Below are 71,739 nucleotides of genomic sequence, written 5' to 3'. Positions count from 1 at the left end.
ATAAAAGACACAATTGATGATAACAAATAAAAGACACAATTGATAGCAGACTAAAACACAATGAACAACAGACTAAAAACACAATGAACAACATATTAAAACACAATGAACGTCAGACTAAAAACACAATAAACAACAGATTAAAATACAATGAACATCATATTAAAACACAATGACCGAAACGTATAACACAATGTAACTAACACAATATATAGAAAACTCATATATAATACCATCTTCATTATGTCATACATTGTGTTACAGGTTTTGATAAAAATGAAATTGATAGAACCCAAATTACATTTTGTTATAAGTTTTGATAATAACACAATATATAGAAACCCTGGTAAAAACGCAATGACAAAAACCCAGCTGAAAGATACAATAAGCAGAACATTTAACACAATGCAATAAAACCCAGTAAAAATGAAATTTTTTATTTTATTTTTATATAGCAATATCATACTCATATTAAAGATAAAAAACGCTCGTTATCATGGTGAATATTTTTTTTAAAAAGTTGTCTAATGAAAAAGTTATGGACGTTTTAAATTGGTGGGATAATTGACATGTAACTTGCATATGGAGAGAGAAACTCTATAAATGTAGGATTCCCTTTATACCTTCTATTAATTTTTTTTTTCTCCCTAAAACTAATCCCAAATCTCAACCTCCAAATTTAAAATCAACTAGTGCTATAAATCCGTGCTTTACGCCGGAAATCCTATCGTTGCACCGTGGATGGGTATTAGTTCGTTTAACTTCGGTACTGACACTTGTTATAGCAACCAATAAAAAAATCATGATATGACCAAAAATATACCAACACGGTGGGAATTTAATCGGTAATGGTTTGTTTTGTTACGCCACATACATTCGTTACAACAACCCATAGAGAAAAAATATTGATATGACCAAAAAAATACCGACACATGATTTACATGGATCAAAGAACAAACGCAAGTTATATAAGATGTATTAAAAAACCACATAATACAGATAAAAAATCACTAAACCACACATATAAAAAAACCTTTAAAACAAATAATTACTACTCATTTAGTTTGTGTATTAATAGCATACAATTGACTTCAATCATTCTTACCCTTTGGATTTATTTTACCTTTGTATTTGATATTATATAGTTATCTAAACAATTAATAAAGGCCCACGGCTTTATAGCCTAATGACATTTTGAGGGTATCTTTAAGACCAATAGGTCTTGAGTTTGATTTTCATAAGGGGTTTTTCCCATATTTATTGGGTTTCCTTCTAAATGGGTGTATAGGCATTATGCCTAGTTAAGATGGATAATCGGTTGATTCCGTTGGTGACATGATTATACTCTAGTGCCGTTTAAAAAAAACAAGAGTAAACTTTCGTTTTGCTCCCTGTGGTTTGGTCACTTTAACGGTTTTGCTCCAAACCTTTAAAAATAGTCATTTTACTCCCTGATGTTTTGGTTTTTTTGTCAGTTTGCTCCCCGCCTCTAACTTCATCCAAATTGTTTGTTTTCCATTTTGCTCCCCGCAGGGAGCAAACTGGCAACAAAACCAAAACATAAGGGAGTAAAATGGCTATTTTTAAAGATTTAGGGTAAAACCGTTAAAGTGACCAAACCACAGGGAGCAAAACGGAAGTTTACTAAAAAAAACAATTAATAAAGACTTATCTAAAAAAAATAGTAATGCTAATGCCAGCTCTACAGAAGTCACCATTATTTGTCCAACCATTTAATCTTTGTCATGACTTCAATTCCATCTCTATCTCTCCATGGTTTTCAATTGTTGATGAGCAGCTGAAACCATCTTGCATCAGGGGGGATGATGAACACATCAAATGATTCATCGGTACAATTCCCCTCCCTCTAATTCTTTTACTATTATTGTTATTATTATTATTATTATTTTGTGTGTGTTTTGAATTGAATGAATGAATGTTTGTTTTGTAAAGAGATGGAACATTGGAGACAAGATTTGCGCTGCATTTACCCCAATTATTATCATAGCTGAAGTCATATTATTCACCTTCTCTTGTTGCTTCGATTTCAACCCTCCTTCTGTTTCCAAGAAACTTCGCTTTGATCATCATCAGCTTTCTCGCCTTGCTTCTGGATCTAATTGTAACTTTTCATCTTCCTGTCGATTCATCAATTTCTCTTGATTTAGAATTCAGTTTTAACTTTTAAGTAAAAATCAAGACTTGAATTTCATGTTTGCTTTGACTTATATAAGGTCAACTGAAGTAGTAGTAGTAGTATTAGCTTGAGTAAATTGCCATTTTAGTCCCTGAGTTTTTGTCCAAATTGCCATTTTAGTCCCTGGGTTTTTGTCCAAATTGCCATTTTAGTCCACGTAGTTTTTTTTTCTCCTCTCTGGGTCCTGACTTGTCCTTTTTCTTGCCATTTTGATCACATTGTCTAACTTAGTCTAAAAACCAGGTTATAATCGGGGGTATTTTTGGCATTAAATTATTGTGAGGTTTATAAATTATGTTGTAAACTACCCTGGTTATCACTACACAACAGTTATGCCAAAAATACCCCTGGTTATAACCAGATTTTTAGACTGAGTTAGACAATGTGATCAAAATGGCAAGAAAATGGAAAAGTCAGGGATCCAGAGGAGAAAAAAAAAACTATTTGGACTAAAATGACAATTTGGACCAAACCTCAGGGACTAAAATGGCAATTTACTCTATTAGCTTCAAATAAGATCTCTAGTAGTTGTTATAAGATTAAATGTGGTTGTCAAAACTTGCTTGAAATGAAGATCAAGCAGACTACTTTCCAAAAGTAGTATTATTTACTTATTTAAGGGGTTGGAAAGTTGAATTGTTCTGCACACAGTTAAAGTCATGTAACCTGAACCCAACCCGTCTAACCCATTTGTCTAAACGTGTCAAACGGGTAATAATCAAGTTCTAAACGTGTCAAACAGGTTGGTTGGTTGTAAGTTAAGGGTTAATGGGTCATAAACTTGTTAGTGGATAGACATGTTTAATTGAATAGCTTGGCGGATCGACCTGTTTAATTAAACGGTTAAACAAGTCAACCCGAACACGGCCCGTTTAATAGAACTACCTTTTACGCATTCTCTATGTTCTTTCTTTGCAGTTACTGTTAATGAAGTGGAGGCGCTTTTTGAACTATTTAAAAGCTTGAGTTCCTCCATTATTGATGATGGATTGATACACAAGGTATACTTTCTAGTTTTCATCCAACTGCAGGAGTAAATATGATCTAGAAAGTCAGGAACTAGCAGACTCGTATTTGGACCGTAAAGGGCCAACTTAAAGCGGACATAACATTTGTTTCGTATTATGAATATGCTTGCTTATTGCATCATTGTCTACAAGCAATGCTAATAATTCGATGTTTGCTTGTATGCAGGAAGAGCTCCGGTTAGCACTATTCAATACCCCTCAGGGCGAGAATCTATTTTTGGACCGGGTAGATGCTTTGTTAAAAAAAAGAGTTAAATGTCATTTTAGTCCCTGTGGTTTGGGCCATTTTGCCAGTTTAGTCCAAATGTTTCATTTTTTACCTATGGATCCAAAAAGGTTTCACCGTTGCCATTTTAGTCCACTGGGTTAACTTCATCCATTATTTCTGTTAACTAGAATGGCAATTCGGTCATTTTATATGACCAAATTGCCCTTCTAGTTAACAGAATTACATATAAAATGAACGAATCGCCCTTCTCGTTAACAGAAATAATGAATGAAGTTAACCCAGTGGACTAAAATGGCAACGTTGAAACCTCTTTGGACCCACAGGCAAAATACGAAACCTTTGGACTAAACTTGCAAAATAGCCCAAACCACAGGGACTAAAATGGCATTTAAATCTAAAAAAAATGTTTTAATCCGCCATATTTTGGTTAATCTATTTTTTGACGGGCTATATCCCTCATTTTACCATACATTATAATTACCAAAATGCCATTTTCATAGGTCTTTGATCTTTTTGATGAAAAGAGGAATGGTGTGATTGAGTTTGAGGAATTTGTCCATGCTCTAAGTATCTTCCATCCCAATGCACCTACAGAAGATAAAATAAAATGTAAGATGTTAAAGCTATACTTTCAATCTTTTATAAATAATAAAAAGTAGAGAAAAGCACGAAGTAGCCATTTTTTAGTGTGTTATACCTATATAGTCATGTCAGAAACATATCACTCGTTTAACCATAAGATACGCTACTCAGAGTCATGTATCTACTTTTACTCGCGTATAAATTTTTTCCCAAAATAATGAAATAAACTAATGTGATACGTGACACCATATCGCGCATAGATTCGAGTATGTATTGTTATTCCCGTGTGTATCAGTGTATGCATTATATGTTTATTATAGAATGATCATATTTAGAGTTTAGGTGAGTAAAGTAGATTCACGTATCTCATGACCATAGTTGTCGATAGTGAATAGCGGTCAATAGCGACAAGCTACCTATATGCTACGTAGGACTGCCGACAGCGATGAAATAGCTCCCGCTTTTCATGCTTAGCGATAAAGTAGAGAAACAAAAAATACATGTTATCGAGCAGTGGAGATGAGGAATATATAGAAAAATACATGTTATAAGACCAAACCTGAGGTATCGAGCGGTGGAGATGAGAGAAAAAAAATGAAAATGTCGCTATTTATCACTATATACTATATAGCGACATATGACATATACGCTACGTAGCGCACTATAGCGAGCGCTATAGCCGCAATTGACAACTATATATGCGTAAAATTGTTCTGACTTGACCATAGAGGTATACACACTCAGAAATATGGCTACTTTCATGATTTTCTCTAAATTATATATCATAAAAGATCATCATCATCATACTCAGTAAATCCCACCAATAGCAAAGCTAAGGTAGGGTCTGATGAGGGTAGGTGTAGACAAGCTTACCTCTACCCCGTAGGAATAGAGAGACTGTTTCCAGTGAGACCCCATATCATAAAAGATGTAACCCCTAAAGATTTATCTAATTTCTTGCAGTTGCTTTTAGGCTCTATGATCTAAGACAGACGGGGTATATTGAGCGAGAGGAAGTGAGTATGTTGTAATACTTAAGTATCTAAAGGATATCATGTACGGGGCTCAATTTGCGTTTTATTTTGTATAGGTGAAGCAGATGCTCATAGCAATATTAATAGAATCCGAGATGACCTTATCAGATGATCTTCTTGAGGCTATTATTGACAAAGTAAGATCTTCCTGAGTTTGTTAACATTCCTCTATATTTACTCAAGCAACCAATAAACGATAAAAGCCGATGATGATAATGGTGATGGTTATTGCAGACATTTGTTGATGCGGATGCTGATGGAGATGGTAAGATTTGTCAGGAGGAATGGAAAGAGTTTGTCCTTCGTTACCCCGGCCTTCTGAAGAACATGACTCTTCCTTACCTTGCGTATGTCACTGTTCTTCGTCCTAAGTTCGTTTTTTCCTATGTTAATAGTAGAGGTGGTAATTTGGACTCGTTTACTTATGAATTAGTTGATTTGGGTTATGCTTTAAGGGTTAATTCCATATATCTCCGTCAAAACTTGGTATAGTATCGTATTTACTCAACAAAAGATCATAATGTCAGGCATACCGATTTTCAAATTTGTGACATTTATACCTTTTTTAAAACTTGCATTAGGATATGAAAGTTTAGAGTGTAAGGATAAAGAAAAGGGTATATTGGTCATATCGTACGTTGTACATAATGAAATGGGTCAATATGACATTTTGAGTATTAAAATTAAATTAAAATGGGTATGTTTGATATTAAATATTAATCTCTTTGGTTGGGTAAATACGATATGATGCAAGTTTTCACGTTTCAAACAGCCAAATCGGATAATTTAGAAACTGGTCAAACGGGTGGAACTTGTTGAGAAAGCCGTTCAAGGTTTCTTTCTTTTTTTTTTTAATGCATAAAACCCCTTATTTTGTTATTTTCAATGATTTAGATCATAATAATATTGTTTTAGAAAGAGTAAATTACGATTTTGGCCCCTGTGGTTATATCACTTTTACCCTTTTAGCCCAAAAAAGAATTTTTTAACATGTGAACCGCCCAGCGGCGGATCTAGAAAATCCCTTTTTTGGGCTAAAAGGGTAAAAGTGATATAACCACAGGGGCCAAAATCGTAATTTACTCTTTTAGAAATCATAGTTAACGATTTAGTTAAAAAAACTTTCAAAAAAACTGGACTAAAAAGTGTTTCAGTCCATCTTACCACCTATACAAACACAACTATTGCCACAAATTACATTAATTTGAGTCATTTGATTTTGTGTTTTAAATTTCAATGATTATTCAGGGATATCACCACAGCATTTCCAAGTTTTGTTTTCCACACATCGGTCGAGGATGCAAATTGAAAACATTTTTTCATCATCATGAAAAAAGCCACTCTGCGAAAAACTCACATGATGCTGATCTCGACTAGATGGATACGCGCTTCAAAAAGAAAAAGCCACAACCCGATGCTCTCTTCGCCCCATGAAAATTTCCGCAGGCAAGTTGAAACCTTTGGGGGAAAAAATCTTAACTTGTATATTAAAATACCCAAAATGGCTTCAAAAATAGTAAATATTGAAAATTTAAAGCGGAGGACGACGACGTAAATGTTTCACAATGGTGAAGTACTTGACAAACAAACAGGTACTGTTCTCAGTTTTAACATGTAAATATAAGTTATTCCAAATGCAACTTGGTGGTATATATATAGTATATAGAACCAAACTAATTTGAATAGTATACCAGATTTCTTGTTTTCAAGTAATTTTGTTTGCTACAAATTGTCTGTAATGATTATCATGTTTATGGAAGTGCATATGAGGTGGCAAAGTTAAGTGGGGTTGGGTAACGGGTCAAAACAGATAAATATGTAGTACTAGTTAAACGTATAATTAAACATTATAAAGATATAAAACCACCAACAGTTTGTTTCATAAAAAATAATACAAGGCTAAGCATGTGGAAGTTAAAGGATTGTCCAGCTAGTAGTAGTCCATAGAGCATTCAAAATTATACAACACTGAAAGTGTATTTGTGAGTGTTAAGAAAGTTACAAATTAATATAGGGATAATGTATTAAATTTAACTTATAAGATACACAAGAAATTATTATGAATTTTATTTATAAATTACTATATCATCATCATCATACTCAGTATATCCCACCAATAGCAAAGCTAAGGTAGGGTCTGAGGAGAGTGAGATGTAGACAACCTTACCTCTACCCCGTAGGAATAGAGAGGCTGATTCCAATGAGACCCCCGGCTCAATTGTAGTTTTGCATCAAGCCTTGGACATGAGGCACATAAAACTCAGCAATTGAGACAAACACCGATTAGTGCATGTACCCCCTTGTCTTTCGGCTATCAACGTCACCACATGATGCATGATTAACCATCCCCCTCTTTTAACGTTATTTTCACAAAATTAGTAAAATAACGTTAAAATTAGTGCATTTTCACTTTTGCCCCCCGAGCGCCCACACATATATACATTATATGAGCAGGGCGTTATAAATTACTATATAAGACAGTAAAATATCATGCTTTCTTGATATTATAATTTCAAAAGGCGTAACTTTTTACTATATAAGACAGTAAAAGATCATACTTTCTTAATATTATAATTTCAAAAGCATAACTTTAGAATTCCCTTTATTTCTTCAAATGTATTAGAGCTGCCTATATCTGTTAATATGGAGCCAACCACTACAAAGTACAATAGTTCAATTGGTTTGGGCAAGGTCTGTCTAGATTCCACTCTCCCAGATCCTATAAGTAGGTTTGCTATTTGTGGGATTTACTTGGTATGGTTGTTGTTGTTGTTGGTTTGGGCACTAACATAAAACCCAATTTTAGCTATTTTTAGGAGAGGGAATGGTGCGAAGGTGAGAGAGGGGAAGAATTAATTTAATTTAATTTTTTTTTTGTGTGAAAAAACGCTAAAAACGGGTTATGTGATAGGGGAGAGATAGAATGCGTGTTTTTGGAGCCATTTTTGGTTGTGAGAGAGGCAAAGCCTGGAGAGTTTGGGCCGGTACTTATGTGGTCTATCTTTGTTAGATCACCGTTTGTGAGTGCTCTTAGTTTACATTTATAATATAAACTTTTAAGTTAAATTAGATCGTATGCATTTTTTAATCACGGTTGAGTTAATAAAAGTAAAGCATTTGAAGTATGGACGGATCTATGCGCTTGCTTTACCATCACCCACATTCACCACTAGCCGTCATTAAAAAAAAAACAACTTAGTGGGTGAAACTGCTTTGACTCAACGTGCCACTGTTCTGACATGAACCCATTTGACCAATTCTTATTTCATGCTTGTTTAACCCTATTTAACCTGAACCCATTTCACCATAAAATAGTTAAAATATTAGTCATGAAAGAAACCGAAAACTATTTTTTTAAAATAGAAAATAAATAAAACAAAAAAAAAACTATCCTTTTCAGAATCACAAGAACTTCATTACAACCTTTTTTTTCTGCCGACACTTCCATTTCCACGTGATCTTCTTCCAACTTCGATTCGTCCTTTTCTCTTCATATCAACCAATGCCCCACACATTGATTCATTCATTCATTTTCCTCACAAAATGGACCAAAACTCAATCCCAGAAGGCCTCACACCAGAAGAATACTCACAACTCCAACTCTTAATCAATGCACACCACATGTTCGACAAAATGCCCAACACATGCACGTCCCTCATAACCCAACACATCGACGCACCCGCACGCGTCGTTTGGCCACTCGTACGCAGCTTCGACAACCCACAACGCTACAAGCATTTCATCAAGAGTTGCAACATGTCTGGGGACGGTGGAGTTGGCAGCATACGCGAAGTGACAGTCATGTCGGGTCTCCCAGCCTCTACTAGCACTGAGCGGCTTGAGGTTCTGGACGACGAGAAGCATATATTGAGTTTTAGAGTTCTGGGTGGGGAGCATAGGTTGAGTAACTATCTTTCTGTTACGTCGGTTAATGAGTTTAAGAAAGGCGAAAAGGTGTACACCGTTGTTTTGGAATCGTATATTGTTGATGTGCCTGTTGGGAACACGGTTGAGGATACGAAGATGTTTACGGATACTGTTGTTAAAATGAATCTACAGAAGTTGGGTCTTGTCGCGTTGTCTTGTTTGCGCGGAAATGAATGATACTGGTTGTCGTGGTGGTGAACTCGTGGTGGCAGTGGATGGGTAACATTAACATCAAATGTATAAGAAAATAAACTAAGATTTTGATGTGGGTGAATGTTTAATTAGTAGGGTTTTTTTTGTTGAAGATGTGTGACTTAAAATAAATTGTTGCATATCTATGGGATTAATGTAATGAATCTGGTAGTTGTAACCAATGTATTTGGAAAATGATATGTTATAATGTTTGGATTTTCAGATGTCTGAAGACTTTTTTTCTATCAAGTTGGCTCTCGTTCAATATTTAGCCCCCTCCCTTAAGAAGGTGAGGGTTAATGGGTGCGATCGAGATTTTAGCATGAATATAACACTAATTTATTTTTTTCATGGAGGTCAGTTGCCCCACATGGTTATACCATCGTTTGGCCCCGGATTTTTGGTATCATAAAACATAGGAGAAGACATAGGATTTGCTCAAGGTTTGACGCCGTGAATAGGATTCGATCCAAAAGTTTATCGATCATGTTAATTTCTTTTGAAAGCACGAATCTGGGGATCCCGGTGAATGGTTGGATGCTAACATGTTGTTACACGCTAGTTTAAATATATATATGGTAGGACAATATTTAGGCATGATGTTATTTCATGCAATGGATGACTTAGTTTAGCTTTACATGGGTTTGATTAAGTGACAAGAGATCATCATAATCTAGGAAGAGTGGGAGGTTTAAGTGTATCACATTTAGGAAGAGTGGGAGGTTTAAGGACAAACCAAATGAATTCCGAAGAAATAATGACCCTTAGGTAATAGCACATACGATATATGTAAAATATATGTAAATCATTATCTCCATAATTAGGAGATTTAGTTGGATTCTCTTGTATTATATATATCCTTTGTCAATTAATGAAATAATCAAGTTGAATATTATTCTTACATGGTATCATACCTACCCGATCCTCTCCTCTAAAACCCTACTGCCGCCGCCGCTCTTCCTTCCGGCCGCTGGTTTTCTTGCCTTCCGATCCTCTCTTCTTTTTCCTCATCCCTCATGGAACCTAAACTTCACCCTGCCCTCACTGTCTCTAACATCAAAACACACGTTCCGGTCATCTTGGGAAAAGATTCGACCCACTACACCACTTGGAAGACCCTCTTCAAAGTTCATTGTCAAATTTAAGAGGTGCTCGATCACCTCGCAGCCAAGCCGGCCGCCGTTTCCACTTAAACCTCCTCCGACTCTGATAAAGACAAGGCTGCTGCTGCTGCAGCTGACTCCTTATGGAAGCAACTGGACGTCGTCGTGCTCCAGTGGGTCTATGCCACCATCTCTACGCCACTTCTGCATACTATTCTCCAACTGGGTCAGACTGCTCACGATGCATGGCTTGCCGTTGAACGTGAGTTTAATGATAATAAAAACACGCGGGCTATTTTTCTTGGTCAAGAGTTCGCTATCTTATGCCTCGAGAATTTTTCATCCATGGCTGATTACTGTCAACACGCCAAACATCTCGCCGATCAACTGCAAAGTGTCGGCTCTCCGGTGGACGACAGGACGCTAGTCATTAAAATCCTGACCGGACTAACTGAACAATACGACAGCATCTCTACTGTCTTGCAAAACCGTGATCCCCTTCCCGATTTTAATGAGGTTCGGTCTCGTCTCAACATGGAAGAACAGAAGAAAAAGCGCCAGACTAGCTGCGGTGCTCAAGCCGCCGCCACCGCACTCGCCACCACCAGCTCCCTGTCGTCCTCCGCCAACCCGCAACAGCCCCCATCTACTTTCTTCCCGTCTTCGGATCGCGGCCGTGGTGGTCGCTCACGTGGTGGTCGCGGACGCGGTGGTGGTCGCGGACGTGGTGGTGGTCGCGGACGCGGCCGTGGCCGCAACTACTATGGCCGAGGCAACTACTCGAATAATCGATACCAAAATCAGCCAAATACGTCTCATCCGTACATTGTCTTTCCCAGCAATTGGACGGCTGCGCAATGGGCCGGTCTCCTCAATCACAACGCCTCGGCCCAACCCCCCTGCCCATACCCTTCAAAGTCGGCTCCATCCTCATCTCAAGGCATACTAGGCCCGCGGCCAGATCAAGCTCATCAGACAACTTACTCGCCCACTGACATCGAGCAGGCGCTTTACTCACTGGCACTTAATCAATCAGACCCGGGGCTGATGGATACAGGAGCTACATCTCACTCTGCCAATGAGCAAGGTATATACTCCCCGTCTACTTTTAATACGTGCACTAATAAAAACATAATTGTTGGTAATGGCATGACTATCCCTGTTTTGGCTCAAGGCAACCAGGTCCTACCACCCCCTACCCACCACTTAAACTTAATAATGTCTTATTTGCTCCCAACCTAATCAAAAACCTTATCTCTGTCCGTCGCCTTACCACTGATAACCTTGTTTCTGTTGAATTTGACCCATTTGGTTTTCTTGTGAAGGATCTCAAAACACGGGCTCCTATCCTACGATGCAATAGCACGGGCGATCTTTATCCACTGACTGAGCCACTCCCCCTTCCTTCTACCCAACCATCTGCTTTTGTTGCTGTTCCTCAAGATCGCTGGCATCAACGTTTGGGTCATCCTGGCAAACATTTGTTACAATCTTTGAAACTTTCATCTTTTGTTGATTTTGGGAAATTTAATAGCACTCTTTGCCAATCTTGTGTTTTTGGTAAAAGTATTAAATTGCCATTTTACGATTCTATTAATAATACTCATTCTGCTTTTGACATTATTCACATTGACCTCTGGACATCACCCGTACTTAGTACGGGTGGTCATAAATATTACATCCTCTTTTTGGATGATTTCACCAATTTTTTGTGGACTTATCCCATATCAACCAAATCGCAAGTTTTCCATACCTTTAGCACCTTCCATAATCTGATTCACACTCAATTTGAACGTAAAATCAAGCAATTTCAATGCGATAATGGCAAAGAATATGCTAACCAAAATTTTTACAACTTTTGTAACCAAAACAGCATGCAATTTCGTTTTTCTTGCCCATACACGTCCTCTCAAAATGGCAAGGCGGAACGCAAAATCCGCACTATCAACAACATGATCCGAACCCTACTTGCTCAAGCCTCTTCACCCGCTAATATGTGGCATCTGTCACACCCCGACCACGTAGAACATACAAAACGTGGCGGAAACGTCGGGGAGTGTTGTAACAGAATCAATTGTTTTAAATCCATGGCAATTGAAGTTTCATTTTATTAATCAAACATGAAAGTTTACATTGATTTAAACAAGAACCAAAGAACACATAACATAAATTAACTAGTTCTTGTCTCGTTTTAAGTCACTAAGGCACAGGTCCGCCTAAGTATGTCTTGATAAGTCCTATGCATCATCTCCTTAAAACACATGTGAAAATAGGTACGTCAGCATAAAAATGCCTGTGAGATACATTGGTTTTGTGAAAACGGAATTCATGACTTATGTTTGAGAAAATATTTAGTCATAAACCTTGTAATTTTCTTTGTCTTGTAAATCATTTGAAAAACGATAAGATCGGATGATATGTATAAATAAGAGAACACTGTATGGTTAAACGGATAACCATGTAAAATGTGTTTGTATAAGATAAGTCGTTTGTAAAACAATGTCTCGTGAAAAGTGTGTTGTTTGTATAAAATGTCATATGTCTCAAATTGAAATGATTCAAATAACGCTACGATATGTAATACCATACAAACACTTATATATAGGAAGTACCAGCGGCGTATCCACCATGCTTGTATCATATTACACACGCCTCGTTACTTAATCACTTACTCAAACCAAACCATCAAGATGAAATGCTTAACAATTGTGGAAATGTTTATGTATAGTCAAATGTCTATTGTCAAATGTAAATCATGTCAACGGATACAACTGGTTTACACGGTTCAGTGGTTACAAACGGTTCATATAATCGAAGGGTTAAGACGGTTCACATAGTCAAATGGTTACAACGGTTCAAAATGTAGTATAATGTGTTCATATGCTGGATGAGCATATGCAACAGAAATGCAATGTGAAACAATGTACTACGTATGCACACAATGGGCGTACGTAGCATGAAATGTATTGTAGAGTACAACGATTCAAAATGTAGTATAATGTTTTCATATGCTGGATGAGCATATGCAACAGAAATGCAATGTGAAACAATGTACTACGTATGCACACAATGGGCGTACGTAGCATGAAATGTATTGTAGAGTACAACGGTTCAAAATGTAGTATAATGTGTTCATATGCTGGATGAGCATATGCAACAGAAATGCAATGTGAAACAATGTACTACGTATGCACACAATGGGCGTACGTAGCATGAGATGTGATGTAAAGCAATGTACTAAGTACGCACACAATGGGCATACATAGCATAAAATGTAATGTAAAGTGATGTGCTAAGTATGCACATAATGGACATACATAGCATAAACACAATGAAATCATGTACTATATATGTACTATCGAACATAGCAAGTATATGATGTGAAAACCGGAAAGCATGAAAGTAACAAGTAGGCACATGTGTTTCACCCCAAAACAGTTTGGAAAACAGTAAAAGAGGGGTTCAATGTACTCACCTGAGATTGCTTCGGAGTTCTTGTATAATAACCAGATAATGCTAGAGATCACGGAATATCAAACGGCACCTAATAGGTAGCTACATTAATATACCGGACCAAAATCGGAAGGATCGGATAGTATGCGGGTTCGTAAACCAAACGAGTATGGAGACTCGCGTAATATGGTTTAAGAAAGCCTACATACTAAAATGAAACCTAACCCAAGTGCTTGCGACCCATTACGACCCGTTTAGGTAGCTTATGCTACCTTACGCGTCGTTCGCGTAGAACGCGTCTGGAACGCCTAACATCGTGACCACAAGGTATAACCTCGGAAGGTTATAGCTATGTCACCTAATGTGTTTGGTCAGATCCTAATGATCGGCCAAATGGGTCGGGTTCGAAAGTATAAGCGATGGTTTAGATCGCTTACCTTACGACCCTATATATGCACTAAACTAAAAGTGACGAGCTAAGCATGTTAGAACATGCTTAACTAAGTTTAGAAAACAGGTTTGGCATCAAAACAAACGGCTTTGATGCCCACGAGTAGTTTGGTTACAAAATACGCAAGAATGCGCATTTTGGCCGAAACTACGACTCGCCACTGAGCCTAGATAACGTGGTAATCAGTAGGTATAGTCACTACGGACTATAACCATCGTGATCACGCTCACGTTATGAAGTTCCATGAACTTCGTGTTGACCATAAGCTGGTCAATGCAGAAAGTCAACAAAACGTTGACTTTCGGACTCGAAAAGAGAATAAAAGAACGAAAGAATACTTACGGAGGGTCCCCGAATGCTAATCTAGATCAAAGAGCTCAGGTATGAAGCAATGGCATCAACTTAGAGCATTTTGATCAGATTTGTGTGGGTTTTACACCAAGGGGGGGTATTTATAGGAAAAGTAAAGCCGTTAGGATCGTGTCTCGAATATCATGCCACGATCCAAGCCTTACACTTGTCACAAAGTTGTGGTTACTGAAAAATGGCCCTAATCCTTTAGTTTGTGAAAGGGCATTGCCCCTTTTGGGTGTTTGAAAGGCCAAGGCAAGTGGATTAAACATTGAATCTGGTCTGCAAGTCTGACGCGCCCCGCGTAAGGATTTGGGCAATCCTTACGCGCCCCGCCTGAGGGTCACAGTTCAGAATTTTCAGTTTTAGTCCCTGCACTTCAGAAACATGCAATTTGGCCCATTTTTGGCACGTTTAAGCCCCGTTAACCTCATTTCAAGGCTCTAAGATGAAGTTAGAGTGTAGGGGACTTGAAATATGCTCAAAAATATCCCGGATGTCGGTTCGTTTGGTCGTACGATCGCGATGTTCGCTTAATTACGACGGAATGCGCATAAGCGCGAAAGACGATCCAAATGACGCGACGAATGGATTTTTCTCATGCCAAACACTAAGGCATAATATAAGGATGCTTACATAAATTTTTGGATGTCCGGATGTATTCAGAACGTAAGTTATGCGCGAAAGTGCAAACTTGTGCACTTTTTGACACTTTTAGTCCCTGAATGACCCAAAAGTTTATTTTAGCATACCAAACCCCTCAAAGCGTATTTCTAAGCTATGTAAAGGATATTTATGGTATGTTTAACTTATGGACATGTTCCGGAATGTTTGTTACAGTTCAAATTGGCATACTTTCGCAGTTTGTCAAGTTTAGTCCCTGTAAGCGAATTAACTTGTTTTTGCCATACCAAAGCCTTCAAAACTTATTTCTAAGTTATGTAAAGGTTATTTAAGGTATGTTAAGTAAATATGATGGTTTTCCGGAGTATTTGTCGCATTAAACTGAGTACGTTTACGCCCTAGTTTGCGTATAATTCCCCAGAAAGTGTTGTAGGATTTGAAATTGAACAAGAACTGATATGTGCAAAAGATACACATATTTATACAAGATCCCAAGTATGAAATACAATATTTCATCGGCTTGGTATTTGTTTGATGGTCGCGGTGACACAGGCGTCACAGTCTCCCCTACTTTAGGAAATTTCATCCCGAAATTTACTCGTAGGAGTCTATTTGTGATTCTGCCAAATAACCATCAGCGATATGCAAGGTAATATCCCGTCATTTCCTTAACGGTCATTCTTCAGAAACGAAAATGAACAGACGGAGTCATTTTCCTCAACAAGTATTCTTCAGAAATGGGAATGACGGAATATGCAAACGAACGTTCATTTCCTCCACGGACAAATCTTCAGAAACGAAAATGAACGGACGGAGTCATTTTCAATGGTTGCTTCATCAGAAATGGAAATGAAGGATTACACAACGGATATTCATTTCCCCAACGGATAAATCGTCAGAAACGAAAATGAACTAACGGAGTCATTTTCAACGGTTGCTTCCTCGGAGTTAGAAATGAAGGATTACACAGCGGATATTCATTTCCTCAACGGGTAAATCTTCAGAAACGAAAATGAACTAACGGAGTCATTTTCAACGGTTGCTTCCTCGGAGTTGGAAATGAAGGATTACACAACGGATATTCATTTCCTCAACGGGTAAATCTTCAGAAACGAAAATGAACTAACGGAGTCATTTTCAACGGTTGCTTCATCAGAGTTGGAAATGAAGGATTACACAGCGGATATTCATTTCCTCAACGGGTAAATCTTCAGAAACGAAAATGAACTAACGGAGTCATTTTCAACGGTTGCTTCCTCGGAGTTGGAAATGAAGGATTACACAACGGATATTCATTTCCTCAACGGGTAAATCTTCAGAAACGAAAATGAACTAACGGAGTCATTTTCAACGGTTGCTTCATCAGAGTTGGAAATGAAGGATTACACAACGGATATTCATTTCCCCAACGGATAATTCTTCAGAAACGAAAATGAACTAACGGAGTCATTTTCAACGGTTGCTTCCTCGGAGTTGGAAATGAAGGATTACACAACGGATATTCATTTCCTCAACGGGTAAATCTTCAGAAACGAAAATGAACTAACGGAGTCATTTTCAACGGTTGCTTCATCAGAGTTGGAAATGAAGGATTACACAATGGATATTCATTTCCCCAACGGATAATTCTTTAGAAACGAAAATGAACTAACGGAGTCATTTTCAACGGTTGCTTCATCAGAGTTGGAAAATGAACAGGGTTAACTCTAGACACATGACAGAACTTGCTGTGATTTCTGTGCACTAAATTCCATAATTATGTATGCATCCATAATTACGTAATCCCTTGCACAGTCCGCACATTTTGTTTTGTAATGTTTTGGGGAAGGATATCAAGCCTGTGATGAGGGTGACTAGACTTCCATCGGGTCCTTTTAATTAGATCCACAGGGGATCTTCTTAGTTAGGCCACCAAGGAGTCCTTTCAGCTATATTGTCACATGATATCCCTAACTAGATTTTTGGATGAACCTATTTAACTAGACCACTCAAGGGGTCTAATTATGAAGTAGTACTTTATAATCCAAGGAACTTAACTGTAACGTAGAAGTCCATTAAGGATTTTAAGTAATACCTTTGGGTATCCTACGATGAATCTCTTGTACAAGGATGTAGGATTCTAGGAGGATTTGGATAACATAATTTGGATCACACAACAACACATAAGGGAACTCATAAGCACAAAGTCACATAATTGTTTAACTTGATTATAATTTGTTATTAACTTGTTATTGATTGAATACGGATATGGAAACCAATCGACGGGTCTCAATGTTCACTGGAATCTATCTGAGAAGATAGAAAGATCTCCCAAAATTCGATTTTTGATTATAAGGAATCACCACATTCGAATTAAGGTATACAACAATTAAAGACTTACGGGAAATCCTTAGGTACCCTATTAAGGATTTATAGTGGTACTTTGGGTATTCGTCTTGTGTTGTAACCTGCGCTTTGTACTTCGTTTCCTTAGAATAAACGGGTACTTAGGAATTTCCTGGAAGACGCAAGCGATTATAGAATGGGAGAATTTTGGGGGTAGTTTGTTCCTCAAGGGATACGGTTCTTTAGTTGTCGGTATTGTAAGGGATATGTCGTTTATACATGCAACCATAGAAATACATTGCAATGTAAATAAAAGATTTATTTATAAACAACGATAACAACTGTTTCTTGGATCTTGACCACAAAAGAAAATAATACATAAGACGTGATTATTTCTAAACGATGTTGTCTTCTAGTCAGTCAGATGCTTATCCCTGTGCTGGATTCGCATTAGCAAGCCTTGGGCAATTTCTTCGGAAATGACCCCTCTCGCCACAGTTGAAACAAGAGCCTGGTAGAAAACGACCTTGAGCAGGATTGTTGCCAGCTTGGTTTGGTGCAGCTGCAGCTGGGCAGACTCTTGCTGTGTGGCCTATAAGTCCACAAGCTTGGCATTTGCGGCACTGTACATTGGCGTGATGATGGAGGCTACATTGGTTGCACAAAGGTGCAGTTCCATTGTATGGTCTTCTAGCAGGGGGTTGAGCTGGTTGGTTGGGGGCGGCTTGACCATTGTGAGCGACCACGGCGAAGTTCTGAGAAGCCTTTCGCTTCTTTGACTTCTTAGGAGATTCAGTCTGTTCATCCATGGTCTTTGATTCCTCGATTGGGTTCGATTCCCCGACCGGTTTCTTGTCACCTTTTCGGAAAAGTTTACCTTTCCTGATCTTTGATTCAGTCAAGGTTGCAGATAGCTCAATGGCCTGTCTAACTGTAGTAGGGTTGCTACCAGTCACAATGTCTTGTATTGAGTCAGGGAGGCCATCAATGTACTTTTCGATTGCTTTATCCAAAGGTGTAACCATATCCGGGCATAACAGACTTAACTCCTCATAACGGTCCGTGTAGGCTCGATGCTCACCGCTAAATTGCTTAAGATCGTCGAACTCCGTTTCCAAAGCCCTGATCTCGTGACGAGGACAAAATTCCTTCATCATCAGAGCTCGAAGCTCTTGCCATGTTTGAGCCAGTGCCACATCGGCACCCTTATCTCTCATCACACCATTCCACCATGTCAAAGCTCGTTTCTCAAAGACGCTAGATGCGAATTCTACCTTTCGCTCGTTTGTACATTGAACATGTCTGAAGGTGTTCTCTAAACTCTCGAACCATTGCAGAAGTGTAGTCGCTCCTTGAGACCCAGAAAACTTTGATGGCTTAGCCGAGTTGAACGTCTTGAAGTTGCAGGGGGCATGATTATTGTTGTTGGCTTGGTTCCATTGAGCAAAGAGGTTTGGGAATTGAGCAGCCATTTGCTGCGCAATGATCTCTGCCAGTTCTGCAGTCGCTATCTGATTTTCGCGTCGAGGAGGCATTCTAAATGAGAGACAAGAAAGAAAACAAATGAAATGGCATTGGGTAAGAATAGGATGTTACAATTACCGGCCATAATCATGGTTGAGGGTCATTTGTTTGAATCCACGAAGCAAACAAACAACACCAAGGCTGAGTCAAAGCAAATAGACCCTCATAGTGTATCGCGAAGACATGCTCGCCTATAAGTGGACACTCACCCCAAGAGTTCCCAGGTAAGAGTGACTGGTCCGATTATGTGGATTTGTACGAACACTCTAACCTTAGACAGAAAACCCAGGGTACAGGCATTCACTCTTCCAGTTTGCACGTGTTCACACTATTTAGGACCCAAAACTTTGACGAGAGTTTTGAAAACTCAAATGGGTTTAGAACCTTATAACAGAGGGTTCAAAACCTAGTAATCAATCATCCTAGAACAGATGATTAGTTTTCAAAGCGGTTTTGAAGTTTATGTTCTTGTTGTGGTCGTCGCCTAAGGATAGGTGACGGTATTGTTTTATGACTAAACGCAAGTAAACTTGCGTTAGGGTCCTAGGAAGGTTATAGACTAGGTCAAAGCATTACTAATAACCTAATTCCCTATAACCATTGGCTCTGATACCATCTTTTCTGTCACACCCCGACCACGTAGAACATACAAAACGTGGCGGAAACGTCGGGGAGTGTTGTAACAGAATCAATTGCTTCAAATCCATGGCAATTGAAGTTTCATTTTATTAATCAAACATGAAAGTTTACATTGCTTTAAACAAGAACCAAAGAACACATAACATAAATTAACTAGTTCTTGTCTCGTTTTAAGTCACTAAGGCACAGGTCCGCCTAAGTATGTCTTGATAAGTCCTATGCATCATCTCCTTAAAACACATGTGAAAATAGGTACGTCAGCATAAAAATGCATGTGAGATACATTGGTTTTGTGAAAACGGAATTCATGACTTATGTTTGAGAAAATATTTAGTCATAAACCTTGTAATTTTCTTTGTCTTGTAAATCATTTGAAAAACGATAAGATCGGATGATATGTATAAATAAGAGAACACTGTATGGTTAAACGGATAACCATGTAAAATGTGTTTGTATAAGATAAGTCGTTTGTAAAACAATGTCTCGTGAAAAGTGTGTTGTTTGTATAAAATGTCATATGTCTCAAATTGAAATGATTCAAATAACGCTACGATATGTAATACCATACAAACACTTATATATAGGAAGTACCAGCGGCGTATCCACCATGCTTGTATCATATTACACACGCCTCGTTACTTAATCACTTACTCAAACCAAACCATCAAGATGAAATGTTTAACAATTGTGGAAATGTTTATGTATAGTCAAATGTCTATTGTCAAATGTAAATCATGTCAACGGATACAACTGGTTTACACGGTTCAATGGTTACAAACGGTTCATATAATCGAAGGGTTAAGACGGTTCACATAGTCAAATGGTTACAACGGTTCAAAATGTAGTATAATGTGTTCATATGCTGGATGAGCATATGCAACAGAAATGCAATGTGAAACAATGTACTACGTATGCACACAATGGGCGTACGTAGCATGAAATGTATTGTAGAGTACAACGATTCAAAATGTAGTATAATGTTTTCATATGCTGGATGAGCATATGCAACAGAAATGCAATGTGAAACAATGTACTACGTATGCACACAATGGGCGTACGTAGCATGAAATGTATTGTAGAGTACAACGGTTCAAAATGTAGTATAATGTGTTCATATGCTGGATGAGCATATGCAACAGAAATGCAATGTGAAACAATGTACTACGTATGCACACAATGGGCGTACGTAGCATGAGATGTGATGTAAAGCAATGTACTAAGTACGCACACAATGGGCATACATAGCATAAAATGTAATGTAAAGTGATGTGCTAAGTATGCACATAATGGACATACATAGCATAAACACAATGAAATCATGTACTATATATGTACTATCGAACATAGCAAGTATATGATGTGAAAACCGGAAAGCATGAAAGTAACAAGTAGGCACATGTGTTTCACCCCAAAACAGTTTGGAAAACAGTAAAAGAGGGGTTCAATGTACTCACCTGAGATTGCTTCGGAGTTCTTGTATAATAACCAGATAATGCTAGAGATCACAGAATATCAAACGGCACCTAATAGGTAGCTACATTAATATACCGGACTAAAATCGGAAGGATCGGATAGTATGCGGGTTTGTAAACCAAACGAGTATGGAGACTCGCGTAATGTGGTTTAACAAAGCCTACATACTAAAATGAAACCTAACCCAAGTGCTTGCGACCCATTACGACCCGTTTAGGTAGCTTATGCTACCTTACGCGTCGTTCGCGTAGAACGCGTCTGGAACGCCTAACATCGTGACCACAAGGTATAACCTCGGAAGGTTATAGCTATGTCACCTAATGTGTTTGGTCGGATCCTAATGATCGGCCAAATGGGTCGGGTTCGAAAGTATAAGCGATGGTTTAGATCGCTTACCTTACGACCCTATATATGCACTAAACTAAAAGTGACGAGCTAAGCATGTTAGAACATGCTTAACTAAGTTTAGAAAACAGGTTTGGCATCAAAACAAACGGCTTTGATGCCCACGAGTAGTTTGGTTACAAAATACGCAAGAATGCGCATTTTGGCCGAAACTACGACTCGCCACTGAGCCTAGATAACGTGGTAATCAGTAGGTATAGTCACTACGGACTATAACCATCGTGATCACGCTCACGTTATGAAGTTCCATGAACTTCGTGTTGACCATAGGCTGGTCAATGCAGAAAGTCAATAAAACGTTGACTTTCGGACTCGAAAAGCGAATAAAAGAACGAAACTTACGGAGGGTCCCCGAATGCTAATCTAGATCAAAGAGCTCAGGTATGAAGCAATGGCATCAACTTAGAGCATTTTGATCAGATTTGTGTGGGTTTTACACCAAGGGGGGGTATTTATAGGAAAAGTAAAGCCGTTAGGATCGTTTCTCGAATATCGTGCCACGATCCAAGCCTTACACTTGTCACAAAGTTGTGGTTACTGAAAAATGGTTCTAATCCTTCAGTTTGTGAAAGGGCATTGCCCCTTTTGGGTGTTTGAAAGGCCAAGGCAAGTGGATTAAACATTGAATCTGGTCTGCAAGTCTGACGCGCCCCGCGTAAGGATTTGGGCAATCCTTACGCGCCCCGCCTGAGGGTCACAGTTCAGAATTTTCAGTTTTAGTCCCTGCACTTCAGAAACATGCAATTTGGCCCATTTTTGGCACGTTTAAGCCCCGTTAACCTCATTTCAAGGCTCTAAGATGAAGTTAGAGTGTAGGGGACTTGAAATATGCTCAAAAATATTCCGGATGTCGGTTCGTTTGGTCGTACGATCGCGATGTTCGCTTAATTACGACGGAATGCGCATAAGCGCGAAAGACGATCCAAATGACGCGACGAATGGATTTTTCTCATGCCAAACACTAAGGCATAATATAAGGATGCTTACATAAATTTTTGGATGTCCGGATGTATTCAGAATGTAAGTTATGCGCGAAAGTGCAAACTTGTGCACTTTTTGACACTTTTAGTCCCTGAATGACCCAAAAGTTTATTTTAGCATACCAAACCCCTCAAAGCCTATTTCTAAGCTATGTAAAGGATATTTATGGTATGTTTAACTTATGGACATGTTCCGGAATGTTTGTTACAGTTCAAATTGGCATACTTTCGCAGTTTGTCAAGTTTAGTCCCTGTAAGCGAATTAACTTGTTTTTGCCATACCAAAGCCTTCAAAACTTATTTCTAAGTTATGTAAAGGTTATTTAAGGTATGTTAAGTATATGATGGTCTTCCGGAGTATTTGTCGCATTAAACTGAGTACGTTTACGCACTAGTTTGCGTATAATTCCCCAGAAAGTGTTGTAGGATTTGAAATTGAACAAGAACTGATATGTGCAAAAGATACACATATTTATACAAGATCCCAAGTATGAAATACAATATTTCATCGGCTTGGTATTTGTTTGATGGTCGCGGTGACACAGGCGTCACAGCATCATGCTCTTGAAACTGCCACCTATCTCCTTAACATTCTACCGAGCAAACTTCACCACTTCAAATCACCTACCACCTTACTTTATAATTGCATTCCCGAATACGACCTCCTTCATGTTTTTGGGTGTCTTCGTTACCCTCTTACACCATCCACCACCATCCATAAGCTTAACTACCGTCCCCACCCATGCGTTTTCCTTGGCTACCCGTCAAACCATCGTGGCTATAAGTGTCTTGACCTTACCTCTCACCAACTAATCGTCTCAAGACATGTCCATTTTTAAGAGTCAATTTTCCATTACACCATACAATCACCCACTAAACCCCTCTCTTATGACTTTCTAAACCCAACCATAAATCCTCTCGTCTGGGACTATTTACAAAAGGCCCAACGATCGCAGCCCAATACCCAACTTCCTACCCCCTATCCCTCCTGTCGCCACTCCTCTCGGCCCACAAAACCCCCAACGCCCCGGCCCACTACCTGCCGACCCATCTCACACTCCCTTACCAGCCCATACCATTCCCTCTTCCACACTTCCTTACCAGCCTATACCCTCTACTAGCCCAAGCACTTCACCAGCCCACACTGCCTCTTCTTCCATCTCTCGGCCCAACCTACAGCCCCTCCTCTCTCGGATCAACCTGCTGCCCCTAGCCCTTCAGCCCAGCCCGATTCAACCCAATCTCCTGATCCCATTCTTCCAAACCAACCTGATTCCCTTGCCCCACCACCCTCACCTCAACCGACCATTCACGTTCCATCCGGGCGTACTATGCACACTCGATCCATGAGTGGCATAGTCAAGCCCAAACAAATCTTTAACCTCACCGCATCCGCGGTCGTTCCCCTTCCAAAAACCCCACAGGCTGCCTTGGCCTCTTCAGAGTGGTTCAATGCCATGTCCAATGAGTTTAGTGCTCTTATTAAAAATAAGACCTGGGAGCTTGTACCTAGGACACCTGACATGAATATTATACGTAGCTTGTGGTTGTTTAAGCATAAATACAGGTCTGATGGTAGTTTGGAGCGTTACAAGGCCAGATTGGTTTGTGATGGTCGTAAGCAGCAGACAGGTATAGATTGTGGTGAGACGTTTAGTCCGATTGTAAAACCGTCCACCATTCGGTTGGTTCTTTCTCTTGCATTGTCCAAGTCTTGGCCCATTCACCAGTTGGATGTCACTAATGCGTTCTTACATGGGAACTTAGAGGAAATGGTTTATATGCATCAGCCCATGGGTTTTCGGCACAGAGACTTCCCTGATCATGTTTGTCTACTCAGGAAGTCATTATATGGTCTCAAACAGGCTCCTCGCGCATGGTACCAACGGTTCACAGATTTTGTTACTTTACAGAGATTTCGTCAAAGCAAGTCAGACAATTCGTTATTTATTTATCATCATGGTGCTGACATTGCTTATCTTCTTAGCTATGTGGACGATATCATTCTTACCACGTCGCCTGAGGCACTTCGTACACGTCTGTTACACATCTTGTCAGGTGAATTTGCAATGAAAGATTTGGGATCACTTTCGTATTTCTTGGGCATTCAGGTGACAAGGACAGGTGATCGTATGTTTTTATCTCAACAGGCGTATGTTAATGATATAATTCATCGGGCATCTATGGACTCGTGCAAATCGGTGGCTACCCCAGTTGACACACAGTCAAAGTTATCTGCTGCCTCTGGTCCGTTATACGAAGACCCGACTACCTACCGTAGTCTCGCAGGTGCCCTTCAGTATCTCACTTTTACTAGACCAGACATATCTTTTGCAGTTCAGCAGATCTGCGTGCATATGCATGCTCCTACGATTGATCACTGGAATGCACTAAAGCGCATTATACGCTATCTTCAAGGCACATCGGCTTATGGTCTTCATCTAGGACCCGTTCCTGATTTACGTCTGGTGGCTTATACTGACGCTGATGGCTGGTTGCCCGGACACGCGTCGTTCAACTTCAGGTTATTGTGTTTACTTGGGCGAAAATCTCATTTCATGGTCTTCTAAACGTCAACCGACTATTTCTCGTTCAAGTGCTGAGGCCGAATATCGCGCTGTTGCAAATATGGTTGCCGATATTTGTTGGTTGCGTAATATTCTTCTCGAGCTTCATCATCCTCTTTCTACTGCCACCTTAGTCTACTGTGACAATGTCAGTGCTGTTTATCTCTCTGGCAACCCTGTTCAGTATCAACGAACTAAACACATTGAGCTTGACATCCACTTCGTTCACGAGCAGGTGCAACGTGGCAGTATTCGAGTCTTACATGTTCCGTCGCGTCATCAGATTGCCGACATCTTCACGAAGGGTCTTCCACGAGTTTTGTTTGATGATTTTCGTACCAGTCTCAACATCGGCCCTCCCGCCGTCTCAACTGCGGGGGTGTAATAGCACATACGATATATGTAAAATATATGTAAATCATTATCTCCATAATTAGGAGATTTAGTTGGATTCTCTTGTATTATATATATCCTTTGTCAATTAATGAAATAATCAAGTTGAATATTATTCTTACATTAGGTTACAGGGTATGGAATGGAGCCCTAGGGGCTCCATTGCTCCACCTCAGTGTCATGTATGCGCCACCTCATCCAACCTCAACCAATAGCGTCCCCATTAACAAACAAGAAATGGGATTAAGCTCCCTAAACAACTAATAGCACCCCCTTTTATTAGTTATAAATTGATATGACCCCACATAACCTCCGTTATTAGCTTGACAACATTCGGTATCCTTCAGGCTTACCTATGTAGTTCTTTGGTATGACTATATTGGTGACGAATTTGACAACATTCATGTACCCCTTACTAATGTTGTTTTAAGTATGAAGAGCTGAAAACTCAATAAAAACACATTAAAATTTCAGTTGATTACAATTCCCATTTTGATATTAAGAACATGGAAAATAAATCCTTTTGCACCATACATGCGCGCGCGCGCACACACACACACACAAAACAAAACAATATTAGAAAACACGCTTTTGAGATCAATTATAGAAATCTAAAAACCTAATGGAGACACAATTATAATATGAACTTATTTCACACATACTCATGAAGAGGACACCCAATATATTGCAAATTTTAATGGAGGGTTTAGGCTTTCAATATTAGGATGTTTTAGATTAATGGAGAGTAAAGTATTTTACATGTCTAAAAGAAGAAGAGCTCATATAAAGGACTTCATGCCTATGATCGCTCACTCATCTTGATTCTTGTTGAGATTTGTTGGATACAATGTAGAATACACAAACTAGACTTGTCAACGTAGAAATCCAGTAAGCATACTTAACCACGTAAGAGTTTGGATCTTCATCTCATTACGGTTAGGCTCGCCACAAAGAGTTTGGTCTCACTGCGGTTGTAGCCTGTAGATCCCTTTCACCGTGGATCTTGAAAAGATTGACAAACGAATCAAGATTGCGGAATCCTCTTGATCTGATGAACACGGAAAACGAGTAGAACTTACAAACACGAATTACTTTAAACCACCTTCTATTGATTATCAAACTAACTGTTTACAATCAATTCAAGACTACAAGAACAAACACAATCACAGACGATTTCATTGATTACTTGCAAACCCACGAATTCTCTCTCTCACTCTAGTTCTCCATATGTATAAAGGGCTAACCTAATGCCACATGATACAAGAGATTATATAATATATACTACACGACTTGGGCTACACCCATCTCCAAGCCCAATTTGTTTCTACTCACTAACCACATAAACATTATACTAAGCTCGTTATAAGATATCCAAAGGCTAAACTATTAGTTGTTGCCACAGAATATGCACCAACAATGACAAAGCTTCTTCTACAACCAAACCTGATGTGAAAATAAATGTTGTATATGCGATAGAGATCTATATATGGGAAAAACATTTTGATATGATCTAAGCCTATACATATGTGTTTACAATGCAGAGATGACTAAAACGATTAAGATGACGTGACTTGTAGTCCATTCTATAGACCAGATATTGTTACATGGTTGTTCATAATTAATTACTTTTTTGTTATTAGTTCCTGATCGTGCGTCGATCACCTAAACAGATGACCTTAGTCATTTTATCAATTATTCGATCTAGTCCATCGCTGCATTGAACATATTGAAACCTCGTAATTCCAGCGCTAGTCTAGGATATCTCATACAAGAACAAGACTAATTAGGGTTAGAGGTGTTAAATGGGTCGTGTTTGGGGGTCCAATCTAACACAAACCCAAAAAGTTGACATGAACTTGAACATGACCCAAATATTCGCGAGTTGACACTAACACAACCATTTAACCAGATTTTTTTATATTAATTTCTCATATTAATACTATAAAGTTACATCTATAAACGAAATCAAATCTAATACTAATAAAAGAGTAACTTTAATGCCACATGGCATTCTCTCAAAATAAAAAAAAATCACCAAAATGCCATGTGGCAATTTATCATGCTATCTCAACCTTATAGTAAATAATAATAAATTAATATAAAGACTATTAAATAATTGAATTTAATATCTATTAGAAATAATCTTATATTCATGATTATATCTCTTCAATATTTTTAATCCTTAATAATTAATAGAGTAAATTACAAGTTTTGTCCTTTATGTTTATCTCAAATTTCAGGCGCTGTCCTTTATCTTTAAAATTGATGATTTTTGTACTTAATGTTTGAAAATGTTGCACGTTATGTCCTTTAGGGCAAACCCAGTTATAATTTTCTGTTAACTAATGTCATGTGCACTGCACATGAGGGTAGAACGGTCATTTCACCTCCCCATTTGTGTTTCTCCCTTTTAATACCCTGATAACACCTCAATAATTAGGGCTCAACATCAGCCACCAAAAATCTGCTCTCTCACCTCTCCCCACCCCCAATTCACCACCACCACCACCATCCACCCCACACCATCATCTACCCCCACTTAAAGAAATACCCTTCGAACTTTTACAAAATTTAAACACCAATTTCAAAGACATCGTCGTAAAAACAAAATTTTCAATGCTTTTGTGATTTCTTTAAATCATACACTCCACATCACAGTCAACTTTTAAGTTCAGATTATTACATTTAGAGAGAGTAAAGATACAACCGCTCACTGATCCACGGGTAAATATCCACTTATCAAATTCAATCAAGATTTATTGGAATGGTATATTCACAAAATATACAGAAAATAAAGATGATGACGATTTCCTATCTGAATTCGACAATCTCGTATTCCAAGAACACTAATTCCTAGAAGTGATCTCCAAAACATACCTCATCAAAGCTAACATCTTCTCAACTGATTCGAACGGAAACAAACGTCCCCTTCCGACACCAAAATCTCCTCCGACGTTGCGGCTCCTCCTACGCCGCCGCAGCCGGTCACCGGAATCATCAACATCCCGGCCACTCTCATCCATGGCAGCAGGTTCATCCAGTACAAAATCTTCAGCGCTTACGACATCGTCTGGTGCGGTGATTCTGTTTTTCAGTTTTGAATTTTGGAAGGATTTGTTAGGGTTTTGTTTGTGTTCTTGAATTTTCATAGCAGTGTAAAGTGAAGATGACCTAGCTGAGTAGCATGAGGTTTATGGGATTGTGAGGATGCCATTATAGAACCCTTAAAGGGTATCAGAAAAATCACATCTTGGAGGATTTGGTTAACAGATCTATGTTTTGTGTTGAAATCTTGAATAGGGTTTTGTGGTGGGGCCGATGGGGTTGGTGAAGGCGGTGGTGCAGTTGGGGTTGGTGATGGAGGTGGTGAAGGCGACAAGGTGAGGGGGTGGAAGGGGATGGCGGCGGTGGTGGTGGGGAGTGGTGACAGCGACTGTGGAGGTGGAGGTGATTGTGTTTTTTAAGCGAGAGAGGGTAGAAAGAGGGAGATATATGTGTCTGAATGGTGTGATGAGGTGGGGATAGACTCGAAGCTCTTCATAGTCAGGCGTGGTAGAAAATCTTCTCTCAAAAAGAGACAATATTTATTTTAAGTTAATTAAACAAATTTCTCTAAAAAATGAAATTACAAAAATGCCCTTATGTGTCTTGTACATAATGAGATTTAACAAAAAAAAAGAGTAAATTACACAAATTATCCTTTAATTACACTTTAAATTGCAGTTCCTGCCCTTTCCCTTTAATTTGTGCATTCCATGTCCTTTAAATAACAAATTTGCACACTCCTTGTCCTTTTCTCCAAACCCCATCCAACAACCCAGTTAAATGCACTCATGTGCCTCTCACATGATGGGTAAAATTGTAAATGACCTTCCACCTACCCTTAAAAACCCCAGGACTCCGACCTTCACTTTTGCTGGTTTAAAACGCCTCCACGCCACCCTTCCCTCTCCGAGCTCCCTTGTATCACTCCGTACACACCCCTCTTAATCTGCACATTTAGAGATAAAGCAAGGTGAGAGAGAGAGTCAGAGGTGAGAGAGAGAGAGAGTGTCGCGAGTGCAGCGACAGTGGGAAGAACCACCGTTACGACGGCGGCAGAACAGGGGCCACTGGCGGCTGCCGCAGCCGGTGGTGGAGGAGGTGGTTTCGTGGGATTGAATAATGGTGATGTGCGGCGCCCAAACGCTACTCTCTTCACCCTCCTGCTGTCTTTAGCCGCCGGAATTCGAAGCATAACTTTAACAGCGTTTCTGTTCAGGTCTTCGTACCCCGGTAAGGCTTCGAATCTGATCGGGTAAGATTGTAAGTGTCCAATGTTGCTAGTTCGCTTTAATCGTGATAATTTTATGATCTTAAACCCCGTCTCGCGTTCTGTAGTGATTCTCATAGGGTTGGCAGTCGTTTGGGTTGAATCTGGTGGTTGTGGTCACCGGAAATATAGGAGGCAGTCGGGATGTCGGGTGGCGGTGTCAATATGGTAGGAAGTTGAAGATGATGATATGATTCTTTTTTTATATATAAACAGCTTATATGTCAATATGGTAGGATGTCTGATGGTTTGTTTTGACCGATTGGTGGTTTTAAATGTGCAAAGTGAAGATGTGATTTTGTTATATTTATGTTAATTGTCAATCGTGATAACTGATACATGTGCTGCACTTGTCATCTTCATGTGTTGTGATTAAATTGCCTATAGATATGCTGTTGTTCATTAAATTGTCATCTTCATTATGTTATCAGAAGACACTCCTGGGGTTTTTAACGGTAGGTGGAAGGTTATTTACAATTTTACCCATCATGTGAGAGGCACATGAGTACATTTAACTGGGTTGTTGGATGGGGTTTGGAGAAAAGGACAAGGAGTGTGCAAATTTGTTATTTAAAGGACATGGAATGCACAAATTAAAGGCAAAGGGCTGGGACTGCAATTTAGGATGTAATTAAAGGACAATCTGTGTAATTTACTCAAAAAATAACTAGGTTAGGGCTAAAGGACATAATGTGCAACATTTTCAAACATAAAGTACAAAAGTTATCAATTTTAAAGGTAAAGGACAGCGCCTGCAATTTGATACAAACATAAAGGACAAAACTTGTAATTTACTCTAATTAATATTAGTTATTTACTTACCAATACTTTAATATAATATCTCTACTTTAATAAATAAAAACATGCTTAATTATCAAAAGAAGATTGGATAACCAAAAATTTATACATCCATCACTATTTGACGTAAACAAAATTTTACAACCTCATCATGTTTATAATTTGTTATTATCGTTTTCACAAATGTTAAACATATGTATAAACAATTTATATATATATATATATGTTTAATATATAATCTTAGATCATGAACTAAATCTATTACGACTTCTACTTTGATAACACTTTTTAAAACATGAAAATATTAATATGAAATAAAATATACTAAATATTTTGTATTCAAAAACAAAATTCTTACTTCATAAACGCATCATTTAAAACGAGTAATATTATATTTTCTATAATTTTGTATGCATAGTTCATATTCGGGTTATATGTATTCATATCAAAATTTATATTTATGATGTGTGATGCAAGAAATAATATGAAATATAAAAAATAATTTAAAACTTATAATCGTTGTGTCCTTCAAACGTAACCAACCTCAACAATAACATATTTATTTTAAAAAACTCATTCAAGGTTATATAAATGGAAAACACATTTATTTCCCGAAAGAACTCGATCAACTCCATGATTATCTTAAAGCCTTTCATTTTCTATCATAAAACCCATGTAATATATGGGTCTATAAACTAGTATATATAAAACAATTGCATTTTAATTATAAAAACTTCACATCCGTTTCTCTTATAAGTTTTAGATCTTGACATAAAATGCCGAACTATTTTGATTTATAAGAAAAAAAAAAACAAAAACAATTTAGTTAAACAGGTCATCCCAACTGACATAAACCCAAACCATTTTAGCTAAACATGTTAAAATTGATCCCAACCCATTTAAACGAAATCCAAACCCCACAAATTACATGTTACACTCATGTCATATTAGAAATTCACACAACTACGAAAGGTGTTACCCCTAATCCCTTTAACAACGTTAAGAATAAGTCTAATATTTGATTTATGATAACAATTGAAACACGAAGATGCCCAACTAACCCATCATGTATCATTCCTATGCCTAACAATAACATTAATTCCCAACACCAACCCACCCATATATAAACATCAAACCGACCCGAACCGACTCAACTTAAATCTACCCCACCCCCTTTCTCCTTCTTCAACCTCAACAAAACAAAACAACGCCTGCAAAATGGCTCTCCTAGCTAGACAATCGCACCGCCTCTCTCTCCTCGCGTCCTCCACACGCGCCGCCGCATCGATCCACACTACCGTCCCGGCGTTAGCGGAAGGTTTCTCCTCTCCGGCGCCGTACTCACGGCCAGGTCCACCGGCCACATCTTCACCTGCAGGTCTATCAAAAACGGCTGAATTTGTGATCTCGAAGGTGGACGATCTGATGAACTGGGCCCGTCGTGGATCGATCTGGCCCATGACGTTCGGTCTGGCGTGCTGTGCGGTTGAGATGATGCATACCGGTGCTGCTAGGTATGATTTGGATCGGTTTGGGATTATTTTCAGGCCTAGCCCTAGGCAGAGTGATTGTATGATTGTTGCTGGTACTCTTACCAACAAGATGGCTCCTGCTTTGAGAAAGTATGTGTTTCTTGACCTTTCTGTTTTTATATATGTTGTGGTTTGGTGATTAGTAGGTTCTAGAGATTGGAGATTCTGTGTAATTTTGTTTTTGGTTAGGGTTTCTAGGGTTTCATGACTGTTGAGTATGGACAGAACCTTTGCTTAGGGTTTCATGAGTATTGAGTATGGACAGAACTTTGGTTTTGAGGCGCACCAAAGCGATAGGGTCTAAATCCAAGGTGCGAAGCGCAAAGGCGCAGTGTTTTACGTAATTGAGGTCTAATTTGTATATATGTTTTTTATTCTCGCTCATTATTGACAAGACTGGGAAAGATTGGAGTTCTCGTGGGTTTTAGGATCATTTACCGAAATTTAGACATAAATAAAGCACTATAAATAACCTTTCTGTTACGTATCTGTATTTTTAACAATGAACGAATTCATATGGACTGTATGCAATAGTTTGGTTATTACTTGTGTTGTGTGGCAATTAATAGCTTCTGAATATTTTGTTATTGTTTAGGTTTCTTTTGTAGGGTTTTAGGGCTATGGAGTGTTGACTGTTGTACTGTTTATCTGGCCACTGGTAGCTAGTTTGAATGAATTTAAGTTTTGCTTGTGCTTGAGGTTATTTTAGAAGAACTTATGAGATTGTTTTATTGTAATTAACAATGGATTCAAGATGTGGCCAGCCTTGAAGAGGAATATTGAATATGTATATGATGGATAGTGGTCAGTGGAGATTCTGTATGCTGATAAGGGGCTCAATGATTAGGCATTTTCCTTGTAATTCGTTATCGTATCGTATGATAGTTGGCTTGGATGTACTTTTCTTTTTGACTTATTTTGCATTTCTAATTAACTTCTTTCTTATATATCTGTATTTTTAACTATGAGATGATCAAAATACACACCGACTCTATGTAGTAGTTTGGTAATTATTGCTTCTGTATTCTTTATTTTTTGTTTAGGATTTCTAGGGTTTCATGACTATTGAGTGTGGACTATTATGTTGTTTATGCTTGTGTATCTTTGAAAGATGGCACCTACAAACAAACAAGCACACACCAAAGGGAAGTTTTTTTTTTCTGGCCGCTGGTAGCTAGTTTGAATGGATTTTGGTTTGTTTGTTCTGCTTGAGGATAAATTGGGATTTTGATTTACTACTCGAATAGGGTTGTGCATGTTCATGACTGTTATTTGTCTATTTGCCTTTCCAAAGATAGATCAGAACATTAGATTGGTTAATTGTGTCACTTTTAGAAAACTCATGTCATAGAGGTACAAATATAAATAGTTAGCATGGTTGGTGAATTGGAAGGTGTGATGCGCACTGAGGTATTAAGAACCCGAAAGCCGAGTCACGAGGCAAGAGCCTCATGTACTCAAGGCATTGCTCTACGTAAAACCAAAAGTTGTTTCCTTCTCGTCTCTTTTACTTAAGTTTTGCTCATATTTACACGTCAGCCTTCTTCATACCCTAATTTTGACCAGTTTTGACCCACATGTGCATTAAGTGCTGCTTCGTGGCCTTGGTGTGTTTTTCTGATCGCCTTGCAGCTTGCATGCACCTGAGGGCTGCTGAGGCGCACTTTTAATGGCTAGATAGTTAGCTTGATTGTTTGTGTCAAATTCATTTCAACATTCACTGTGGAGTAATTTATAGTCGAGAAAAGTGAAATTTAAATTTAAATTCATCCACCACGATGTTCTTTTTTTCATTATTTTGATTACCTTTTTAACCAGTTGGAAGTCAAAATCGATTGTTGCCACTTCAATGAGCAGCAGAACATTACATTTCATTCCAACAAGTTATCTGCAAACATGTATTTAAGCAGAGCAATTATTTTATGTACTTTGTATGAAGCATAGTTGTTAATAGCGGCTACAGCGCGCTATGTAGCCTTGCGACCAAGTGTCGCTATATGTCATAGCGACAGTTTTTTTTTCGGAGATGCATTCGTGTCCGCAGGACGTGCGGGCACGCACGAGTTCAATTAAATTCCAGTTCAGAAACTCATTTTTTGCTACTAACTATTAGTGTTTGTTAATATACATGTAAAATAGCATATATACAAGGGTATTTTGATGTAATATACATATAAAAATGTTCAAAAATTATTTTCTAGTGTAATCACTATTTATAAAATAGCCGTCGCTATTTGTCGCTATTCGCTACGTAGCCTATAGGCTAAGCAGTCAATAGCGGTGCTATAGCGGTTAGCGGACCTCAGGGTGTGTAGTGGTCCAAATAGCGGTGGCCTATAGCGGTTCCGCTATTAGCGGTGCTAAATACCGCTATAGCGGTGCGATAGTGGTGCTATAGCAGTGGCCTATAGCGGTTATAGCAGTAACGGTGTTTAATTGTGTTAATTCTTAAATTAAATACGTCAAAGTTACTATTAGTATTTGATTTGTGACAGATTGATATTACTATGAATTTTGATATTACTATTAATATTTTTCAAAGATATATTTATATATATATATATATAAAAATACATAAATTATGCATGGTATAAAAATTACCGCTGTACCACCGCTATAACCTATATATCATATAGCGGACCTTGACCGCTATTCGATTTTGGACCACTTTAACTGCATAGCCTATAGGTGCCTTGTCGCTATTCGCTATCGACAACTATGGTATGAAGTCTCAGCTATGTTGGTTGGCTGCATAATACACTCGTGTGTTTAAGTTTTCCAGGTTGATGAAACTCATCGTTTTGTATATAATACCCATACTGCAGTTCATAAAAGAAGAAAATAACATTGTTTTGTTTGGTAGTTGCACTCTCCTTTTCATTTTTAACTTTCCCTTTGTGTGGTCTGAATACTTTATCACAGATTTGGTGTGTGTAAACCTTACCTCATACTATTTCTAAATGGGAATAATTGGTAAGTGTTTTGCTCAATCCACCTGGGTTATTGCCACTCCGTAGTTGGTATGACTGCTATATTGATCATCTATCAAATATATTCTGAAAATTTAGGTTTGAAGTAGTTGAATAACATTCATTATTTATATTGAAGCTATAGAATATGCCTGTTAGTTTATTGTCTTGTGACAGGATGTATACCTTTAGCTGCAGACATGTATCTTTCTTTCTTTCTTTATGTTTGAAAGCCTATTTATTGTTTACGTAAGCTGCACTTTATCTGGTCCCACTGTTTAGCATGGTATTGGGAGGAACCTGTGAGTTTTCCCAAATAGTTTCTTATGGTAACTGAAAAAAGAATGTAATTATGGCGATGCATTATTTTAATATTAAACCTAACCAGAACAGGCAAATGAAAACAAAACCAACAAAATATGGAACCATTGCAGGCTAAGTTTAGAACCAGTGTGGTCCAGAATAAACCCCTGAAGTGGTTCTTTTAATAGTATTGTGTACTTGGGTTACGTGCTTCTGTGCATATTTGTCTTGTATCACATATAAACTGAAATAGGTGATAAAAGATATATAGTAAAGTGACACATTTCTATGCATTCACAAACAAATTGACCATCTCACAAGAATTTTAGTCGACTCTGCTTTGACCAACTTTTCATGACATTTGTTTTACCAAATTCTTGTGCTATATATAAAATGATTACATGTTAGACTGAAATGGTAAATTCACTTGCAGGGTGTATGACCAGATGCCCGAGCCAAGGTGGGTGATATCCATGGGAAGCTGTGCAAATGGTGGTGGATACTACCACTACTCATACTCTGTCGTCAGGGGTTGTGACAGGATCGTCCCAGTTGACATTTACGTCCCTGGGTGCCCACCGACAGCCGAGGCTCTCTTATACGGGCTTCTCCAGCTGCAGAAAAAGATCAACCGACGCAAGGACTTCCTTCACTGGTGGACCAAGTGAGGTTCTCACTTCTCACTGAACTGTGTTTTTTCACCAAATAAGTTGTGTGTTTGCTATTCCTGCTCATGTATCATGCAACTATCACACACCCAAAAATGGTTTTTCTATGGCTGTTTGTTGTTTTTTGTTAAAATGGGGATTGAATAAGACACCTAAAAATGCTTGTTCTGTTTACGAACTTTTGTTAATTATATTATTTAGTGCTTAATTTGCACCAGCTATGGAAATACAAGACTATAAGTGGGATTTTGTTGGGTTTGTGTTTGTTTGTATTTGGTCACAATTGATAAGGTGATGATGTGCTTATCATTTTGTGACACTAGATATATTATTGAAAATGCTTACTTTGGAATATGAGTTATGTTTAAATTGTCATAACAACATTGTTTAATTACTTATTGCTTGTGAGTTTAATAAAATACAAATTTCAGAACTAACCTAAATGATCAACTTTATGATTTTAAATATTCTACATTCAAACCTTGTATCTAAAATATGAAACCTCACTTGTTTATAACGTTCATATACAGTTTTTGTAATGGCACCTAAAAGGAAAGATTGTTGGTGAAATGACTATTTTTTGCTAGGTTGTTTGCAGCAGGGCCGGCCCTGAGAATTCGTGTACCTTGTTCGAGCTCGAAAAAATGTGCCTTAGGTTTTAACGAAATTGGGTATTGGACTCGCTAAAGGTCTAAACCTAATGTGAATAGGCTAATAACTAATCTAAATCATAAGAATAGTTTTGTAAATATGTTGGTGTTTTTATAGGTGTACTTTATTATTATTATTTTTTTTTTTTGCATATACATTATGGAGTTTTTTTTTTAAATAACGTTGCCCTTCGAAATATCGGGCGTTGGCCGGTGGTCCTCCCCGCCCACCCCCAGGGCCGCCCCTGCACATCAGCAACCGAAGAAACTCCCTACAAACATCAGCCACCCTCTCTTCTACGATTCACATTCTTCTTCTTCGTTTATGGACCTTATAGGCAGACTTTCACCTCAGGAATCATCGTTGCCCTTCTCCTCCAGCTTAGCGCTAGGCCACACCACGAACGTTCGCGGGGCTCCAATTGCGGAAGCTCTTATGTCCTGAAAATTTTGTTACCTTTGGTTTGAAGAACGGATTTTATTAGTTTATTCTTCAAAATTATTTTATCGTGTTAGGTGAGATGTGAACGTCATTCGACTTAAATGATGTATTGTGTGTTTACTATAAACATAATCGAAATTACAAAAAGTACCTAAAAAGGTAAATGATTATCATGTTGTACTTGAAAATACACTTATAACGAAATATCCACTTGTTTTACATGTGTAGCGAAGTGGATTTTCAATCAATTTGTCACCACAAGTTCATGCTGGCACACTTTACCATGTCGTATTCGTTACATCATTAGTCTTATTCGTGTGTAACACTTCACGCGTCTTGTTCGCATGTAACAATACTTCACACGTAATAAAAAAAAGTGTCCTCTACACTTCACACTTCGGCTCTCACACAATATGTATGGTAGCGAAATACTTGACATGTGCATTAGTTAGTATTAAATATTAATGTATGAATAGGATTTCCATTATTTACTTTAGTAGCACAAACACATTAGTATAATATTATTTATGGTTGAATATTAGGCTATAAGGTGTGGTGATATTTCTAATCATCATCATTACCATTCATGTCAACGTCACATCATTCCATTCTCTACCACCATCCTTCATCACCAACCTATATGGTGTGATGATGGTCCACCACTATCCTCCATCATCAATCAAATATCTCAAAATCTTCAAAGATGGCTCGTGGTCTTCGTGGAAGAACCCACGATCACCACGCATGGTGATTGAGGGGGAGCGATGTACCATTGGCACCACGTCCCACGTGGCTCCATGGCCCTCTCCACTTCTTCCATACCACATAGCCTTAGTGAATATAGTTGGGAGCAAACAAACCACACCTTAAAAAGTGAATTTAGTAATATTATGTATTAGAGGATATGGAGTGGTACCGAGGAAGGTTGGGGAAAACGGCCTCAGAACACCTGTCCCCAATCCTAAGGAAAAAAAGTCATCTTTCGGTGAGTTATCATTGATTATTACTTAGTTATTATTGATTGTTACCGATAAGAATTAAGGGTAGATGCTATTCAACGATCATATGACCGTTAAAATTAAAAATACATTTATCTTTTTTTTTTTAATCCAATAGATTTTACCTAACTTTTACCAAATAATTTTTTTCAAAGTCCCATGGGTTATATGATCAAATACATAGTCTCCTAAAAATAGGAAGGATATCAAACGGACTCTGATTGAATCCATTCAAGGAGCATTGGAACCGTCTCCTCAAACTCTACAATATGAGATTTTAGGTTTTTGCTTTTGGACATTTAGCTTGTAGATTTCAGAATTGTTTAGATGATTGTGTCTTTTTATTTAGCATTGTGTCTTTTTATATTTGTGTCATTATTTGTTTTTGCGACTCATTGTGTCTTTTTTTCTCAATATTCTGTTATATTTATCGGCGTTGTGTTAAATTTTAGCGATTCATTGTGCCTTCTCACCCTTCTTATTTTAGAAGACTTTGTAGGAAAACTTTATCTGTATATACAAAGCATTTTACATGTTTTTTTTTCACACAAAACTATGCTCTCTCAATCTATTTATTGTACACTGGTATTTCTTTCTACTCTTCTATTTCCACAATGCCTTGGACCAGCACGAAGGAAATAGCCTTATGCAAGGCTGAGGTTCATATTTACGCATGCGTCCACGTCATATTTACGCATAATGTCAAATAATTACACAACCATATAAACTAAGACACAACCTATCATAGCGATACTAGGGTGTATGAAAAGAGCGAAATGTGTCCCTCTTCGTGAAGTTGAGAGTTTAAGTTCTATAGTAGACATAGGTCTATATTTTAGAGTAGAATTAAAAAGGTGTTTGAGTTAATAGAAAAAATGTATGTTTTTTTGCATAGACATTGTTACACACGATCTAACACATCCACCTTTCTTAAAAATAATAAAATTCTCAAGATATATATTAAAAATGTTCTACCCATAACACATCGACCTTTCTTAAAAATAATAAAATTCTCAATTTTATGATATATTCTAAAATATTATAGAGGTTTTTACTAAAGTATGTAAAGCCATTTAGTTGTAACAAAAATTGTGAATGTGAGAATAACCTATTGGCTAGCTATTGAAATAGTAAAAAAGTTAAAGCTTTAAAAAACTATAAGATTTACCTTTTCCACTACTCTTAGCCAGTAAATAAAAATAGACAACAGTAATAGCCTATTTGAATTTGATAAAGAATAGTAAAAAGTTAAGCTCTAAAAAAGAGTAAAGTACACTTTCAATCACGAGAGTTTACACCCAATCACGTTTTCAACCCTCATTTGAAAAAAACGAACAATCAAGTCCATGTGGTTTGTTAATTGGAATCAATCAAGTCCCTTCACTAATTTATATTAGACAACGGTTAGTTGACTTGGATATTTATGTCTTTTTACTTATAAATGGAAGGGTACTATTGTCATTTCGTATCTAATCAACCCTTTCTCCTCACTAGATCCGAAATTCACTCTCTCTCTCTCTCTCTCTCTTTCGTTACTAATCAAAATCATGTTACAACCTGCAACCCTAGTTCCCTCTCAATTTCGATCTCTATTTTCCCCCCAAATTAACCCTTTCTCCTCACCAAATTAACCCTAGCTCCCTATATATGAATTCTGAAACATTAGATGCTCATAAGATAAGAAAAGAGAAGAATAAGTGGGGAGACTGCAATAAATTTTATACAAGAAGACGTAAAAGAGTAATTAATCACGCCTCCGCCACCGTAGCTCCGGTCACCGCTTCTCTGACCACCGCATGCGCCGCTTTCCAGTCACCGAAGCAGTCGCAGGTTCTCTAATTAACACCATCGTCAGGCCCTGTGGGGCACCTAGCTTCACCGATAGCTTCAGTGAAGTCCAATCATGAAAGAAGGAGAGTAAATGTTGGTGAATTTTTCAAGCGTGTTTAATCAAAAGAAGGAGAATGGTGGGGATGATTTGAGTAAGAGTTGATTGATTGGATGATGATTTTGATTTTTTGATTACGGAAGATTGTGGGGCTTCTGATATGTTAGTAATTTCCACTGTTAGTAGTACCCACTGTTATGATATCCACTGTTATGTAGTAACATCAGTGGATAGCTATTAAGCAGTGGATAGTTAATAAAGGGGGATTATCAGTGGATAGTTAGTACATCAGTAGATAGGTTAAGGGGGTTAATTGTAAAATACGATAGTGTAAGGGTTGTATTGTAAATAGTGTTGAAAGAGTAGTTAAAAGTAGTTACCGGCTAACCGTTTTGGTAGCTTGGTTTTGGGGTTTCTCTCTCTCTAGTTTCTCTCTCTAAAATTTAGCTCAAATCATTGGTATCAGAGCCACCGACCCTCGTCGGAGCTCCGGTCACCATCATCACCGCTAATTTCGCGCAATTCTGATCGATTCCAATTCATTTCTATTCCTTGTTCTGTTCTTTGAAGCTTGGATTGATCAATCGTGATCAATTCATTCCGGGTTTGATCAGTTTGTGATCAAATCATTCTCAAATTCGTTTGAACTTCTTGATTTTCTTTAATTCATTTCCGATAAGCATGACTACTGGTACAAGGCAGCAAGAAATGGAGAAGCAAAGTAAGGATAATCAGTTAACATTGGGAAAATTGGAGATTATTGTGCAAGATCTTCAAGCCAATTCCTAATTGATCGGTGACAACATGCAGACAGTTACTCAAAATGCTGAAGAAAGTAAGGCTGCTGTAGCACAAATTCAGTTACAGATACAATCCCTGTTGGATAAGATGACAATGATGGAAAACAATAGGGGTATGGTTGTTAATGGGGGCAATCCAGAGGCCAGATTAGCAAGGCTGGGGAGGTTAGACTTTCCTAAATTCAATGGGATGATGTGGAAGGGTGGATATACAAGAGTAATCATTTCTTTGAGGTGGATAAAACTCCTGAAAACTCAAAAATGAGATATGCAGTGGTTAATCTGGAAGGAAAAGCATTACAGTGGCATCAGGGTTATCTTAGAAGTAACAATCTGACCATTGATACTGTGAGTTGGGAAGACTATAGCCGATCTGCTACTGCAAGGTTTTCAATGGATCTTTTGGAAGATGCCATGGAGGAGTTAAAGAACCTGCATCAAACAGGAAGTCTACAAGACTACTGTGACGCCTTTGATGCATTGTTGAACAAGGTAAATATACCACAAGATTATGCTATGAGTATGTTTGTAGGAGGGTTAAGAATGGAATTAAGATGTCTTGTAAAAGCTTTTAAACCAAGAAACTTAAGAGAAGCTTATGCAATCACCAAACAACAGGAGAACTTACATAATATCCTATTTGGAAACCTGCACAATAAGAAATACACTGCTACCAGTTCAAACTATAATCAAAGAACCTATAACAACCAATTGAAACCACCACCCACTATGAATGCCAATAGTTTACCCTTGTTACCTACTCCAAAAGCTGTTACTTATGTCCCTGCAAAAACTACAAGAAGGCTTACCACCAAGGAAATGGCTGAGAAAAGGGAGAATGGGGAGTGTTTCTGGGGCAATGAAAGATTTACACCAAGTCATAATTGCAGAAATAAGCAGTTATTCAATCTGGAGTTGTCTGATGATACAGAAGAAGAGGAGCTTGTGATAGAAGAAGAAGTTGTGGAAGAGAATCCTCACATTTCATTGCATGCAATCACAGGTATTCCTTCATTTTCAACAATGAAGATCACAGGATCAATGGGTACCAGGAAACTGTTGATTCTAACAGATTCTGGGTTAACCCATAACTTCATCGATGTCAAGTTGATTAAGAAGTTGCAATGTGACTTACAGAAGGTTAAACCCATGAAAGTGACAGTAGCAAATGGAAATCAGTTGGAATGTGGTCTTAAGTGTAAAAACTTCAAATGGATGATGCAAGGGGTGTGGTTCATGGCTGATGTTTTGGTCTTACCCTTGGAAAACTATGATATGGTATTAGGGGTTCAATGGTTGGCAACTTTAGGAGACATAATCTGGAATTTCACTGATTTGACCATGAAATTTAAGATCAATGAGAAGGAGTATGTGTTGAAAGGTACTGAGAATAACAAAATGGAAGTATGTTCAAATGATAAGATGGCTAACTTGTTGAACAGCATGACAGGGGTGGTTCAGTCCCAGATTTTTGGTCTGCAATTACTACAAGTGGAAGGTCAGGGAGCATTTGGTTCAACTGTGTCTGAACCAGTGATTGATGAAAAGTTGCAAGCAATAATAGAAGAATATGATGATGTTTTTCAAATTCCGAATGCTCTACCACCTAAAAGTTCTTGTGATCATCAAATTACTTTGGCCAATGAGAACAAGCCAATCAACTTGAGGTCTTACAGATATCAGGCATTACAGAAAGATGTTATTGAAAAAATGACTCAAGAATTGCTGGATTCTGGGGTGATAAGGGAAAGTAAAAGTGCTTTTGCTGCACCTGTTGTGTTAGTCAAAAAGAAAGATGGCACTTGGAGAATGTGAATTGACTACAGACAGTTAAATGAAGCCACTATTAAGAACAGATTTCCAATTCCTTTGATAGATGAACTGTTGGAAGAATTAAGAGGGGCAATTGTTTTTTCAAAATTGGATTTAAGGTCTGGATATCATCAAGTAAGGATGTTTGAGTCAGATATTCATAAAACAGCTTTTAGAACTCACCAAGGCTTGTTTGAGTTTTTAGTCATGCCATTTGGGCTGACTAATGCCCCTGCTACATTCCAAGCACTGATGAATCAAACCTTCAAGTCATTTTTAAGGAGGTTTGTACTAGTGTTTTTCGATGATATACTGATATACAGTCCAAACATGCAGCAACATGTGGTTCACTTACAACAGGTGTTAGACACTTTAAGAAGACATCAGTTGCTTGCAAAGAAAACCAAGTGTAGTTTTGGAGGTCAGAAGGTGGAGTACTTAGGCCATGTAATCACTGCTGCAGGAGTATCCACTGATCCAACCAAAATAGAAGTTGTTCTACAATGGCCTGTTCTGGTAAATGTCAAACAGCTGAGGGGTTTTTTGGGGCTTTCTGGGTACTATAGAAGGTTTATCAGATCTTATGGAGTCATGGCCAAACCACTGACTGATTTGTTAAAGAAAGATGGATTCAAGTGGTCTGATTCAGCACAAAGTTCATTCCAACAGCTTAAGTCTGCTCTAAGCTCAGCTCCTGTACTGGCCCTACCAGACTTGAATCAAGTATTTGTAGTTGAAACTGATGCATCTTCTAAAGGAATTGGGGCAGTTTTAATGCAAGACAAACACCCACTGGCCTACATTAGTAAAGCATTGTCACCCAAACAGCAAACCATGTATGTCTATGATAAAGAACTGTTGGCCATACTATTTGCAGTCAAACAGTGGCATTATTATTTGATCTCTAATCATTTCATCATCAAGACTGATCAGAAAAGTTTGAAATTCTTCTTGGATCAAAAGATTACTACTCCCCTGCAACATTCTTGGATGGTGAAGTTAATGCACTATGACTTTGAGATTCAATACAAGAAGGGGATTGACAATGTGGTTGCTGATGCTCTTTCTAGGGTACAAGGTTCTTCTTTGTATGCCTTATCCATTTCATCTTTTGAACCACTGTTGCTAGAAAGGATTAAATCTGCTTGGAACAATGATCATGATCTTTCTGATATTATCCAAAAGTTGCAGAGAAGTGAACCTGTGGGTCACTTTGAGTGGATTAATGGATTATTAAGAAGGAAAGGTAAATTGGTTGTTGCTAATGACCCATCATTAAGGAAACAGATTTTACAGTATTGTCACGACTCTCCAGTTGGTGGTCACTCTGGGTACCATGCTACATTACAGAGATTTAAGGGGTTCTTTTATTGGAAGGGTCAGTCTAAGATGGTGAGGGAATGGGTCAGAAAATGCACAATTTGTCAACAGTCCAAGTATGAAACAGTAGCTTCACCAGGTTTGGTTCAACCTTTACCAGTTCCTACTTGTGTGTTTTCTGAGATCAGTATGGATTTTATAGTGGGACTACCTAAGTCTAAGGGTAAAAATGTGATATTTGTGGTAGTGGATAGATTGACAAAATATGCTCATTTTATGGGCATGACCCATCCCATTTCTGCAAATTCTGTTGCCAAAGCTTTTGTAGACAATGTGTATAAATTGCATGGTTAGCCAACCACCATTGTTTCAGATAGGGATTCTATATTCCTTAGCAACTTTTGGCAAGAGTTTACAAGGTTGCAGGGTATTTCTGTCACTATGTCAACTGCCTACCATCCTCAAACAGATGGTCAAACTGAAGTGGTAAACAGGTGTTTGGAAACTAATATTAGATGCATGGTTCTTCATTATGCTGAGTCTTGGGTTTCTTGGTTATCATTGGCTGAATGGTGGTATAACACCAACTACCACACTTCTATCAAGACTACTCCTTTCCAGACCCTTTATGGGTTCCCTCCACCAATTCATGTGCCATATGTTCATAGAGACACAAAAATGGCTGCTTTAGATGAGGAGATGTGTGCATGAGAGGAGGCTGTCAATATTTTAAGAAACATTTTGATAGTGGCTCAAAACAGACTAAGGCAACAAGCTAATCAACACAGAACTGACAGGGTGTTTGCAGAAGGCAGTTGGGTTTACTTGAAACTCAGACCCTACATTCAATCTTCTTTAAGAATGTCTGGGTATAATAAGTTTTCTCCAAAGTATTATGGGCCTTTTCTGATTGTCAAGAAAGTAGGGGAGGTGGCTTATAAGTTGGATTTACCCCCTGACACACAATTACATCCAGTCTTTCATGTGTCCTTGTTAAAAGCAGTTCATGGACCTCCAGCAAAAGTTACTCCTATTCCTAAAATCCCTAGATTTTCATTGCAGCCATTCAAAGTGTTAGACCAAAGGGTGGTAAAAATGGGTCAAAAAGCAGTGGCTCAAGTACTACTGGTTCAATGGGAAGGCCTTCCACTGTCTAAAGCAACTTGGGAAATTAAACATGATTTTCAATTAAGATTTCCGGATTGTGTATTGTAATAATTGTAGAACTGATTGTTGTTGTTGTACTTCCTTGAGGTCAAGGAATGTTAATAGGGGGGGGGGTATTGATATGTTAGTAATATCCACTGTTAGTAGTACCCACTGTTATGATATCCACTGTTATGTAGTAACATCAGTGGATAGCTATTAAGCAGTGGATAGTTAATAAAGGGGGATTATTAGTGGATAGTTAGTACATCAGTAGATAGGTTAAGGGGGTTAATTGTAAAATACGATAGTGTAAGGGTTGTATTGTAAATAGTGTTGAAAGAGTAGTTAAAAGTAGTTACCGGCTAACCGTTTTGGTAGCTTGGTTTTGGGGTTTTTCTCTCTAAAATTTAGCTCATATCAGCTTTCGATGGTAACACTTGCATAGGTTCAACTTCAACTTCATCGGTAACTGGTTTATCCTCTTGGTATTTTTTTTAGATCCATCAGTGGCCGGTTCAATTTGGGTGTAATCTTTATGTTCTTTCTTGATCTGTTGATCGTCTGGTCTTGAATCTTGTTCTTGATCCAGTAACTCAGGCTCAGGCTTAGGCTCAACTTTCATAGCAGCAATTTAGGGTAAGTTGAATTGAGGATGAAGATGGGTTGTGAGTTGCAGAGTCTATAAAGAAGATAAGACTAATTGGATTTACAATTTCAGTCCCTATAGAGACATTTTGGTCTTTTAACAGAAATGCCAATGTTCAACTAACGGATGTTAGTGAAAGGGACATTGATTCCAATTGACAACCACATGGACTTGATTGTTTGTTTTTTTTTTTTTTTTTTTTTTTTCAAAGGATAGTTGAAAATGTGATTGGATGTAAACCCCAAGAACTGAAATTGTATTTTACTCCTTTAAAAACTATAAGATTTATCTAAAGGAAAAAAAAAAAATCTATTCCAAACTTTTCGCTAGGGTTTTACGTACAAAAATAAATATGGCTGACGACTCCCACTAACGCAAATACGAAGAAGACGCCACTGCCGACTCACCTATGGACGAGGTCCAGCTTGCCAAACAGAAGGTTCAGGAGATCGCTGCGCGTATCTTTAACAACGCTGAAGCTAAGAGATCCAAGCTTCATAGCACTGGTGATGCCACAGAGTTCACTCCTGGTTCGATATTTTCATATATGTTGCTTTTCTTACACTTTTAGGCTTTATGATTGTGTTTGTTCTTGTTAGATATTAAAATTAGGTTTACATACATACCAGTTTATGTAGTGTTGGATGAATTTAGCTATGTGGTTTTGATTTTTTTTGTTACTTAGCGTTTTGCGTGAGTTGTTCTGTGACGTGTAGGGCTGGCAAATCGTGTCTTAGCTGGTTTAACAGACGCGAACAACAAAAATTTTAAACATGAATACGACTCAAAGATTGTTTGGGTATGTTACCTTTCCATGTTTATGTTTCACTTAGCTGTGTTTACATCCGGTTTGGCTAGTTTTGATGAAAATGATTTCAGGAAACGACAAGTCAAAACGTTTGGGTTGGGTGGGTTGGCCGAATCTTGATGGGTCAAGTCGGGTCGGTAGCAGTATGTTTTAATGGGTCAAGTATGTTTAATTAGTCATGTGTTTTTTAATGTTGAAGTGTTAAGCAAGATTAAGTTAGGGGGTTAATGGGCTAGTGGCCCTCTAATTATTAGTTAGTGGGTGTTTGTTTATTCCTATATATTGTACGTTTTCTTTATAATGAGAAGTAGGGTTTTTTTTGCAGCAAACACATTGTTTGTACGTGAGTTTTCTATGTGTGATTAAAGCCTTTAAATCCCAACTGGCCGGATCTATTGGTTTTTGGCGGTTTGTATGCAAGTTTTAAAATGATAAAAGATGTTATGAATAAAATACACAATATAACTGCATATTCGCAAAATATATATATATATATATACACGAGTAAGTTGTAAAAGTTAAACGGTCGGTTTGGTGTACACAGTTGATTTCTAGTTTCAAACCGTGAGCCAAATTGTTTAAGCGACAACCTTATGAATTTCAATCAGTTGACTTGCTTTTGGGTTGGGAGATGCGGTTGGAGCCTACTGCTTATGGCTTATGTTTTCATGTTTTGATCCTCACAGGTATGGGACATGTTGCTCCTTCAATACCTTCTACTTCAAGCAAAAAAATTGAGATCCCAAATGGCAAAGTTGGCATCATTATTGGTGATGGTCGGGAAAATATTAGTTATATTCAACGGCAATCTGGGGCAAAGATCCATATCACTGGGGAAATGGATGCAGACTTCAATTCACTTACAGGAGACGTTGAGATCATAGGTACTGCAGATTCTATAGCAAAAGCTGAGCTGTTGATTAAGGATGTTCTTGCTGCTGAGGTATATATTTGATTGACTTATTATAAACTCTTAGTTATTATATTATACAATGGGTTAAAATGGTTTCAGGTCTTTGATGTTCTTACCAGACTTTTATCAGGCATATAGACTTTTATTAGCTAGGCTTATGTATAGTGTCACTATTATACAAGCATTTAGACGTGTCTAATATTATGTGTTCTGTAAAACAGGCCGAGTCTAGGGAGTTCAACACAGTTTCCCAAGCTACATCGAATGCTCGTTCGCAGAAAAATCTTAATGACTTAGACATGGAGGACAAAAGCGAACCGGAACCACTAGTCCGTCCAACGGTTAGAGATAAACGCAAAGCGCTACACAATAAATCCCGACCATCATCCTCGAAAAGTACTACATCTAACTCCAATTCCGAGGTGATTGCCATTGTCGCTAGTTTGGAAGCAAAAATTGACCGGCTAATCCAGTTTAGCGAAGATGAGCGCATCGCGAGCGACCTTGCTTTCCTCCAAAAAGACTACTCGGGTTTACCGGAGGAGGATCAAGTATTTTTCGTGCAAAGGAAACAACAAATTCGCAAACGTCTACGCGAAACAAGTTTCGATTAGTTTTATTTTATAAAAATGCTTAGATTCATGATTTCCTCTTCAATTTGGATTAAATCTCAGATCTTATTATTATACAATAAACGTATCTAAGCATTTTTTGATAAACATATACTGTTTTTAATTCTTTTTTCTTATATAATACTAGTATGGTGCCCGCGTGATGCGGCGGGGGTAACAATTTGCATTGCGGTGCTCGTTTTTGGTAGTTTTCTTGTTCGTATAATATTTATTGTAGCATTATTGTGGTGAATATACGTCATAAGCGAAGTCATTGATTAATCCATTTCAGGGTGGTGTGCATCTTCAACCAAAGTTGTAACCAAAGTAATCGGTTAGTCTATTTTATTAACCAATCGATTTTTGGTTAATCAGTTCGACGGTTTTTTGTTCGGTTCTTTTAATTTTGGTTAATAACCAAAACAATAATTGAGTTAAAAATTTTGCTTTAAAATACATTAAATGGATGTATAAATACATATGATATTTAAGACTCGCCTTGCCAATTCCATTAAAAAAAGACACGGCCAATTAATTTATCAATTTGTTCCACAACCATTTATGTTAACATTAATATCCCATCCAATATGAAGTTAAACTAATTTTTATTACAAACAAGTAGTAAAAGTATATATAAATCGGAAGAAATTGCACAAATCACTTTTAGTAATCAAAGAATAAAATAAAAATTAACAGCGACTCCAAGAAAGACTACAAATGAATGACTCAGTCTCAAATGTCTAACATACCCTTTTCTCTATATGCAACAAATGAATTGGTGTTTTTACCCCTTGCAAAGAATTGGTAAGTTTTTATACCTTCTATATAATGGAACAAGTAGCTAAATGTTGCATACTGTCGTCATGACTAATGTTGTTGATATGATGATGAAGTTCCTTCAACACCATCATGGTTATTGTTGTTAAAAACAAATGATAAGTCAGATCTCATAAACTAATTAAGATCAAAACTGGATTTTGTATAAATCAAATCTCATAAATGATATTCGCCATTAAAACAAAGAACCAACTACATAGTGCAAATAACTATCCGGAAAAAGAACACATAAATGAGGCTTGCTTAATTATAAGAAGCTCTAAATGAAGTTAGTCAATTTAAGCTCCTCCAAGATGCCTACCAGGTGAGGGCTAAGTAACAACTAAATTTAAAATTTCTATAACAATTTTTACGAAACTTACATGCCCATCATGGTAAGCACGAACTTCATGGTTCAGTACCGCTTCGTTACCCATAATGAAAATAACAAAATTTACCAAAATCGACCCATATCGACTGTGTACTTGTCAGAATTGAACCATAGGTACCCCACCAAGCTCACGGTAAAGAAAATTTTGAATGGCTTCAATGCAAATAACAGATGATACAATAAGAAACTTTCGAAAAAACAATTTACGGTATTGACACGCCACCAAACTCACTCACCCCAAGACAATACCCAAAGCTCCCAACCCATGTGGAATTAACAAATGATGCAATCTAAATTGTATTAACAGAAAGTATGTTGAAAACAAATGCTAAAAACCTTTTGCAGCCCCCCCCCCCCAAAGAAGTAAATCACACGCCAACACGAAAAGGATACCAAAGAACTATACCGCCAAAAACATGTGAACGCCAATAATTCAGAATCCTGCAGTAGCCCTTTTTAGCGTGCACACCAAACACATGCATAAAACCAAACCCATAATGGTATAGTCCTATCACCAAGACACACACCAATGAGATCGAACCTCACCCGCACCCAAAAATTGTTAAGTTAATATTTTAACATCATAGCTCCGGTTTTCCAACACATACCACTCCATCAAGCTTTATTCCCCTTTCCAGACCCATTTGCATCATTCTTGAGGAAAACAGAAGGCGCAATCTAGGATGGGTTATCTAAAACAATTTGTTTGGAATTTATTACCATAGACCTGTTGCAAGACACCCTCCACACACCCTAAAGGAAAACACACGCCACCACTAAAAACGATATGGAAGAATAAGGAATTATACCGCCAAAGAATCACGAGAAAGAAATCAAGCAATCCCCAAATAAGAAGAATGTAAAACAAAAAATGAGAAAATAAATAGGGGTGGAGGTAAGAGATGTGTTGTTGACCTTTTGCGTCATTGAAATGATATCTGAATCTTGAACTCTTCATAATCCTTTGAGCAACAAATCAAGCCACTTCAGTTCTCATACAAAGAAAAGATGGAACATCTGACCTCAAAAGTCAAACTAAATTACCTTTATTGCACGACGTTCCCAGAAAAATGCGGGGTGAACTTTGTCTTTAAGATACCAAACTTTTGGGCAAAACACCACTCAGAAGCACACAGCTTGATGCTAAACTTAAATGTCGATGTTTCTGACAAAGCTTCAAATGTAAGCATGGCAGCATGACAACACCATCATCAGAGTCATAACAAGCAACTTTATCCACTGAATAATCAACTGCTAAGATTGATAACACCGTGTTTGAAGTAATAAAGGGTGGTTCTTTCATTGGGTCAACTGTACTCACCAAAATATCTAAGGGAGCCAACTCAAATGGTGATCTTTTTTCATACCTCAGAGACAAATAATCAAGGTATATTTCATGTTTGATTGGGAACCATTCGGTAAATTAATCAAAGATCCATGATACTACGAACCATATCTCAAGCCACAAAGCATCTGCATCACTAACTACATAGAGAAGATGAAACGGATTAGTAAGTTTGGGGTTATAACAGATGATTTTGTGTCGAAACGGTCCAGGCTGGGTTAACCCACAAAGACTTCTTTTGCATATTTCAAAATATTTGACGTGTTAAAACTATTATTACAAACAGAAAGATACAATAATAACCTAAGACTATGTTCCCGAGTTTCATTTAACAAGGGAAGAGAAAGGAATTAAAAGGAAGAGAGTAAAAAATGTGTTCCAGAGATTTTTTTAGGAAGGGAAGTGGTGAGAAAAGAAAGGAAACAAGGGGATAATTGATGCAAATATTCATCCTCCCAATTTGGAGAGATTTGGTGAGAAGAGATTATTATGAATCTCAGACTTTTTTAAATTTCCTAAATTAGCCTCTAATTCATTATAAATAAACTTTCTTTTCTTTTCCTCCCAACTCGGGAACACATAAACTGATTAATTTCCTTTCATTTCCTTTTCTTTTCATTAAACTCGGGAATACGAATATAATCACATCTTTTCCTTTCTATTCCCTTATAATTCCCCTTACTTTCTCTTCTATCGTTAAATGAATCTCGGGAACATAGTGTAAATCCTCATCACATAAATTATTCATTTTATTACAGTAATAACCTAAAACTATTATTACATAAATTATTCATTTTATGTAGAAAAAATTGGGTGCCTTGAAGTCATTTGGCCTGGATCTAATCATTAGTTGCGGATATAGAAAATCATTATAGGGGCAACGTTTCAAAAAAAAGGGTAACAAAATCGAAAAAACATCAAATTTTTCCAAAATTTGCACTACCATTGGAACGTCAAGGGGTAGCGGGGACTACCCCTCTTATAAAGCTATATGTAACACCTCGTAAAACCATACCCAATAAAATAAAGACACGTGTCATGCAAGATAAACGTGTCATGAAACCCGGATCAAGTAAAAGATGTAAGGTAGGATTTAGAAGTGTCGACATGTTAACTAATACCTCTGAGCGACCTATTTATAAATCCCAAACTTTAATATACTTTATAAACATCTAATATATTCAAATCCGGTGATTTTAATGAAGTATAATTCAATTTGCATAAGAAATGGATCCTATGTTCCACACGACAAATTCCTTTCAAAAGCATGCATTAATAAGTCCAAGAGAAACTCATGTGCTTAGCAACACATGCAAGGACATGCAAAGCATGTCCCTATGGACCGCAAGGCCAAGGGCTTACAGTCCGTAAGTCTTGTAACTGGGCATCTCAGATGAAGGTCGGTTACGGACCGCAAGGGCAAGAGATTACGGTCCGCAAGAGGTGCTTACGGACCGCAAGGCTTCTTGCTTACGGTCCGTAAGACTGTCGCTGGCAGCAGATTTTGGACAGCTGCCTGTTCAACCTGTCACACCGCCTCATTAGCATGGTATTCGAATACAGGAGTGTGGCCAACAGATTTTCATGCATAGGGACACATGGGGATTGTTGGGTGTCGAATCCAGCAAATAAAATAATAAGAAAACTACTAGTATGGGTGGAAGTAGAGTTCGTGTTCACAGGATACAGGTTAACTAATTATGCCAAAATGTTTTAAACACAGATACGATTGTATTGAAAGGGGGGTTTTAAATTTAACTAAATGTAAAAACAATTTATAATTTTTAGATTAAAAAGAAAATCTAATTAAAGGGGTTGGAAAATTCAGATGTTAAAAACTAATTCAACACCAGGGCAATTTCTTGATTCGGTTCGACTTACGATCATTAACGGTCACGGTGCAATGATCCTTTTAAATAATAGTTTGTATCAATACTAGATGTCACGCAGTTCGGACATCCACCCCATCTAATGTCTAACCAAGCGCAGTTCGTCGGTTAGAGCCAACCCGCTACTCTAAACTCACGCCGTTCGGATTTTAGTGTGCGGGTTGCGTGATAGAAGTATCGATTATAATCAAACACACACGCCGTTCGGTATGTTTAACTAGATTGTATGATTCTATAACGAAACCGAGCTCATAGACAAACACAACCCGTTATTTGTTCCTTTTATCAAAAATCAAAACTGGTTAAGGTTTTAAAACTTGATGAACTTTATTAGAATAATTAACAAAGTGGCCAGTTTCATTAACAAACTAATATATATCCGGTAAAATATCCGGATTTAAGATCAAGAAACACACAAACAACCCACTAAAATAATTGAATCTAACATAACCGTTTCACATAAGTTTATGAATCAAATCAAAGAAAACAAACCCCGATGTCGAAACTATAAAAGACTAGCCGGACATGATGGCTAGTTCAATCAATACAAATGAGTAACAAAACATCCAAAATTAAAACTTACGAAATAAAATACCAAAACAGTTCTTTCCTTTTGTTGTTCTAGAAAATCACCCCAAAACCAAAAAAATGCTTTTCCTTCTTTTTTTTTTTTTTTCTTCGATTCTCAATGCCAGCCGTCCAGCAGATGGTTTCCTTCTTTTTCTGCTTTGTTGTTGATGATGATTGTTATATTCTATCTCCATTTCTTTTTTTTTTTTCGTAACCATTGAGGCTTGTGAGCCCAAATCACATTCAACACATTCTCTTTAGATTCAGCCCAATATAATGGGGGTTAGGCTCAAACTAGTAGTTGTACTTCAGATCACACGAACTATGAATTAATAAATTCATCAATTAGCCTTTGATTAGTGAATTCCTTATTTAGCTCATGTTCCTCTTGATCGATCAATCTCTTTAATGCTCATTACCGTTCGCAAGCGCTCCGCACCTACAAAATTATTAAAAACGTCCAAAATAGATTCCCTCCCACAAAAACAAATGTTTCGCAAAATAATGTGGTATAACTATGAAATATGCATCATATGTGACGAAATTTTAATATTATAGTGCTATAAAACATGCCTAAAAATGCAACTAACAAATCTCCCCAAGCTTAAACCTTTCCTTGTCCTCAAGGAAGTCAACAACAAGAATAAACCGAGAAATAAACATGAAAAATAAAACACATATGCATGCTCACTATTTTTTTTTTCAACCCGCTTCTTTTATTCCGGAAAATAAACTTGTAATGAGATCATATCTAAAATATCAACTCCCATTACATTCGAACCCAGGAAATACTTAAACGTGTAACCGCAATTGTTGATATTTTGTGTCCCTTTAAACTCAAACCCGCTTAATCACAACCAAATGTTTTCTGCTTAATAATATACAAACTTACCAACATGGTTTAATCGTCCCCACGCCCAACACCTATGGCAACATCTACCCAACCTCACGACTTTTTGAAGATTTCCAAAACCACACTTGATGCGACCATGCACCCAAATCATGACACGATAGTTATTATTTTTTCCGTTTTTCAAGGGGTCGGGACTTTTCTCCCTAATTTGCTCAAATATTTATTTTTTTTCGATTTCAACTTTTTTTTTCAAATTTTTGGCATACATTGTGCTCTTTTACCCCTTCCTTTTTCTCTCTCTCTCTCTCTCTCTTTTAACTATAATAACCTATGAGGTCAATTTTTCACCTATGTCATGATATGGGGAACATGGTGTGTGACAGAGGATATGCAACTCAACCGATTTTTGGCCGGGATCAATTTTTGACCACAAGCATCAAGATGGGAAGCTAAACACATATATTCAATTAAGGTTATTGCATACAACATTGGCGTTCCTAAGTTAGGGCCGAGCCTATCAACACATCCCAAATTATCTATGTTTCCTTCCCCAAAGTTACCATTTCACGCATAAGCTTTGACATGCCAGAAATCATATCATTTCTCATTTTTTTTTTCACAAATCATTCTCAGCAGAACAGAAACGGGTTTTTTTTTTGCACATATATACACACTAAATGCAATGAACATGAAAAATGCAACTATATGCAACTATTTACAAACTAGATGATGCATGCTAAAATTGAAAACATAAAAATTACCTCTGATCTCAACCTCCCCAAGCTTAAGATATAGCATCGTCCTCGAGACTCGGAGATGAGTGTGTAAGAAATCTACGAAGGCGGTTGCGGTTGTTTGTTTCGTTTCACTCATATGTCAACAATCATCAAGAGCATCACCATTGAAACCGATTTCCTCTAAATGGATAAACATTACTTATGAATATTGCCTCGAACCCATGATACGCAACTCAAATTCAATAAACCCGAGATAAAACACAATGGTTCAAACAAAAGCAACAAACCACTAATTCGGATGCAAAACAAAACCAATTCAGTAAAATGTATTTCATTGAACCCAACCAATTTAGCAAACCCAGTTCAGTGTCGGGTTAACTTAATCGGGATCGGACTGTTTGGTTCTAGTAACAAAGATTAAACCTAAACTGTTCTTAGGGCTTGGTCAGGTGGGTGACAGGGGTGTGGGTTATCAAAGGCAGCATGTGTGACAGAAAAGAGGCGAACCTCTGTAGAGATGGAGAGAAGAAACGGAGACTTACCTGATGTCGGAGACCGGAGACGAGTGGCAGTTGGGGTGCGCGATGGATGAGTCCGGCGACGTGGTGGGTTGCCGGTTCAGGTGGCAGCCGGCGGTTGAATACGATGGCTGGTGGTCGAAGAGGGTGAACCGGCGAGAGATGGAGGTGGTGCAGATTGGTGAGGGTGTGCGGTGGACGACGGAGAAGGGCGATGGGGGGATGAGTGATTTGAAGGCGGAGGTGGTCGGAATAGATGAGCGGCGGAGAAGGTGGATGACTGTTGTGGGTGTCGACGAAGGGATGAGCAGTGGTGGTGGTGGTTGAACCGGCGACGGAGACGGAGGTTTGTGGCTGAGCAGGGCGATGGTGTTGTCTTGTGAGAGGAGGAGACGGTTGGGGCTGATGTTAGGGGGAAAGTAGGGTTTTTTTTTTAATCTTATTATTACTAGTTGTTTACTATGCGCGCGCGTTGCGGCGCGCTAAACCAAATCGTTCTATAAGAATGACAAAACATGTCAAATAACAAAAAGTAACTCAAACTAAAACGTCACGTATTTTCGGTACCGGTTCGGCACCGGTATTCACCGATTTTTACCCTCAAATACAACCCCCGCCCAAGGGGCCACGCCGAAACCCAAGCCCACCCGGGGTGGTGACTTGGGCGTTTGTACCCAACCCACGACACAACCCCAACCCCATACCCCATATTCTAATATTTCCTAGATTTTTTTAACACATAGCCGTTGGCAAACGGCTCGCACAAACGGCTACTTGTCTTGGCCAATGAGATCCCGTCATGTCATCTTGCTAGCCCCGCCCAACGCTCGGGCTGAAACCCCCCGCCTAAGGGTCACGCCGAAACCCAAGCCCACCTGGGGTGGTGTCTTGGGCGTTTGTACCCAACCCACGCCACAACCCCCATATTCTAATATTTCCTAGATCTTTTTTTTAAACACATAGCCGTTGGCCAACAGCTAGCCTAAACGGCTACTTGTCTTGGCCAATGAGATCCCGCAATGTGATCTTGATAGCCCCGCTCAACGCCCGGGCTGAAACCCCCGCCCAAGGGGCCTCGCCGAAACCCAACCCACCCGGGGTGGTGAATTGGGCATTTGTACCCAACCCACGCCACAACCCCCGCCCCATTCCCCATACCTCATATTCTAATATTTCCTAAATCTTTTTTTAAACACATAGCTGTTGGCAAACGGCTAGCCCAAACGGCTACTTGTCTTGGCCAATGAGATCCAACCATGTCATTTTGATAGCCCCGCCCAACGCCCGGGCTGAAACCACCGCCCAAGGGGCCACGCCGAAACCGAAGCTCACCCGGGGTGGTGACTTGGGCGTTTGTACCCAACCCACGACACAACCTCCGCCCCATACCACATATTCTAATATTTCCTAGATTTTTTTTAAACACATAGCCGTTGGCAAACGGCTACTTGTCTTGGCCAATGAGATCACGTCATGTCATCTTGATAGCCCCGCCCAACGCCCGGGCTGAAACCCCCGCCTAAGGGGCCACGCGGAAACCCAAGCCCACCCGAGGTGGTGACTTGGGCGTTTGTACCCAACCCACGCCACAACCCCCGCCCCATACCCCATATTCTAATATTTCCTAGATCTTTTTTTTAAACACATAGCCGTTGGCCAACAGCTAGCCTAAACGGCTACTTGTCTTGGCCAATGAGATCCCGCAATGTCATCTTGATAGCCCCGCTCAACGCCCGGGCTGAAACCCCTGCCCAAGGGGCCACGCCGAAACCCAACCCACCCAGGGTGGTGAATTGGGCATTTGTACCCAACCCACGCCACAACCCCCGCCCCATACCCCATACCTCATATTCTAATATTTCCTAAATCTTTTTTTAAACACATAGCTGTTGGCAAACGACTAACCCAAACGGCTACTTGTCTTGGCCAATGAGATCCAACCATGTCATTTTGATAGCCCCGCCCAACGCCCGGGCTGAAACCCCCGCCCAAGGGGCCACGCCGAAGCCCAAGCTCACCCGGGGTGGTGACTTGGGCGTTTGTACCCAACCCACGACACAACCCCCGCCCCATACCACATATTCTAATATTTAATAGATTTTTTTAAACACATAGTCGTTGGCAAACGGCTAGCCCAAACGGCTACTTGTCTTGGCCAATGAGATCACGCCATGTCATCTTGATAGCCCCGCCCAACGCCCGGGCTGAAACCCCCGCCTAAGGGGCCACGCCGAAACCCAAGCCCACCCGAGGTGGTGACTTTGGCGTTTATACCCAACCCACGTCACAACCTCCGCCCCATACCCCATATTCTTATATTCCCTAAATCAATATTTAATTAATATATGTACTGTTCATTCCATTCAAATTTTATTAGTATATAATTTTATTATTATTAGGGGAGGAGGGGTGGTTCACTAGTGATAGTTTCTAAAACTCTCACTATCCAATCAAATCATACCATGTCATCAACCAAATTTTATCACTAGTGATAGAAATGTAAGGGGTGGTATCACTAGTGATGGAATTCTATCACTCCCAAATTTTTTTAATTTTTTATTTTAATATTAAAACAATAAATCAATGTCTGAATATTTAGTGGATTTGAGGGGTTCAAAAGGAATCTTTGTCTGAATATCACTAAATTTGAGGGGCTATTCAATTGCAAAACGACAGAATACATTTGGCCCTTACTAAATACAATGCGTTATATAAAGCCCGCGTTATACTTTTCCAACGCGTTATAAATTTGAGGCGGCGGTGTTCCGTGATGGTTCAATGAGTGATGGGGTGGTATAACGGACCACCCCGTGTGGCCTTATTAATTATTATTATCAGCTCTTAAACATCTCTTCCAATTTTTTTAACAGAATGCTCACCCGGCCGGGTGAAGGCTTGACACGTCCGGGTCAAGGACCTGAATGTTTTTAATAATTTCCAACATGCCCGGGTTATTTTTATATAATTTCTAACACGGTCGGGTTAACGTTCTGAAATAAAAACACACTTTCACACGGTCGGGCCATTTTTTTTAAATATCCAACGCGGCCGGGTTAAACTTTTGACTAAAAAAAACTATTTTTTTTTTGTTTTTATATATTTTTTTTTTGTTTTTTTTAACTAAAATAAAAGAGAACAATATGAAATCACGGGTTGCCTCCCGCGAAGCGCCTTTCTTTCTCGTCTTTGGCTAGACTTGGACCTTATTTCGTTAATCTGGTGCTTGCTCAATACACGGAAGAAGCTTTTGAATAATACTTGGTGATTTGAATTTTGGTGTTTTGTACTTTGCTTTCTTCTGTGGGTCCATCAGGGTCGTAACATCCATCGGATTCTCCCCAAGCTTGAACTTTTCAGTAAGTTCTTTTGTCGGTGCTTCATCAATACTTCTGTTATACACTAATGCTTGAACATCATGGTTAGACAACTCAAAACATTCATTAGTTAGTGGTTCAGTGACATCTATATAATTCAAAGACGAGACATCACTAGGATAACGCATCGCATCATCTATGTTGAAATTGATTACCTCCCCATCAAATTCCATAGAAAGAGTGCCATTATAAACATCAATTTTAGCCCTTGCGGTTTTTAAAAATGGTCTTCCTAATAAAATTGAACTGGAATTTGGGGCGTTTTCATCTTCCATGTCTAGCACATAAAAATCAGCTGGAAAGACTAATTCATTCACTTGTACCAATATATCTTCTAATACACCTTTTGGGCGTACTATGGATCGATCGGCCAATTGAATGACTACCCCGGTCCTCTTTAACGGTCCTACATTAAGTGTTTTGAAAATAGAATTTCGTAGGACGTTAATAGAGGCTCCAAGGTCGAGCATGGCTCGAGGTATGTTAAGATTTCCCAATTTACAAGGAACGGTGAAAACACCTGGATCCTTGCACTTTGGAGGTAATTTCTTTTGTAAAACAGCTGAAATATTTTCACTTACCTTGACTGTCTCATTACCTTTAAGTTTCTTCTTTGATGTACAAAGTTCTTTGAGGAACTTTGCATACCGTGGGACTTGTTTTATGGCATCAAGAAGTGGAATGTTTACCTCAACCTTCCTGAATGTCTCCATGATTTCTTGCTCTTCCCTCTCCTTCTTTGTGCTTTTCAGCCATGATGGGAATGGAGCTATCGGAGTAAAATTCATTTCACTTCTAACCGGTTCTTGTAATTTCATCTTATCCCGGTTCTTCTTCTCAACAACAATTTCCTCTTCTTCTTGCATACTCGGACCGTCGTAGCTCTTTCCACTCCTCAAGGTAATGGCACTCACGTTGTGCTTTGGGTTATTCTCGGTTTGTGCGGGCAATTTACCATGAGACTCTAATTTACTCACCGAGCTAGCAAGTTGAGCCATCTGTTGTTCCAAGTTCTTGATGCTAGCTTTAGTTTCCTGTTGGAACGTATGCGTGTTGGTTGCCAAGCTTTTCACAATATCTTCCAAAGACATTCCCGAGCTTCCCACTTGTTGTTGTACAGGTGGTTGTTGTCTAGACTGATAGTTTTGTTGTTGTTGATTACCTTGAAAGGTTGGGCGTTGTTGATATTGTTGAGGCCTTTGCTGGAAATTCATGTTGGGAGGTTGTCCCCAATTCTGATTGCCTCGGTGTTGTTCATATTGTCTTGAATTTTGCCCCGGATAACCTCCAAGTGCTTGTGCTTGTTCAACATCATCTTGTAGTGTGGGACACATATCAGTGGGGTGTCCAAATTGTAGACAAATTCCACAAGCTCGGACTGGTGGCTCAGTACTCTTGTCCTTGGTAAGTTGCATGATTGCTTTGGTTAACTCAGCTAGCTGGGTTTCGAGGTGAGGAGTGCTCACTTCCTTGACTGTTCGTGGAACATCCGTGTACCACTCATCATCCTGTGCCGAGTGCTTGGTGTCTTCAGCTATGGAGGTAATCAAGGCTCTTATCTGAGTCGGTGTCTTATCAAGTAAAGCTCCTCCACTAGAGGCATTAATCAAACTTAGCGTATAGCTGTTCCTTCCGAAGGAGTTCCAAAATAAGACGTAGATGCTGCTCGTGTTCCTCCTGACTCTTGGAGTAGATCAGAATGTCGTCGATGAAAACAATGACGAACTTGTCAAGATAGGGTTTGCACACCCTGTTCATAAGGTCCATAAATACAGCAGGTGCGTTCGTTAACCCGAACGGCATGACAAGAAACTCGTAGTGGCCATAACGAGTTCTGAATGCGGTCTTGGAGACGTCCTCATCCCGGACTCTCAGCTGATGATAACCAGACCTCAAGTCTATCTTTGAATAGTAACACGACCCTTGCAACTGGTCGAATAAGTCGTCTATGCGTGGAAGAGGATAACGGTTCTTCACCGTCACCTTGTTGAGTTCCCTGTAGTCTATGCACATTCTGAACGTACCGTCTTTCTTTTTCACAAATAGTACTGGAGCTCCCCAAGGCGAAGAGCTTGGACGAATGAAGCCCTTTTCCAAGAGCTCTTGTAGCTGCTTTGATAGTTCCTCCAGTTCTGATGGAGCTAGACGATATGGTGCGCGAGCTATGGGTGCTGCTCCTGGAGCGAGCTCGATTTGAAATTCGACCTGACGGTGAGGCGGTAAGCCAGGTAAGTCTTCAGGGAACACCTGAGGGTAGTCACGTACAACTGGAATATCCTCCAATTTCTTTTCTTTTGCTGATGCGTCTGTAACGAGTGCCAAGATTGCGGTGTGACCCTTCTGCAGGCACTTCTGAGCCTTCAAGAAAGAGATGATGCCAACCACTGCACCACTCTTATCGCCTTGAACTTCAAGAGGTTCCTGACCAGAACGTGGAATACGAATAATCTTCTCGCTGCATAAGATCTCTGCCTGGTGTTGAGATAGCCAATCCATCCCAATCACGACGTCGAAACTACCCAAAACTATGGGAATGAGATCGATAGAGAAAGCTTGACCAGCTAGGATAAGATTACAATCCTGAACTACGTGCGTGGCTTCTAAACCTTTACCGTTAGCTAACTCTACTACATGTTTGGTGGGTAAAAGTGTTGGTGCACGTTTTAGTAGTTGACACATTTTCACAGACATATAGCTTATATCCGCACCCGAATCAAACAAAACAGTAACGTAAATATTGTCGAGGAGAAACTTACCCATAACTACGTTGGGATCGTTCACTGCGTCGCCTCGACCTAGTACGAATGCACGACCCCTTGCCTCATTGCCGTTGTTGTTTCCCCCATTGTTGTTGTTGCCATTGCCCTGATTGTTGTTGTTGTTGTTCTGGTTCCTATTTAATTGAGGACAGTGCCTCTTGAAGTGGCCTTCTGCCCCACACTGAAAGCATACTTTGTTGCCCTGTTGCTGATTCTGCTGTGCCTGTGGCTGCTGCTGGTTTTGGTTCGCAGGACGAGGGCTTCTACAATCCTTAGCCTCATGACCCATCTTGAGGCATCTTTGGCAGCGCCCCTTGTTACACTGGCCACCGTGGTGTCTACCGCAGTTGTTGCACTTTGGGAGGTTCCCCCAATATCCGCCCTGCCTGTGACTACCTGAAGAATGCTGGCTGGGACTCTGATGACTGTCAGTCTTTCGCTGCTGGGCCTGAGACTGAACTGAAGCTGATCCCCTGCTGGAATCCCCATCCCATTTTCTCTTACTGTCACTGGGAGTAGCAGGAGTAGCTGAAGTAGTAGCGGTAGCAATAGCGCTGAGGCGTTTAGGCAGTTTGTTCTGATCTACTGCCTGGTCTGTGATGCGGTGAGCGAGGCGTTGAATCTCCTGGATGTTATCAAGATTAGCCGAAGTAACGTGGCTCTGGATCTCTGGCGCCAATCCCTTGAGATACATCTCAATGCGCTTGTATGGAGGGTCCACCATTGTTGGGCACAGTACGGCCAGCTCATTCGACCGTTTAGTATACGCTTCGATCTCTGACCCAACCATTTTCAAATTATACAGCTCGTCTTCCAACTTGTGAATATCTTCACGAGTACAATATTCCCTCTTGATAAGTTCCTTAAAATCGTTCCAGGGTGTGGCGTTAGCAGCTGCCAACCCTAAGATCTGAACTTGGGCGTTCCACCAAGTTAATGTTATCCCTTCCAAGGTGCCAGTTGCATACTTGACCTTGCGAGCCTCAGGGCACTCGCACATTTCGAATACTGACTCTAGCTTCTCAAACCAGTGGAGGAGTCCAACTGCTCCTTCAGTGCCACTAAAGGTACTTGGACGGCAGTCCATGAAGTTCTTAAAAGTGCAGACAGGTTGCTGCGCGTGTTGACCTATTGTGTACGAATAGGACGAGATTAAATACGAGAGTCAATGCAGGATCTAAGGATCCTAGTATGAATCTATACTGCAGGGTATACTACCTGCTTGAGCAGCTGCAAGTGCCGCAGCAACTTGAGCTTGAACGAGAGCCTCTAGCTGGGCTTGAGTCATGTTGATTCGTCCAGACATGATCTTCATAGTAAAAGTAACGTAAGTGAGAGTGGTTCGCGAGTAGGGCGATGACAGAAAAGCGTAAGCACATAGGTATTCTCATGTAATAGGATCATGTGTATCTAAGAGTAATGCGAGCAAAGTTCTAAGCAGTTCTAGCATACAGGCAATAAACATAAACCTTATTACCTAGGATGTCGAGTCTTGCACGTGGAGCGAAGCGTCGTTGTGGATCGTTGAGAGCACTGTTCTGGTTATAGTCTGGTTTTAATAAAAACGTTTTCCCATATTAAAACCTAGTTCTCTATAACCAATGGCTCTGATACCAATCTGTCACACCCCCCAAAATCCACCTGCGAAGTATCACCGCTTGGGAGCGTGACATGACCAGGATCAAGCCACCAATTATATTAAACATAGTATATAACAATAACCATAGACATAATTGATGTTCAAAACCAAACATTGTATATGTAGCGGAAGCATTTAAGTAAAAACCCAATCATAAGTGTTAACGTATGAAATATCATAAGTGTTTAGTAAGCATTCATGAATACTTGTCCACAACGACCCGCTCCTCCTTGTGCAAGCTCCATAAAGTACCTAAGGTCCTGCAAGGCATGCAGCAAATAATCAACAAACTAGTTGAGCGAGTTCACAGAAAGTAAATGCGTAATAGTAAGTTCATGAGTATCAAGTGGCTCTACTGGGCCAGTATAGGTTTCTATTGGTGGGGGCTTCCCATGTCATCAATCCACTAGACTATGCGTAAGCATATGTGTTCTTCACAACCGAGAACAGTAATACGTACAAGTTTACGCAGGATTTACGTAAGTATCCTTCACAACCGAGGATAGGGTACGTGGGGGTTTACGTAGGTTTTACGTAAGTGCCTGACACAACCGAGGCAGTAGTGAGTATCCGTTCACGCAGGTTTTACGTGAGTATCCTTCACAACCGAGGATAGCGAGTAGCATAAGTGTACGTAGGTTTTACGTACGTGTCCTGCACAACCGAGGACGATGGTATGGTAGTCTAGTACTGGTATCCGAATGAATCTATTCAATCTTAACAATCCAACCCAATTCCCAACCCGGGAATCCCATGCCTTGGCTGTGTGAACTCACCTTGGTTTGCTCGGCAGATAATTTATTCGTCAATAAACTTTATTCAATCAAGTCCTATCATAGGTATTATGTCTAATCAGATTCGCATACAACTATTCACGTATTCAGGTAGCACATAGGTCACGTTTCATATAACCACACATACTTAATCGAATTACATGAAGAGTATCATATCGCAGTCATTACATATCCTAGTTCGACACATGCAACAAACATCGGTTCAATCAAGTGTGCTTAAGTGACAAGATCGGCCCAAACACACTCGGCTGAAGCTGGATCCTCGGCCCAGTTGCACTCCAGGCCCACCAGGGGGGGTGCCGTGTGCGGCCTGGTCCACGGCTGCCGTACAACACATATGGGAGCCCACTAATGAATTTCTAACCCATATTCAGTAATTGAATCAACATGCCCAAATAATAAAAAAAAAACACAATTCCATTTATTTATTGAATACCATAATTGCTTTCTGCCATCATCACATGGACTACCCAATGTGTCTATCTAATTGGACCGTTTGTGAGTGGGTTGTTGTTAAATCTTGATATTTGAATGGCTCATATTAAATTCACTGGCTGACACAATATGTTTGTTATATTACATACGATTTGGCCAAGTATAAGACAAGAACTCATATAGCATGATCATAAATTCATTGACTAAATCACATAAAGGGGCGGCAACCAGAATCCTAATCTCCATCCTATTGGGCCGCCATTAACAATATGATCACATGAAAACCGTAGATTATGAACTCATGTTTACTTTATAAAATCATGTGCAACTTCAGAGAAAATCAGTATTCACCATCATTATGTCTAGGATTTTCACCAACCACAACAAGTCCTAGGATCCTACAGCAACATTTACTCATAACGCATGCATTCAATTCAATTCCTATCAATCACCAACAGTTTATCACAACCATTTATTTCATGCAATTTGATAAGCTTTACACCTTTGACTAATACTTACAATACAATCAAGAGGTGCACATGGATCAAGAATATAAAGTCACAATTTCACATGGCCATCCATTACACATGGGTTGATGGAAATCAAGGAATCATAAATTCACATGAGCCGTCATTACATTAGCCAAGGTTAAACAATCATATCTAATTACTACATACAAGCATATAGGACCCTTTTCTTTTTTTTTTTTTTTTTTGCAATACATATATTCAAAGCAATCACAAATTAAGAGAACATGAATTAATACTAACCAATATTATATGGAGAATGTAATGATGGTTATCAGATCACGAGGGGCGGGGGTTATACTGCCGCACGAGTTCTTGGAACTAGGTAGGGTATGGAGTTGAATTTCTTGTGATCAAAGTTACAACATTACATACCTATATACTACAATTTGGGCGGTGCATTCCTATTCGGCCGATACTGGGCTTAAGCCCAACAACTAATACCGAGATTTTATGTGAACAAGGGGGCGGCTCCTATTCCTAATATTGTCACAAATGGCCCAATGAAGACATATACCTATGCTAAGAATTTACTAATTGTAATTAAACATTATATTACCATCACATACGAAATTCTTATTTTTATCATCATACGGAATGTGAAAGAGGAATACAAGGAAACAGGATCGCGCGATGAAGAGATACTGACCTTGAGAGTTCGGGTTGTCACATTATCCCCAACTAATTGGAAATTTCGTCCCGAAATTTGGTATGCACTCACTGAGGAAGCTAGGTAAGTTCAATCGTTCACTGGTTTTCCTGGGGTGTCACATCCTCCCCCCGTTGATCTGGAATTTCGTCCCGAAATTCCGAAGTAGTAGCTTCAGCCTCAGTAGTGGTTGTATTGGTTTCGAATAACTGGGGGTACTTTTCTGTCATCCTGTCTTCGCGTTCCCAGGTGTACTCTGGGCCACGTTTGGAGTTCCAACGTACTCGAACAAGAGGGATTCTCTTGTTTTTGAGGACCTTCACATCCCGGTCCGTGATTTCGACTGGTTCATCGACGAACTGCAACCGCTCGTCGATAGTGAGTTCTTTGAAAGGAATGATAAGGGTCTCATCTGATAGGCACTTCTTCAGATTCGACACGTGAAAGACATTGTGAACTGCTCCGAGTTCAGCTGGTAGGTTCAACTTGTAGGCTACTTTGCCTATCTTTTCAATGATTTCGAACGGTCCGACGTACCGCGGATTTAGTTTGCCCCTTTTGCCAAAACGTACCACACCCTTCCAGGGTGAGACTTTCAATAATACCCGGTCCCCGACCTGAAATTCCAAAGGCTTTCTACGCTTGTCCGCGTAGGCTTTCTGACGGTCGCGTGCTGCCGCCATGCATTGTCGTATCTGTGCTATCTTTTCTGTGGCGTCCACTACAATCTCTGGACCCGTAATCTGACTATCCCCCACCTCTGCCCAACAGAGAGGTGACCGGCATTTACGTCCGTACAATGCCTCGAATGGAGCGGCTTGTATGCTGGTGTGATAACTATTATTATACGAGAACTCCACCAAAGGGAGGTGTTTTTCCCAGCCGTTGCCGAAATCGATGACGCATGCCCGAAGCATGTCTTCAAGAGTTTGGATCGTTCGCTCAGACTGCCCATCCTTCTGAGGGTGATATGATGTGCTCATGTCTAATCGTGAGCCGAAAGATTTGTGCATCGCTTGCCAAAGCTCTGACGTGAATCGTGCATCCCGATCCGAAATAATGGAGGTGGGCACTCCGTGCCTCGAAACAACTTCTTTAAGATAAACGTCTGCGAGAGTGGAGAACTTATCCGTTTCCTTTATAGCTAGGAAGTGTGCAGACTTGGTGAGTCGATCCACGATCACCCATATGGTATCATTCCCACGCTGGGATCTAGGTAGGCCTGTAACGAAATCCATGGAAATTTCTTCCCATTTCCATTGAGGTATCTTAGGCTGCTGGAGTAGGCCCGCTGGTTTCTGGTATTCAACCTTCACTCTCGCACAGGTCAAGCATTTTCCAACGTACGTAGCGATGTGGGCCTTCATGCTAGGCCACCAGTATGTAGTGCCGATGTCGTGGTACATTTTGTCCGACCCTGGATGTACCGAGTAGCGAGACTTGTGAGCTTCATCCATTACAAGTTCGCGTAGACCGCCATAAAGTGGGACCCAAATACGCCCCGTTACATAGTAGGCGCCGTCTGCCTTCTGTTCCAACCGCTGTCGTGAGCCGCGTAGGGCTTCTGCCTTGACGTTTTCTGGTTTTAGTGCTTCGATCTGAGCAGTTCGTATCTGTGCTGGAAGGCTAGACTGAATCGTAAGCTGTAGCGCTCGCACGCGTCGAGGTAATGTGTCTTTCCGACTGAGGGCATCAGCCACAACATTGGCTTTGCCTGGATGGTACTTGATGGCGCATTCGTAATCGTTCAGTAACTCGACCCATCGCCGTTGACGCATGTTCAAATCCTTTTGCTTAAGGATATGCTCGAGACTCCTGTGATCGGTGTAAATCGTGCACCTGGTACCGTACAGGTAGTGTCGCCATATCTTAAGCGCGAAAACAACAGCTCCCAGCTCTAAATCGTGCGTCGTGTAGTTCCGTTCATGAATCTTGAGTTGACGTGAAGCGTAAGCAATAACCTTGTCGCGCTGCATTAACACACATCCAAGTCCCCGAATGGATGCATCACAATAAACCACGAAGTCATCTGTGCCCTCTGGCAGAGAGAGAATAGGTGCGCTGCACAGCCTATCCTTTAGGTACTGAAATGCAGTTTCCTGCGTGTTGCCCCAATGGTAGGTGACACCATTCTGTGTCAGTAGTGTAAGTGGTTGCGCGATCTTGGAGAAGTCTTTGATAAACCGTCTGTAGTAACCTGCCAAGCCCAAGAATTGGCGTATTTCCGTTGGCGTTCGTGGTGCAGGCCAGTTCCTGATCGAGTCTACCTTGGATGGATCGACATGGATCCCATCCTTGTTTACTACGTGGCCTAAGAAATGGACTTCACGAAGCCAGAAGTCGCATTTCGAAAACTTAGCGTATAGCTGTTCCTTCCGAAGGAGTTCCAAAATAAGACGTAGATGCTGCTCGTGTTCCTCCTGACTCTTGGAGTAGATCAGAATGTCGTCGATGAAAACAATGACGAACTTGTCAAGATAGGGTTTGCACACCCTGTTCATAAGGTCCATAAATACAGCAGGCACGTTCGTTAACCCGAACGGCATGACAAGAAACTCGTAGTGGCCATAACGAGTTCTGAATGCGGTCTTGGAGACGTCCTCATCCCGGACTCTCAGCTGATGATAACCAGACCTCAAGTCTATCTTTGAATAGTAACACGACCCTTGCAACTGGTCGAATAAGTCGTCTATGCGTGGAAGAGGATAACGGTTCTTCACCGTCACCTTGTTGAGTTCCCTGTAGTCTATGCACATTCTGAACGTACCGTCTTTCTTTTTCACAAATAGTACTGGAGCTCCCCAAGGCGAAGAGCTTGGACGAATGAAGCCCTTTTCCAAGAGCTCTTGTAGCTGCTTTGATAGTTCCTCCAGTTCTGATGGAGCTAGACGATATGGTGCGCGAGCTATGGGTGCTGCTCCTGGAGCGAGCTCGATTTGAAATTCGACCTGACGGTGAGGCGGTAAGCCAGGTAAGTCTTCAGGGAACACCTGAGGGTAGTCACGTACAACTGGAATATCCTCCAATTTCTTTTCTATTGCTGATGCGTCTGTAACGAGTGCCAAGATTGCGGTGTGACCCTTCTGCAGGCACTTCTGAGCCTTCAAGAAAGAGATGATGCCAACCACTGCACCACTCTTATCGCCTTGAACTTCAAGAGGTTCCTGACCAGAACGTGGAATACGAATAATCTTCTCGCTGCATAAGATCTCTGCCTGGTGTTGAGATAGCCAATCCATCCCAATCACGACGTCGAAACTACCCAAAACTATGGGAATGAGATCGATAGAGAAAGCTTGACCAGCTAGGATAAGATTACAATCCTGAACTACGTGCGTGGCTTCTAAACCTTTACCGTTAGCTAACTCTACTACATGTTTGGTGGGTAAAAGTGTTGGTGCACGTTTTAGTAGTTGACACATTTTCACAGACATATAGCTTATATCCGCACCTGAATCAAACAAAACAGTAACGTAAATATTGTCGAGGAGAAACTTACCCGTAACTACGTTGGGATCGTTCACTGCGTCGCCTCGACCTAGTACGAATGCACGACCCCTTGCCTCATTGCCGTTGTTGTTTCCCCCATTGTTGTTGTTGCCATTGCCCTGATTGTTGTTGTTGTTGTTCTGGTTCCTGTTTAATTGAGGACAGTGCCTCTTGAAGTGGCCTTCTGCCCCACACTGAAAGCATACTTTGTTGCCCTGTTGCTGATTCTGCTGTGCCTGTGGCTGCTGCTGGTTTTGGTTCGCAAGACGAGGGCTTCTACAATCCTTAGCCTCATGACCCATCTTGAGGCATCTTTGGCAGCGACCCTTGTTACACTGGCCACCGTGGTGTCTACCGCAGTTGTTGCACTTTGGGAGGTTCCCCCAATATCCGCCCTGCCTGTGACTACCTGAAGAATGCTGGCTGGGACTCTGATGACTGTCAGTCTTTCGCTGCTGGGCCTGAGACTGAACTGAAGCTGATCCCCTGCTGGAATCCCCATCCCATTTTCTCTTACTGTCACTGGGAGTAGCAGGAGTAGCTGAAGTAGTAGCGGTAGCAATAGCGCTGAGGCGTTTAGGCAGTTTGTTCTGATCTACTGCCTGGTCTGTGATGCGGTGAGCGAGGCGTTGAATCTCCTGGATGTTATCAAGATTAGCCGAAGTAACGTGGCTCTGGATCTCTGGCGCCAATCCCTTGAGATACATCTCAATGCGCTTGTATGGAGGGTCCACCATTGTTGGGCACAGTACGGCCAGCTCATTCGACCGTTTAGTATACGCTTCGATCTCTGACCCAACCATTTTCAAATTATACAGCTCGTCTTCCAACTTGTGAATATCTTCACGAGTACAATATTCCCTCTTGATAAGTTCCTTAAAATCGTTCCAGGGTGTGGCGTTAGCAGCTGCCAACCCTAAGATCTGAACTTGGGCGTTCCACCAAGTTAATGTTATCCCTTCCAAGGTGCCAGTTGCATACTTGACCTTGCGAGCCTCAGGGCACTCGCACATTTCGAATACTGACTCTAGCTTCTCAAACCAGTGGAGGAGTCCAACTGCTCCTTCAGTGCCACTAAAGGTACTTGGACGGCAGTCCATGAAGTTCTTAAAAGTGCAGACAGGTTGCTGCGCGTGTTGACCTATTGTGTACGAATAGGACGAGATTAAATACGAGAGTCAATGCAGGATCTAAGGATCCTAGTATGAATCTATACTGCAGGGTATACTACCTGCTTGAGCAGCTGCAAGTGCCGCAGCAACTTGAGCTTGAACGAGAGCCTCTAGCTGGGCTTGAGTCATGTTGATTCGTCCAGACATGATCTTCATAGTAAAAGTAACGTAAGTGAGAGTGGTTCGCGAGTAGGGCGATGACAGAAAAGCGTAAGCACATAGGTATTCTCATGTAATAGGATCATGTGTATCTAAGAGTAATGCGAGCAAAGTTCTAAGCAGTTCTAGCATACAGGCAATAAACATAAACCTTATTACCTAGGATGTCGAGTCTTGCACGTGGAGCGAAGCGTCGTTGTGGATCGTTGAGAGCACTGTTCTGGTTATAGTCTGGTTTTAATAAAAACGTTTTCCCATATTAAAACCTAGTTCTCTATAACCAATGGCTCTGATACCAATCTGTCACACCCCCCAAAATCCACCTGCGGAGTATCACCGCTTGGGAGCGTGACATGACCAGGATCAAGCCACCAATTATATTAAACATAGTATATAACAATAACCATAGACATAATTAATGTTCAAAACCAAACATTGTATATGTAGCGGAAGCATTTAAGTAAAAACCCAATCATAAGTGTTAACGTATGAAATATCATAAGTGTTTAGTAAGCATTCATGAATACTTGTCCACAACGACCCGCTCCTCCTTGTGCAAGCTCCATAAAGTACCTAAGGTCCTGCAAGGCATGCAGCAAATAATCAACAAACTAGTTGAGCGAGTTCACAGAAAGTAAATGCGTAATAGTAAGTTCATGAGTATCAAGTGGCTCTACTGGGCCAGTATAGGTTTCTATTGGTGGGGGCTTCCCATGTCATCAATCCACTAGACTATGCGTAAGCATATGTGTTCTTCACAACCGAGAACAGTAATACGTACAAGTTTACGCAGGATTTACGTAAGTATCCTTCACAACCGAGGATAGGGTACGTGGGGGTTTACGTAGGTTTTACGTAAGTGCCTGACACAACCGAGGCAGTAGTGAGTATCCGTTCACGCAGGTTTTACGTGAGTATCCTTCACAACCGAGGATAGCGAGTAGCATAAGTGTACGTAGGTTTTACGTACGTGTCCTGCACAACCGAGGACGATGGTATGGTAGTCTAGTACTGGTATCCGAATGAATCTATTCAATCTTAACAATCCAACCCAATTCCCAACCCGGGAATCCCATGCCTTGGCTGTGTGAACTCACCTTGGTTTGCTCGGCAGATAATTTATTCGTCAATAAACTTTATTCAATCAAGTCATATCATAGGTATTATGTCTAATCAGATTCGCATACAACTATTCACGTATTCAGGTAGCACATAGGTCACGTTTCATATAACCACACATACTTAATCGAATTACATGAAGAGTATCATATCGCAGTCATTACATATCCTAGTTCGACACATACAACAAACATCGGTTCAATCAAGTGTGCTTAAGTGACAAGATCGGCCCAAACACACTCGGCTGAAGCTGGATCCTCGGCCCAGTTGCACTCCAGGCCCACCAGGGGGGGTGCCGTGTGCGGCCTGGTCCACGGCTGCCGTACAACACATATGGGAGCCCACTAATGAATTTCTAACCCATATTCAGTAATTGAATCAACATGCCCAAATAATAAAAAAAAAAAA

General features: G+C 39.6%; 7 protein-coding genes and 2 long non-coding RNA genes across 11 annotated transcripts; 6 read left to right on the top strand and 3 right to left on the bottom strand.

Moving 5' to 3' along the window:
• Nucleotides 1–1,690: 1,690 nt before the first annotated feature.
• Nucleotides 1,691–6,829, top strand: LOC110899198 (calcineurin B-like protein 9). Its single transcript, XM_022146070.2, has 9 exons — nt 1,691–1,850; nt 1,954–2,122; nt 3,116–3,198; nt 3,392–3,451; nt 3,955–4,063; nt 5,000–5,052; nt 5,127–5,207; nt 5,305–5,417; nt 6,319–6,829. Exons 1-9 carry the CDS (start codon nt 1,824–1,826, stop codon nt 6,377–6,379), a joined length of 756 nt encoding a protein of 251 aa, XP_022001762.1. The 5' UTR covers nt 1,691–1,823; the 3' UTR covers nt 6,380–6,829.
• A 1,646-nt stretch (nt 6,830–8,475) lies between these two features.
• Nucleotides 8,476–9,413, top strand: LOC110899197 (abscisic acid receptor PYL2). Its single transcript, XM_022146069.2, has one exon. The coding sequence runs from the start codon at nt 8,614–8,616 to the stop codon at nt 9,172–9,174; it is 561 nt and encodes a 186-aa protein (XP_022001761.1). The 5' UTR covers nt 8,476–8,613; the 3' UTR covers nt 9,175–9,413.
• Nucleotides 9,414–10,637: 1,224 nt separating this feature from the next.
• Nucleotides 10,638–11,655, top strand: LOC110901611 (leukocyte receptor cluster member 8 homolog). The gene is made up of 2 exons (XM_022148422.1): nt 10,638–11,379; nt 11,618–11,655. Exons 1-2 carry the CDS (start codon nt 10,638–10,640, stop codon nt 11,653–11,655), a joined length of 780 nt encoding a protein of 259 aa, XP_022004114.1.
• Nucleotides 11,656–31,741: 20,086 nt separating this feature from the next.
• LOC110899195 (NADH dehydrogenase [ubiquinone] iron-sulfur protein 7, mitochondrial) lies at nt 31,742–36,317 on the top strand. Its single transcript, XM_022146068.2, has 2 exons — nt 31,742–32,209; nt 35,825–36,317. Exons 1-2 carry the CDS (start codon nt 31,806–31,808, stop codon nt 36,057–36,059), a joined length of 639 nt encoding a protein of 212 aa, XP_022001760.1. The 5' UTR covers nt 31,742–31,805; the 3' UTR covers nt 36,060–36,317.
• Nucleotides 36,318–41,098: 4,781 nt separating this feature from the next.
• LOC110901610 lies at nt 41,099–42,652 on the top strand. The gene has a single exon (XM_022148420.1). The coding sequence runs from the start codon at nt 41,099–41,101 to the stop codon at nt 42,650–42,652; it is 1,554 nt and encodes a 517-aa protein (XP_022004112.1).
• A 3,414-nt stretch (nt 42,653–46,066) lies between these two features.
• On the top strand, nt 46,067–48,220 carry LOC110899194. Of its 3 annotated transcripts, none has more exons than XM_022146066.2 (3): nt 46,067–46,270; nt 47,259–47,515; nt 47,707–48,220. In XM_022146066.2, exons 1-3 carry the CDS (start codon nt 46,174–46,176, stop codon nt 48,097–48,099), a joined length of 747 nt encoding a protein of 248 aa, XP_022001758.1. In that variant the 5' UTR covers nt 46,067–46,173; the 3' UTR covers nt 48,100–48,220. The 3 variants fall into 3 exon arrangements, with proteins under 3 accessions (XP_022001758.1, XP_022001757.1, XP_035837324.1); XM_022146065.2 differs by having other exon boundaries at nt 46,069–46,294; XM_035981431.1 differs by lacking the exon at nt 46,067–46,270 and adding an exon at nt 46,335–46,563.
• Nucleotides 48,221–49,488: 1,268 nt separating this feature from the next.
• On the bottom strand, nt 49,489–50,859 carry LOC110899193. Its single transcript, XR_002569991.2, has 2 exons — nt 50,348–50,859; nt 49,489–50,265 (listed from the first exon to the last, which is right to left on the bottom strand). It is a non-coding gene; the product is annotated as an uncharacterized LOC110899193 (long non-coding RNA).
• Nucleotides 50,860–52,964: 2,105 nt separating this feature from the next.
• LOC118485378 lies at nt 52,965–55,627 on the bottom strand. Its single transcript, XR_004875719.1, has 3 exons — nt 55,240–55,627; nt 54,722–54,877; nt 52,965–53,546 (listed from the first exon to the last, which is right to left on the bottom strand). It is a non-coding gene; the product is annotated as an uncharacterized LOC118485378 (long non-coding RNA).
• Nucleotides 55,628–58,426: 2,799 nt separating this feature from the next.
• Nucleotides 58,427–60,004, bottom strand: LOC110901609. Its single transcript, XM_022148419.1, has one exon. It carries the CDS (start codon nt 60,002–60,004, stop codon nt 58,427–58,429), a length of 1,578 nt encoding a protein of 525 aa, XP_022004111.1.
• Nucleotides 60,005–71,739: the final 11,735 nt, after the last annotated feature.

Source organism: Helianthus annuus, chromosome 13 (genome assembly GCF_002127325.2).
Source record: "Helianthus annuus cultivar XRQ/B chromosome 13, HanXRQr2.0-SUNRISE, whole genome shotgun sequence".
Classification (NCBI taxonomy): domain Eukaryota; kingdom Viridiplantae; phylum Streptophyta; class Magnoliopsida; order Asterales; family Asteraceae; genus Helianthus; species Helianthus annuus.
The sequence above is the reverse complement of the archived record's forward strand: the minus strand, read 5'-3'. Positions and strand labels throughout refer to the sequence as shown.

Excerpts from the sequence above, each read along its gene's own strand:
- LOC110901610 (XM_022148420.1), top strand. The coding sequence starts at position 41,099 with ATGAGATATGCAGTGGTTAATCTGGAAGGAAAAGCATTACAGTGGCAT.
- LOC110901609 (XM_022148419.1), bottom strand. The coding sequence starts at position 60,004 with ATGCAACTTACCAAGGACAAGAGTACTGAGCCACCAGTCCGAGCTTGT.
- LOC110901611 (XM_022148422.1), top strand. The coding sequence starts at position 10,638 with ATGGCTGATTACTGTCAACACGCCAAACATCTCGCCGATCAACTGCAA. Across the intron at positions 11,380-11,617 it reads TCACTCTGCCAATGAGCAAG|GATCTCAAAACACGGGCTCC; the intron begins GTATATACTCCC and ends TTTCTTGTGAAG.
- LOC110899195 (XM_022146068.2), top strand. The coding sequence starts at position 31,806 with ATGGCTCTCCTAGCTAGACAATCGCACCGCCTCTCTCTCCTCGCGTCC. Across the intron at positions 32,210-35,824 it reads ATGGCTCCTGCTTTGAGAAA|GGTGTATGACCAGATGCCCG; the intron begins GTATGTGTTTCT and ends ATTCACTTGCAG.
- LOC110899194 (XM_022146065.2), top strand. The coding sequence starts at position 46,174 with ATGGACGAGGTCCAGCTTGCCAAACAGAAGGTTCAGGAGATCGCTGCG. Across the intron at positions 46,295-47,258 it reads TGCCACAGAGTTCACTCCTG|GTATGGGACATGTTGCTCCT; the intron begins GTTCGATATTTT and ends TGATCCTCACAG. Across the intron at positions 47,516-47,706 it reads AGGATGTTCTTGCTGCTGAG|GCCGAGTCTAGGGAGTTCAA; the intron begins GTATATATTTGA and ends TCTGTAAAACAG.
- LOC110899197 (XM_022146069.2), top strand. The coding sequence starts at position 8,614 with ATGGACCAAAACTCAATCCCAGAAGGCCTCACACCAGAAGAATACTCA.
- LOC110899198 (XM_022146070.2), top strand. The coding sequence starts at position 1,824 with ATGATGAACACATCAAATGATTCATCG. Across the intron at positions 3,199-3,391 it reads ATGATGGATTGATACACAAG|GAAGAGCTCCGGTTAGCACT; the intron begins GTATACTTTCTA and ends GCTTGTATGCAG. Across the intron at positions 5,208-5,304 it reads TTGAGGCTATTATTGACAAA|ACATTTGTTGATGCGGATGC; the intron begins GTAAGATCTTCC and ends TGGTTATTGCAG.